The 66,373-nt window shown below is 46.2% G+C and overlaps 2 protein-coding genes and 1 long non-coding RNA gene across 3 annotated transcripts; 2 read left to right on the forward strand and 1 right to left on the reverse strand.

Moving 5' to 3' along the window:
• The first annotated feature begins 534 nt into the window (after positions 1-534).
• Positions 535-10,722, forward strand: LOC135239130 (uncharacterized). The gene is made up of 3 exons (XR_010325290.1): positions 535-768; positions 6,128-9,209; positions 10,594-10,722. It is a non-coding gene; the product is annotated as an uncharacterized LOC135239130 (long non-coding RNA).
• gfi1b (growth factor independent 1B transcription repressor) lies at positions 6,084-18,536 on the reverse strand. Its single transcript, XM_064307563.1, has 7 exons — positions 18,326-18,536; positions 17,064-17,189; positions 15,276-15,458; positions 14,673-14,902; positions 13,459-13,596; positions 10,580-10,745; positions 6,084-6,297 (listed from the first exon to the last, which is right to left on the reverse strand). Exons 2-7 carry the CDS (start codon positions 17,176-17,178, stop codon positions 6,119-6,121), a joined length of 1,011 nt encoding a protein of 336 aa, XP_064163633.1. The 5' UTR covers positions 17,179-17,189; positions 18,326-18,536; the 3' UTR covers positions 6,084-6,118.
• Positions 18,537-23,365: 4,829 nt separating this feature from the next.
• Positions 23,366-57,066, forward strand: LOC135239960 (hamartin-like). Its single transcript, XM_064308982.1, has 22 exons — positions 23,366-23,663; positions 27,746-27,981; positions 28,438-28,541; positions 30,360-30,512; positions 31,699-31,843; positions 32,526-32,680; positions 32,908-32,981; positions 33,113-33,309; positions 34,136-34,248; positions 37,336-37,513; positions 37,941-38,059; positions 38,992-39,088; positions 39,797-39,898; positions 40,699-41,254; positions 42,362-42,405; positions 46,323-46,540; positions 49,217-49,231; positions 49,900-50,010; positions 51,528-51,650; positions 52,237-52,424; positions 53,409-53,567; positions 53,669-57,066. The coding sequence occupies exons 2-22, from the start codon at positions 27,873-27,875 to the stop codon at positions 54,345-54,347; spliced, it is 3,639 nt and encodes a 1,212-aa protein (XP_064165052.1). The 5' UTR covers positions 23,366-23,663; positions 27,746-27,872; the 3' UTR covers positions 54,348-57,066.
• Positions 57,067-66,373: the final 9,307 nt, after the last annotated feature.

A 66,373-nucleotide genomic window follows, 5' to 3' on the forward strand; every position in this document is an offset into this window, starting at 1 on the left:
TGGGTTCACACACAAGGTCAACTGCATAGTTGTCATTTATGAGGGAAACCCTGCAAATGGGTCTCTCTCTCTCTTTCTCTCACACACACACACAGAATTTGCATGTTACCTGCCCTGGGGCAATTTGGTGGAAGTTTGTCTCCTTACTAACAGAAAATATGAGCATCAAGAAAAAATAAATTCCTCAGAAGCATTCCATAACAGTGGGAAAATATAATTTTGTACTTTCTGCAAAATGTTAAATCTCTGCCAGACCCTAATTTCCTTGGGTGAGGAGCAGTCGAATGTCAAGGTTTTCTTGACCTGCGACCTACTCATCAACAGACTGCTTGAAAACAGACCTAACTGAAACCTCTCCCGTTTGTGGTGAGCTTTCAGTTTGGTTTTGATAAAACCAAAACTGTTGAACATCTTTGTCCTTATATGGGAGAACACTGAGCAGGGATCTTTTATGAATGCATGAGTGTAGCTGGTATTCACAGATACTCTTCATTTTGACCAGAGGTTCATCCCTCTGGTCTTAACACTGAAAGTTCTGTCCCTATTGTTGAATATAAACAGGCTCTGATTTCCACCGTTGTTGAATATAAACATGCTTTGATTTCCACCGTTGTTGAATATAAACGTGCTTTGATTTGATGGTTGTTTATGAATATTTAAAATCCTTTGCTAGCTCTTCAGATGGAACCAGAACCTCCTGTTACCAACTGGAAACTTCCAATACAAGAAAGCTTGAAGGACAGGAGGAACGCAGGAGCTAATTATCCGGTGAGCACTTTTTACACGCTCGCACTTTTGATTGAGCTAACCGCATTTCACAGTTTGGGTGAAAGAGCTTCACTGGTTTAACTGCAGAGTAGCTGAAGGCCCTGACACAATGCAGCCCTCCAGCCAATCAGAAGTAAGCAGCCCTGTGCTCATTGGTCAGGAGTGAAAGTACAGAGTGGCAGGGTTTAAGGAGTTCCTGAAATGGAGAGGTCAGAGGTCACTGGGACTGTTAGGCAGTGTGTGACAGAAAACGGTCTGGATCCTCATCTGCAGTCTACAGCCCACAACTCAGGAAGTGTAGGTAATGGGGGATTTACTTGTGCCCTGCAGGAGTAAGGAGAGGCTACACACACACACACACACACACACATATTCACACACACACACACACTCACACACACACACACACACACACACACACACACACACACACATATTCACATACACACACACACACATCTCACACACACACACACACACTCACAAATGCACCACACACACCCACGCACACACACATACACACACACATATACACACACACACGCACACACACACACATTCACACACACATTCAGACCAGCACACACATATTCACATACACACCTGTCTCTGAGCAAGAAAGGAGAAGTAGAATTGTTCCACCCCCATCACCCCCCATTCCCCCAGGCTAATGCTAACCTCGTTCTGTGCCAACACAGGCCCTGTTTGCTGAGCCGTCATGGCTCCTGTTTCACAGCACAGGCCCTGTTTGCTGAGCCGTCATGGCTCCTGTTTCACAGCACAGGCCCTGTTTACTGTGCGATCATGGCTCCTGTTTCACAGCACAGGCCCTGTTTACTGTGCCGTCATGGCTCCTGTTTCACAGCACAGGCCCTGTTTACTGAGCCATCATGGCTCCTGTTTCACAGTGCAGGCTGCGAGGGATTCAGTGGGAAGTCTGTGCACCGTTTTGATTTGTTTTGACTCCCAACACCAGGATGTGAGCCTAACTGTTCCCGGCTTGGCTGTGTTGCTAAGGAAATATAAACAGTAATTTGCATGATGACCACAGATTTGTGTACCAACTGTAACTGACAGAGGTAAGAGTGGCATTTCTTTTCTCTCCCTGCACAAGGACACTGATTTCACCCCCCCCCACCCCATTCCCATCCCCACCCCCACCCCCCAATTCCAGTTAATCTCTAAATCAGTTTTCTAAAAAACACAAATTATTTCATGTTTTCAGCATAAACAGATTTGAAAAACAGCACAACTTTGGCTCACTGGAATTTTTCTTTTTTTTACTTCTAATTTTCATTTTCAGCACTCAGTTTCACTGACCAGGCGTCCTCATGTTCAGCCTTTAGCGCCATGCTAATTTCAGCTGGGGGTCTGTCAGTTAACCAAGTAGAATGGAACATTTTACAAAAGGAATCATTCACCATGATACGTAGCAGAAAACGATTGTGTTCATTGTTAAACTTATTACAATCCCTTTATAAGGAATGTTACATTTTTTGTAAAATTAGTGTTTCTCTCTGACATCATCCATTACATTACATTACATTACATTACATTACAGGCATTTAGCAGACGCTCGATAAGTGATTTACACAACTTTTACATCGCATTTACATTGCATCCATTTATACAGCTGGATATATACTGAAGCAATGCAGGTTAATTACCTTGCTCAAGGGTACGACAGCAGTGTCCTACCTGGGAATTGAACCTTGGACCTTTAGGGTACAAGCAGTGGAGTTTCTTACCCATTATACTACACTGCCACCATCCTTCATTGGACATTAAGAGTATGAAAACTGCGTTCACGGATGGCCCCGGGGCCACGGTTAAGGAACCCTTCGGGAGCCACAGACAGGGTAGAACCCGTGAAGTCGGCACGGTTCCGACGTCTGTGCCCTTCGCTGGAGCCCACGTTGACTCTGCTGGCTGAACGCTGCGCACAAACAGTCTGCCCACTGCCACATGTTCATTACTACTGAACACAGTCCGAAGGTTCCTCATGCATTTTTAAAGTCCACCGAGTGTCATTATGACTAGATTCAGGGCAGCGGATGGACTCTGATCTGATTGGTCAGCTATAGTGGTGAAGCAGTAAGATACCTTTCCTGAATTGTTCTCTGCGAAATTCAGCTACGTCCAAGAAATTATTTCGATAATTTATGAGGGGGGTGCAGTTACGCGACTGTTCGTGCTAAAATGTGTCGTCTTCACACGGTAAATTCCATGGTTACCCGCTTTAGCCATCATCCTTTTTTCCCCGTTCTTCGGCTTTCACGTGTGGGATAATGTTACAGGTATACAGAAGTTTCCTAATGAGGTTATCTGTCTCGTGGTACTTTTCGTGTTAAAAGAAAACTGTTGGTTGGCTAGATCAGAATTAGCCTACGCTTTTTTGATTATAAATGAGTCTTCTGTGCCTTCTTGATAACATTTTTTTTATTTATTCCTGAGATTTATTGTGGACAAATTTACCTTCCATTCAGTTTATGGTGGGCACAGGACGGATGACAGAGCAAGCGACTGACAGATAAAAACAGCAGGCTCCCTTTCTGTGTAGTGGCATTATCCACTTAATGCTAATGGTAAAATGTCCCTTTGCCAAATCCCCAGTACTGTGTGGGAAGGCACCCCCGACTAGGCCAGTATGATTACTAATATGAACCGTTGTATTGACCTGCATTACAGTCGCATTATTGCTGTGAGTAAAAGCGTTGACTTTTTCTTCACAAACTCACTTCGGTGAGTTAGATTCAGTGATTGTTGATCTCAAGAACCTGAGTGTGAGGAAGAAAAGGTGTAGTAATTGAGTTTACCTGTGAGTTAACGTTAAGGACAAAGGTTTGATTGAATCTCAGTCATTGTGACCACTCTCTTCCCCTGCACACAAATAGTAGCTATTTGATCACAAAGCAGCGGTGGTATTTTAGTTTTGAAACATTCAGTGGCGGTTAGGGTTAGGGTTAGACACACAGAATAGAAAACAAATATGTTTTTTTGTTGATGAATGTCCACAAGCATTGCCTTGGGTGTGAACATGGCCACGTTCAGAACAGCAGAAGGGACTTTCCTCAGTGATTCACCTGCCAGAAATATGGGAGGGGCCTGGGAAATAGTGGGAGGGTTTCTGTGGTCTGTTGCTATGGGAGTGATGAAGTAAAGCTCACGGAGTGCAAGGGAGGATATTCCGAAGAAAGACCTTCGGGAACCGCGAAATACAAGTCCGTCATTAAAAAAACAAAAAAACACACGCACAGGCTTTGGGGCGATTTAAATATTGAGAGCGTTCTTGAAGTCGGATAACCGCAGCATATAACACCATTTAACTTGAAGTCTGCGTGCCAAAACATCAAAACTATTTGATCGTTCACCTCATCTGAAAAACAATTTAAAAAGTGTAGATCTTTAATTAATTTTAGCTTTTGAATATGACTTGTACTCTGTTAACGATGATGCCGAACCAGCTTTTTTTTTCTTTAAAAGTGTTTTCTTTTTCTTTTCTTTTTTTTTTTTTTTACTTTAACCTGATTTGCCTTTAAACTGCTTTAGGGCATCCACCCACCCTGTTGTTCCAGGGAGGCGGTGTGCTGAGGGAGGCAAACCGGGATTTGTTTGCCAAAACTGATCTACACTCGGGCAGTGAGATCAAAGATGCTATGGTCATGTGACAGGAAGAGAGACGGAAGAAATCTGGGTTGGGGGAGGTAAAAAAAAAAAATTAAGACACCTTTGGAGGCAAAACTTTTAAGATCTAATCAGTATTCTTAGTCATTATAAAAACTCAAATTGGGAGGACGCTATCTCATCGATCCTCAAGCGTAAAAAAGAGAATCTAATCAAGTAAAGACCGAATCTGCCATGTCATAATCCCTCTTGCTACATAAAACTCTTTTTCTACTTTTGACTCTGTTTGCGAAACTTGCTTCGCAAGGGATTTGCATACAGCTCCAGGTACATATTTGAATGAAGCTTGACTCCCTCTGTATCTCTGCTTATTCCAGAGATTTATGCCTGCCTTTGGCAAAGGACACTGCTATTGTCACACAGCACTGTCCGTGTTAGGATTTCTGTATCCTGCTCTTCAAGGAAATGGACGTTCAGAGAACAAACAAAAAAGACGGGAAAAAAAGTGTTTGCCTGCGCTTGACGCTGTCATTCTTCAAGGCAAAGCAAAGAATTTTCATAAAATGTATTCGCAGTAATCTAATCACCTGTGCGTACGTGCGTATGCGTGTACACGAGTTCTCACCGATTCCTTGACTTATTTTAAAGTTTCAATAAAGAATCACAGTTCCATTCAAAAGGATTTCTCTTTGTTTAATTAAATTCTTTGGCTCTCATTACAAAAAAACACTCATATTTACGTAATATTTCATAAATACTATGACACATATACACATTCATTTCTTTGTTTTGATAAAATGCTATTCTTTAAATAACAATACACAAAAGCATAAAATGCAAACGTAATGCAGTCCTTCACTGTTACCTGTAGTGAAAGGAGCTACAGCAATAACAAGCATCCAAAAAGGATACAGGATGGAGAATATACTATTGACTTTGCTGAAATTTCTATCATTTCAACAGCTTTTTGCCTTTCATCCTTTTATTGGATGGAGAGAGAGGGGATGCAGACACTGGCTTGTTGCCGGGAGAGAAAGTTGCAAAGGTCTTGCGCTACACTGCATAAGTTGCCTATCGGTTTGTCTCTGCGTTCTCATCAAAAATGTCAACACCAGTCATACACACTTAACGCTTAATTGTTTCTCTTCAGCTGTCCGACTGTGCAAGTTACCTGACTTTCAGCATGCGTGCGTATGCCTGCGAGTGTGTGCGTGTGCGTGCGTTCATGTGCGTGTGAGAGAGGGAGGCAGAGAGATGATATTTACAAAAGGTGTTTGCAAAAGCATTTCATTTTGCTTTTGCTTCACAAAGTAGACTAACAAAAAACATGAGTTACAATTGAAGAATGTGTGAGTATATACACGCATACACACCTGCACGTGCACACACACACACACACACCTATTTCTAAGAGATGTGAGGATATTTTTACTGGAATATAATACTTTTGGTGTCTGGCATTTGCCAGAATAAGTACCCTCATCTCTCTCTCTCCCTCTCTCCCTGCCTCCCCCTCCCTCTCTCTCTCTCTCCCTCCCTCTCTCTCTCTCCCTTCCCTCCCTCCCCCTCTCTCTCTCTCCCTCCCTCCCCCCCTCTCTACCTCTCTCTCCCTCCCTCCCTCCCTCTCTCCTCTCTCTCCTCCCTCCTCCCTCCCTCTCTCTCTCTCTCTCTCTCCCTCCCTCTCTCTCCTCTCTCTCCCTCCCTCCCTCCCTGTCTCTCTCCCTCCTCACTTCAGGCCATGTTGACTCTCGTGGTGTCTCCGGAGGTCCACCTTCCGCTGGAAGCCCTTGGCACAGATCTCGCAGCCGAAGGGCTTGAATCCCGTGTGCTTGCGGCTGTGTGTGATCAGGTTTGAGCTCTGGCTGAAGGCCTTGCCACACACCTGGCACTTGTGGGGCTTCTCTCCTACAAAAAAACACACACGTACACACACGCACGCACGTACATGCACACACCATACACACACACGCACACAGATGTACATTCACAGTCAGTCTAGCCATTGTGTAATTGACAGTGCAAATATATTTGTGACTTTCTTGAGAACATGCCTACCTGAAGAAAATTAGCATTCTGATAACTAATACCACTGGTAAAATAACCCACATGAATACAATACAATTATTTACTATTTCTACAACTGATGTTCAGAAAGTGCCTGCCATATCTTTTTTTACTGGACCACAACAGCAGGGCCAGCCCTATAAACGCGAATGTCTGTGACTGACTGAGTGACTGAGTGATGAAGTTACACCATTGGTCGGGCGAGTTATGAACTTACACCATTGGTCGGCCGGTCCAGCCATATGCTAGGTTTTGACCTGGTCTTGTTTCAAAACTGCACACTACCGAAGCACAGACAAAGGTAAAGGCAAGGCAAAGGTAAATATATTTTGGCCCAATGCTATAAAATTTCAGTTGAGCGGATTCATGATTCTAATAAGTAATTATCACCATGAAAAAGCACAGACATAACAATGACTTGGGGGAAAGAATCATACTATTGTTCAGATTTGTAAAACAGTAATAAACATTGGTAAGTTTTACGACGTTTGCTGATAGGATTCTTTCAGAACATTTTCAGCAAAGTGGAAGAACTAGCTATGCAAATACGCAGGCTGATAGTTTAAGGGTTTTTTTTTTTCTTAATTTGCTTTATCAGCCAGAGTCACATTGCAACTAGAATCTACTAACTGTACCTCTTTCATTTGAAAATGCATACTACATTAGAAAGAACAAACCACCAGACAAAGTCAGTCAAAATGGATTGAAAGAAATATTCAGAACAAATTGTATGAGATTGCATGAAGTTGGCACAGAGCATGCTGTTTATATTTATTTGACTGGATAACAGGCACCTTTCCCCTTTTCTGAAAAACAATGTTTCTTTGCCTAAAAGCAGCAACCTTTTTCAGCCAATCAGTAATTTGTCACTAGCTAATTCTGGGCACTTGCTTTGCCTCATGAATATTCATAATATTCAGTACCCTCCCAAATAACTCATTCCCTTGATAAAGATGAGCAAAGAAAGATATATAAAATAAACAATCCACATAATTACTGCAGCAACAGGTAACTGCAAAAGTAAACTGAAGCACTTGCATAAATGGGGGACACAAAGTCTTTTGAAAGCAGGTGCTGCCTTCCACACTGGTATGACTGCATTAAGCAAGCGAGTAACATTCCAGCTTGCTCACGGTTGTGTATAAAAAGGCTGGGCAGGCTCACATGCATAGTATTCTGGCTGGAAGAAAGAATCTCATTGGCTGGGAAAGAGCAGTGGACGTTGGGGGCACGATTGGCTGGAGCTTCAGTGACTAAGATTGCTGAACCTGCTGATCTGTCATGAGGAGCAGTGGCTAAGACTGCTGAACCTGCTGATCTGTCATAAGGAGCAGCGACTAAGACTGCTGAACCTGCTGATCTTTCATGAGGAGCAGTGACTGAGACTGCTGAACCTGCTGATGTTTCGTGAGGAGCAGTAACTGAGACTGCTGAACCTACTGATCTTTCATGAGGAGCAGTGACTAAGACTGCTGAACCTGCTGATCTTTCATGAGGAGCAGCAACTAAGACTGCTGAACCTGCTGATCTTTCATGAGGAGCAGCAACTAAGACTGCTGAACCTGCTGATCTTTCATGAGGAGCAGTGGCTAAGGTGATGTTTCCATGGAAGTCTGATGGAAAAGCATCAATTGGGAGTAGGTCTAAAGTGCATGTTTCTGGACCGTGCTTTGATTCGCTACTCTGAGTCAGCTGACTGCAAATATCCAACATGAGCAGACATTTTCAACAAGATCAGACTGTCGAATGCTTTACAGAGTGGAATACTACGGTTGGTGCTTATTTTGGTAGTTACTTGTACAGTATATGCTAAAATGAATGGGAAAATAATATTCTTCACACTAATATAATTGCACCAAGGTTTTGGATAAGATTTTTAAGATTTTGTTTAGCAAATATTATTTTATTGTCCAAAAAAGATATGTTAAACTCACACCTCCAATAATCTTTAATAATCCAACAAAAAATGGTTATCTCACAATGAAGACAATTTTGTAGCTGTCAATAATAAGAATTAACAATGCACATATTTGCTAAGTGTTGCTAAGGCTGCAATGCTAATAATCAATTTGAAATTTTTAATTTTTGCCATTCAAGTGGCACTTTTATCCAGAGGGACTTACACAGATTATATTTTCATACACAATCCATTTATACAGCTGGATGTTTCAGTGGGAAAATGAATGCCGTCTTATAGTGTTTTATGAGAACGAAGTCCCACTGACTGTTCCCCAACTGGGCACCAAACCCACAACCATAGAGTCACAAGCTCAGTTTCCTCACCATTACCGGTGACCTGAAACGGCACGCAGCGGCTACCCCCAGAAAGGCTACTGCCACAGCCGAGCTGGTGGACTGCTTATGAACTGCAGGGCCTTCTAAAAATTAGCAATTAATTTATTTTAAGTTCTAGTGTTGTATTTGTTCTGTTGGTAAAACCAAGCTGGAAAGCAAAGAAACACAGGCTGGTAAAGCACATGACCAAGATCAGGTGCATTTCTCCCCAAACATTCCACCACAGGTGACTGCTCATGAACAGAATTAGACAAGCTGGTTCCTCCCCCAACCCCCCCCCCCCCCGCTCTGTCCTAACGGCGATGCACCCCACCTGTGTGGGCTGATCACATTTCACGCCGCATAAATCTGATGTGAAGCTGACAGCCAGCTGTAATCTGACAGCCGGGTCACAGACACCGCTGGCCTAAAGTAGGGATTGGAGGATGAGCTTTTTCTGTGTTTACCATCAAGAGCTGGTAAGGTTGCGTCTACACCGGAAATAAGATCCTGTTGACTCCCTGTCTGGGAACTTTACACAACCCTTCCATAATGTACTTGTTCATAAGGCGAGGACCGTGGAGCGGGGCCAGATTAGATTGACTGGCAGCTATATCACGATCTGTTATAACAGCGGCCATCATCTCTTAAATAAACACTGAGTGCCTGAAATGACTGTGCAAACGTTGTTTTGTATATCAGTGTTCTTCTCTTTCTGTCTATCTCTGTCTTTCTCTCTGTGTCGCTCTCTCCTTCTGTCTCTCCCTCTCTCTGTCTCTCTGTATCTCTTTCTCTCTCCTTCTCTCTGTCTCTGTCTTTCTCTCTGTGTTGCTCTCTCCTTCTGTCTCTCCCTCTCTCTGTTTCTCTATATCTTTCGCTCTCCTTCTCTCTGTCTCTGTCTTTCTCTCTGTGTTGCTCTCTCCTTCTGTCTCTCCCTCTCTCTGTTTCTCTATATCTTTCGCTCTCCTTCTCTCTGTCTCTGTCTTTCTCTCTGTGTTGCTCTCTCCTTCTCTCTCTGTCTCGCCCATTCGCTATATCAAATTCAAATTCAAATTCAAAATGCTTTATTGGCATGAAATACACTTGTACTTATTGCCAAAGCGTACACATATCGATATCTCTTTCTCTGTCCTTCTCTCTGTCTCTATCTCCGTATCTTTCTCCCTCTCTCTATCTCTCTGTCTCTCTTTCTCTCCATCGCTTTCTCTCTCTGTTTCTGTTTCTCTCTGTATCCTTCTCCCTTTCTCTATCTCTCTGTCTCTATTTCTCTCTATCAATTCAATTCAAATTAGCTTTTTTGGCATGACCTATATATATACACATATTGCCAAAGCATGAGTAGGACAAAAAAACACAGACGAATATAACATTTAACAATAGTTAAGAAAAGTATACAAACATTTATTTTAAAAAGGAGATTATCTCATTGTTTATGTCTTATTAATACTCAGTTTGTGTCAAGTCTATCTCTTCCTCTCTCCTTCACTGTCTGTCTCTCCCGCTCTGTATCTCTTTTGCTCTCCCTCTCTCTGTCTCTATATCTCTCTGTATCTCTTTTGCTCTCCCTCTCTCTGTCTCTATATCTCTCTGTATCTCTTTTGCTCTCCCTCTCTCTGTCTCTATATCTCTCTGTATCTCTTTTGCTCTCCCTCTCTCTGTCTCTATATCTCTCTGTATCTCTTTCTCCCTTTTTCACTCTCTCTGTCTCTCTGAAATTCAAATTCAAAATGCTTTATTGGCATGAAATACATTAGTAAAAAGACATTAGGGCATGAACATAAATTGAACCGAACAGTAGATATATATCTAACTCTCTCTCTCTTTCTCCCCGCCCTCCGCCCGTCCTCACCTGTGTGTATGTAGGTGTGCTTCTTCATGTCGGACTTCTGGTGGAACCTCTTGCCGCAGTACTGGCAGGGGTAGGGCCGCGTGTCCGAGTGGATCAGCAGGTGGGTGGACAGGGTGGACGAGCGCTTGAAGGTCTTCCCGCACATCTTGCACTCGAAGCTCCTCTCCTGAGGCGCAGAGAAACGCACGTGAGCTCCGCCCTCTTTCCAGCCCCACCTGAGCGAGCTTTCGGAGGTGAGCCCAATGCTCCCTCGAGCTGGAGTCCCGGGCCTCACGCTATCACCCTAAAATCAGCCTCTAATCTTTACCTCACAACGCAGCCCAGTTAACTGTGTGATACAATGCCTCAATTTGCCAAAATGAGTAACATTAAGACGTGCAGCTCTACGGGACCAAGGTCTTCACTCGGCACAAGGGGTACATTCACGTCTTATTGCTTTTTATGATGGAAGAAACGAGGGGTTCTAATTTATTCATAACTGACCAGAGTAAAACACAGGTCACCTGACACATCTGTTTCTACAAGCTGCAAGTGACGTTTTATTTTTATTTTCATTACCTTAAAATCAAGAAGAAGAGTTAAAAGTGTACAGAAATATGCCACAGATTAGAGACTTTCTCTGATTAACGCTACAAATGAAAAGACACGTTTTTCATTTGAACTCGACAAAGAATTTATTCTGCTATAGTTTTGAACCCCCTTGGATCTCTCATTATTACTGCGGCGGTACTTTCACTTTGAACACTTAGGGGTTAGAACATACATCCCAGATATACAACAATAAAAACTTTTCAGATTATGACAAATAAGAGAAATTAGGGAGGAAAAGCTTTTTACAAAGCAGGAAGGAGAGAAAAAGGGAGATAGATGAGCGAGAGAGATGGAGAGAGAGAGTAGGATGAGAGAGAGGGGCGTGTGGGTGTGTGAGAGAGAGAGAGAGAGAGGCGTGTGGTTGTGTGTGTGTGTCTGAGAGAGAGAGAGAGAGGGTGGTGTGTGAGAGAGGGAGAGAGGCGTGTGTGTGTTTGTGTGTCTGAGAGAGAGGCGTGTGTGTGTGTCTGAGAGAGAGGCGTGTGTGTGTGTGTGTGTCTGAGAGAGAGGCGTGTGTGAGTGTGTGTGTCTGAGAGAGAGGCGTGTGTGTGAGTGTGTGAGAGAGGGAGGCGTGTGTGTGTTTGTGTGTCTGAGAGAGAGGCGTGTGTGTGTGTGTCTGAGAGAGAGGCGTGTGTGTGTGTGTGTGTCTGAGAGAGAGGCGTGTGTGTGTGTGTGTGTCTGAGAGAGAGGCGTGTGTGAGTGTGTGTGTCTGAGAGAGAGGCGTGTGTGAGTGTGTGAGAGAGAGGCGTGTGTGAGTGTGTTGAGAGAGAGGCGTGTGTGAGTGTGTGTGTCTGAGAGAGAGGCGTTGTGGGGAGTGTGTTGAGGAGAGGCGGTGTGGTGAGTGGGTGTGTGTCTGAGAGAGAGGCGTGTGTGAGTGTGTGTGTCTGAGAGAGAGGCGTGTGTGAGTGTGTGAGAGAGAGGCGTGTGTGAGTGTGTGTGTCTGAGAGAGAGGCGTGTGTGAGTGTGTGTGTCTGAGAGAGAGGCGTGTGTGAGTGTGTGTGAGAGAGAGGCGTGTGTAGTGTGTGTGTCTGAGAGAGAGGTGTGTGTGAGTGTGTGTGTCTGAGAGAGAGGCGTGTGTGTGTGTGTGTGTCTGAGAGAGAGGCGTGTGTGAGTGTGTGTGTCTGAGAGAGAGGCGTGTGTGAGGTGTGTGACTGAGAGAGGCGTGTGTGAGTGTGTGCTGAGAGAGAGGCGGTGTGGTGTGTGTGTCTGAGAGAGAGGCGTGTGTGAGTGTGTGGAGAGAGGCGTGTGTGAGTGTGTGTGTCTGAGAGAGAGGCGTGTGTGTGTGTGTGTGTCTGAGAGAGAGGCGTGTGTGTGTGTGTGTGTCTGAGAGAGAGGCGTGTGTGAGTGTGTGTGTCTGAGAGAGAGGCGTGTGTGTGTGTGTGTGTCTGAGAGAGAAAGTGCGTGTGTGTGTGTGTGTCTGAGAGAGAGGCGTGTGTGAGTGTGTGGTCTGAGAGAGAGGCGTGTGTGAGTGTGTGAGGAGAGGGCGTGTGTGAGTGTGTGTGTCTGAGAGAGAGGCGGTGTGAGTGTGTGTGTCTGAGAGAGAGGCGTGTGTGGTGTGTGAGAGAGAGGGTGTGTGAGTGTGTGTGTCTGAGAGAGAGGCGTGTGTGAGTGTGTGTGTCTGAGAGAGAGGCGTGTGTGAGTGTGTGTGTCTGAGAGAGAGGCGTGTGTGAGTGTGTGTGTCTGAGAGAGAGGCGTGTGTGAGTGTGTGAGAGAGAGGCGTGTGTGAGTGTGTGTGTCTGAGAGAGAGGCGTGTGTGAGTGTGTGTGTCTGAGAGAGAGGCGTGTGTGAGTGTGTGAGAGAGAGGCGTGTGTGAGTGTGTGTGTCTGAGAGAGAGGTGTGTGTGTGTGTGTGTCTGAGAGAGAGCGCGTGTGTGTGTGTGTGTCTGAGAGAGAGGCGTGTGTGAGTGTGTGTGTCTGAGAGAGAGGCGTGTGTGAGTGTGTGAGAGAGAGGCGTGTGTGAGTGTGTGTGTCTGAGAGAGAGGCGTGTGTGAGTGTGTGTGTCTGAGAGAGAGGCGTGTGTGAGTGTGTGTGAGAGGCGTGTGTGAGTGTGTGTGTCTGAGAGAGAGGCGTGTGTGAGTGTGTGTGTCTGAGAGAGAGGCGTGTGTGAGTGTGTGTGTCTGAGAGAGAGGCGTGTGTGAGTGTGTGTGTCTGAGAGAGAGGCGTGTGTGAGTGTGTGTGTCTGAGAGAGAGGCGTGTGTGAGTGTGTGAGAGAGGGAGAGGGCCGGCTCTCCCCAGGTGTGTACCTGTGAGTGTGTGAGAGAGGGAGAGAGCTGGCTCTCCCCAGGTGCGTACCTGCGAGTGGACGTTCATGTGCTGCTCCAGGCTGACCGCGTGGCCGAAGGTCTTGCGGCACACGCTGCAGCCGAAGGGCCGCGTGCCGCTGTGGGAGCGCCGGACGTGCACCTCCAGCCCGTGGGGGGTGGAGAACACCTGGGGGGGGGAGGGGGGTAAAGGGGAGTTTCCTGGGTCAGTTTGGTGATCATTTGAATTTCTGCGCTAGAGCAGCCTGAGTATCCGCTAATATTTTGGTAGGGATACTGCTTTGGCGGTACCTTACTGTTATCTCTGAGTGAAGAGGTAATGATCCGTGGGGTGGGGTGGGGTTATGGTGTTGCAATATTAAGTTTAGGTTACCAGGATTTCCCCTGGAGCATGCACATCACTGGTTCCAACCACCTAGGTCCTGGGGACCCCCTGTGTACACTGGTTTTCCTTTCAACCACATCTACAACCCCAGTTCATTCTAACTAACAGTGACACTGGAATTCTGTGGCATCAAAGCCTGAAAGTTGTTACTGATATAGTACTCACATTTTGCATTAGATGGTACAGGTGTTGAAGCAGTGATGTCTTCATATTAAATGTTAATTCATTTTGCTTTGTTACCCCCTTCAGGATATTCTGTTAATGGTGCAATGCGAGCGAAATCAAGCAAAGGGCCTGCTTCTGATACTGGGAACAAAACCTCCAAACATTCCCATGGACAGCGCTTTGGGCCCCCTCTCTAACTCGTTATTTGGGGGATCAGACCTGGTTTCCCCATGGTTCCTTTTTTTCTCAGTAAAATGGGCTATACAATCAACTGAATTGAATTGAATTGAATCCTCTTTGAAAATAACAATTTGTATAGTATTTTACTAAATGTTGTTGATATTATTATTGGTATTGCATATTATTAAATAATTATTATATTTTGATATAACAATTATTTAATATTTAATAATTATTTAAGGTGAGCTCACCTTGTCGCATGTGATGCAGTGGTACGTGTCGCAGGTGAGCTCACCTTGTCGTAGGTGATGCAGTGGTACGTATCAAAGGTGAGTTCACCTTATCGCAGGTGATGCAGTGGTACGTGTTGCAGGTGAGCTCACCTTATCGCAGGTGATGCAGTGGTACGTGTCGGAGGTGAGTTCACCTTATCGCAGGTGATGCAGTGGTACGTGTCGCAGGTGAGCTCACCTTGTCGCAGGTGATGCAGTGGTACGTGTCGCAGGTGAGCTCACCTTATCGCAGGTGATGCAGTGGTACGTGTCGGAGGTTGGCGAGTAGTGTGTGCTGCAGTCCAGGGGCTGGGGGGTCTCGGAGCTCTGCTTAATGTGTGCCCCGTACAGGGTGCTGGCGTGCTGGAGCAGGGAGGGGGGGAACCCCATCTGCCGGAAATCGTAGGACGGGTGCACGGACTCCCAGGCAAACGGGGACTTGTAGTAGCGGGGATATTCGGGGAGCTGGGGTTCTGTGGACAGACGGACAGGCAGACAGACAGAAGGGGGTCATGGGAGGGTCGACAGAGTCATAAGAACAGCAGAGTGAGCAAACTGTCAAATCAAAACCCTCTCATTCTAAACAGAAGCGTGCACTGAGCACTAATGCAGCTTCTAGCCAGGAGGTCACAAGCTGGAACTCTGGATTCAGAACTAATGTTTACACCTTCGTGAATTTCCAGTTTACTGAAGATTCATTAAATCTGCATCACTTACGGCTGAAAGTATTGTTAAATGATGGCACAACATGCAACACCGCAAGTACTCAGTATTAAAACTGCCAGTAATGGCCACCATTTTAAGAGCTGCTGCAGTGGGCTACTTTCGTGGACAGGTAATTCTCACCTGGAGTGTAATAGGCTCCACTGGAGACCATGGGGGGCACGGGGGGCTCAGGGTGAGCGGGTGCGGGACAGCTGGCCTCCCGCTCTGGTTTAATCGGGGGAAAGGGGTCGGAATGGCCGGGACGCCCCTCGTCCTGGGTCTGCTCCAGGTCGCCGTGGTCCAGCGAGTGCGGGGGACCCGGTTCTGACACAATTGCAGAGTGAACGCAGAGGCTAAAACGTGGCAGTTTATCTTCTAGATTCTTATTATTCCCTCCATTTGCTTATTCGACAGTGTCATCCAGGGTGACTCAGCATGCTAATATGGTGTGATATGTCACTAGACCAACGAGTTCAAATAATTATGTGTTATGGAACAGCCAAAATTAAATTGTAATCAGTCCAAATAAACAATGTCGTGGCAAACGTATAAAATGAACAAAATGTGCAAGAGGATAAACGTTTTTAGGAGAAACACTCAACACTCACCGAAGTGAACACAGATTGTAACCGTGATATTACCTCCAATATAACACTCAAAAAATGAACGGCTGGATTTACTTAAGAAAGTTATGGACAGAGGCTGCATGCCATGTTATGTATTGTATATGTGACTTTCTGATTGTTTTAGTCCCATATATTTTATATTACAAGATCGCGAATTTCACTGTCCATAATTTTAAGTAAATCCAATTCATTTTTTGAGTGTGGTTTCAAGTGTATCATTATTATTATTATTAGTAGTTGTAGTAGTAGTAGTATCTATTACAGGGAAAAGTTTTTAAATGATAAGTGCAGGGACAATACACAAGATTATATTTAACTACAACATTATTTCCACCTTAAATATGAATTAAATATTTTTTTTTAATTGACACAGCATTCCATTTCATAACTTGGCTTTAAAAAACTTTTGCTTGAATGGGTCTGAAGTCAGCTTTTGCTGCTCGTGTATCTTAAAGTTTTGTTTTATTTTTAAAGTTGTTTTTCCCACTCGTTATTATAACTTAAAAAAACACTCAATCTTTGTTCACAGCCACAAATTCGTTTCTGCCTAGTGCATCTGAATCGGACTGAACAGATGTAATAATCTTGCTTCTAAGAGGCACGACACCTGTTTTATGAACAGGAAAGATTACAGGATTGAACGCACTTTATTTGAATAAAGACTCGTTTGCATATCCGTGACAGCAACTCCTAACTGCTCGCCAGGTTTAGGATTTCCATGAAGCAAAGCTAGCCCGGTGTAATCCGAGCGTTAAGTAACAGTTAGAGTCAAGAAAGTGCTCTCAGGCGCCGCCGCTTCAGACAGGCAAGAAGCGAGGATGCAAACTCGTTGCGAAACACTCGGCAGCTCCCGGGTCCCGTGCTTTACCTAATACTGAGTAGTGCATCTTTATTTTATGTAAGTCTGTTTAAGCAAAAACTTATGCAACACAGATACTTTTTAGCCCAAATGTGTTTTTTTTCCTGATAGCTTCCGGTATCCCCCGTTCACTTAAACATTCGCCACAGTCCTATGAATAACAGTACGACACTTCAACAACGAATAACAGATTGACATGAACACAATCCTATTTTAGTCAATCGCAATCGTTAGTTTATAGCTCCAAAAAAATTAAAGCGTTGCTCTCTATGGCGGATTGTTCATGACTTCTTAAATGGAACCTACGCCCAGGTTCGGATAGGCTATGAATCGAACTGGTACAGTTGGTTGAGATTGACAGTGCTTGGGGAATTTTTATTAGGTAGCATATATCTAAGTGTCGTTCAATCTCATAACGGCCCTCATCCCTGGTGCCGTTCTTACTTGTATTATTTGTTGTCTCTGATGAGTCTCTTAGTTCGAGTTGCTCCTCGTCGACGAACCTGTGAGCGTTGTAGGAGGAGCACCGCTTGCTCTTCACCAAAAAAGAACGAGGCATCGTTGGTAAATCTGTTGAGGAAAAATTAAGAGAATGAATTCGCTGCAGAACTCATAATTTGGGACACTTTGGAAATCTGAAAACTTGGCAAGGAATACTCCTTAAGAAATATAGCCTATATATCAATCATTTGAATGTTTTGCAACATAGGCTATAATCACCGTTATTATTATTATTATTATTATTGTTATTATTATTATTGTTGTTGTTGTTGTTCTAAAAATACTACCATTGTTGTTGTTGTACTTTCGTTATCATTATTAATAATATTGTTATTATTATATCTGCATTTTGGAATTTGGCCATGATGTTCAAAGTGAACATCCTGAGTCTTTTAATAATAAAGAAAATAAACCTCATATCGACCATATTATGAAGCACCGAGTGTCTGCACGTGCGTGTGTGTTATTAGGCGCTGAGCTGTCCACGCTCGCTTATACCTATTGGAACATTCTTGAATTTCACGGGTAACATTTGGCGCAAACCGGAGCGCATTACTCGAGCAAAATAAAGTAGATAAAGCCGCGAACAGTAAGGGCTGCAAAGCCGGACAAACGCAGATACGAAAACAGCAAGAAGTTCGCTGGAAATTCATTTTCGGTGACGTCACAATTTATGCAAAATTAGTTCAGGCATCTGACTTAATTTAGCATGAAGCCCTGAAGCTGAAAATCTCAAAAAATAGCATGGAAGGTAATGACCTAAAAATGATAAATAGCATCCCTTTTATAGAACGGAATCCACTTCTGGTCATCGACAATATTGCCATTTACTCGAAACTGTCATTATCGATCATTTCAATTACGTGAAATAGACTTTGTGTATGTCATATGTTAAATAGTTTTCGTTAAACACAGCTGATTAATTATAAAGTTGTCAAGAGGTGTGAGACGTGCTAGTTTGTATATAGAATTTTTTTACATAAAATATATTTACGAAAAAAGCGCGTGGTGTTTCATTTATGATGAATGATGACATATGGATCCTGTGCGTCGAAATACGCATTCTCACATTCACCCAACTTGGGCGCCTAATAATGCCCTGACTGCATCAGATCGATCTCAGATGTTTCTAAATTTTATAAGTGAGGCAAGGATATAACCTGTATTTTATCACAGGTAACTGAGCTACTGTAGTCGCCACTTACCGACAATTTTAGGCGAGCCAGACGAAGATGTATCAGTACGTTGATGTTCGCGTTACTTGTCAGATTTGACCCCTTTTTCCTGTGAGAAATATAAACAATTCCCCTTTGGTATGCCCTGGTGAAACGGTCTTGTCCTGTTGCTTAAAAATCCCTTCTTAAATTATTCTGAATCCTAACCACTGTCACAGTTCTGACTTTTAGCGCTGCCCGCCTCTCTCCCCTCCCAGATTTTCAATCAGATAATTTTGTGGTGGAATCTGACTGTGGTTTCGACCAATGAGAAGGCTAATACAGAACTAAAAATTTGCTTACCAAAATACGGGCAATTTTTCTTCTTTTTTACTCCCACGAACAGTTACGAAAAGATTGGAGCTCCAAAAAATGAGTCTAAACTATTTTGTTAATTATTTTGTATGATAAAATACTTCTACAGATATTAGTTCTACATATGTTACGTACATGTTTATTACCTATAACAATCGTGCAATATTTTCTCAAGCTTAAATAACTCATTTTGGCCATGGATTTGGCACTATGATTCCACACGAAATTTCATGTTGAAACGACCCAATAGCTCCTATCATTGCGTAGCCTATTTTCTCAGTTATATCGGTCTATAGATTAATAAATTCCAAATACACCCAGAATTTAATTTCGGCTGCTTAAAATTTCATAACTTAGTTGAAAAAGAAAACAAAAAACAAAACGAATTTTATACTTTGTCATTGTTATACTTATTTTATTTTGTTAAACGTATTAACAGGAAAGGTCTAAACAATTGTCGTAAATTTTACTATTTGTAACATTTCTCAAAGTCTGTCGTAAAAGGTGAACGATTCATAAAATAAACCAGAATCCATTTTAAAATTCCATTTTTGTTCGGTTGAAATGACGGGGTCTCCTCTGAAAACGATTCACTCGGTGGGGATGTCACAGACAATGTAGCTACTTCTACAACGCAAAATAATGTTTTAATAGGCTATGTTTGATATTTAAGTGTAAGTGTAGCTTACTAGCTTTTATCGAAGAAAGGTTATTAAGAAAAACAAAAGTTGCCACACTGAACAGACTGACAACAGGCCAATAGCTAATACATATTCAGCAGCATCAAATGTATACTAACAAGCAGTCTGCAAATAAAATATCAGTCTTCAAATAAAATATCAAAAGGATTTTCAGAAGTAACAATAAGTCTAGTGCTAACGGACAGACAAGCAGACAAACCGAAAACAGGCTATATGTAATGTATATATAGATGCTTAAAAGCTATATGCAGATATGCATGTTTAACTTTTAATAACATTTTAATTAGTTTCACTTTTCTTATATATTTTAAATTTTTCATATGATTTATATATAGGCCTAGTATGTGCCGACAAAACCTCAAGTGTGATTGCATGTGATTTTATGTCCAAGGTCTCAGAGTAAATCAAACTATAAGATTTGCTCTGTACACATTTCGTTGCCTACTTTACCAGTAGTCCAACATCAATCAGATAGACTCTGTCTGCTTTCTCTGCTGAATAAACTTTCAGATTTGATTAAAAACTACATGCTGTGCTGTATGGTCTCGGATTAATATAATTGCGCCATAGCCGCGTCTCTGTTTTCTTTGTAAAGTTTCCAGCTATTTCTTTCCCTACAGGGAAATGTGAATTATGTAAATAAAGGCCATCGACTGGTTTGTCTTTTGTGACAGTTGACCCCTGATGAAACCTGTCCCCAGCCACACTTTAAAATAATTTCACTGTCTACAGCATATCTGCACATCAACTTCCATTTTTAAAACTAGAGTTAATGAACACCTCAATTAAACAAACAAAAAAGGATGTGTATATATTCTGTGTATATATTCAGATAGGCTATATATATGTAATAAGAAACTTAATTTTTAATCTCTCTTTCTTTCTCTCTCTCTTTCGATACACAGATACTCTCCGATTATTTGGCAGATTCTTTTATCCAGAGAAACTTACAAAAGTCGTTTGAATTAGGCTACAGTACAAGCATCCATTTACAAAGCAAGAAATATAGAGAGAGCGATTTGACATTTTCACAATTAATTACTTTTTTCAGTGAATGTTTGTTGCCACTTTAGACCAACATTGCAATGATCAACCACAAGGAAGATAAAACATTTATTCGTACATCCGATGATAGCGCTCTCTAGACTTACAGTTAAGAGCACCGTTAATTACCGACCTTCCTGCGTGACAACCAGCTTCAGTCCCACCAACACACCAAACCAGTATTGTCAGTAATGGAGACTATGTATACATTCATATTTGCTCTGTCTAATGTTTTATTTACATTTCTGCAGGTAGTGTTGAATCATTTTTCGTAGTCTGAGTTCATGACCAATGTAAAGCACGGAAGTGCATTTGCCTAATGCCCCAAAAACATATTTTAATGTGTTTAGTGACATAAATATAACAAAACGACAGAAAGCAACAAAGTAATCTACCTTTCTTACAAGTTTTTATTTATTTATTTTTTACAGTGTGAAACTGGGCACAGTGTGATCACTGCAGCGGATGTTTCCTAAATAATTGAATCTATGCGCCACCTTGTGGTCGTGTTTATTTTTTCAGCCAACCCCGCAGTTGGAGGTGGGAGGATCTCTGGACGCGCCGCAGTTCGGCATGCATCAGAACAGACCTCGTGCTTTTTTAATACGAACACTGGGCAGTGCAGCCCCGCCAGTAGCGCATAAAGGAACCAGGGAACTTAAATAAAGGCTAGTTTGTGCAGCAGACCAATGGATCCATCATCCTAGAGATTCCGTGTAATGATTTTTTGTCCTAGAAGAGCCAATGACAAGCACGTTCAATATATAATAGAGATAAGGGGTGTTATGTGATAATGTGATATGCTGTGATAGTGTGTGACAAATTGAACTGGTCACAGGAGGGACAGAGATCACAGAATGAATGGGCATGGAAGGCCAACATCAAGCACAATGCTGGTCTTTCTGAGCCACAAGGTCTGCTTGTTTTTTCCAATCAAAAATCAGAATTGAGCTCAGAACATCATCATCCTCATGATAATAATAATAATATCCATCCATCTATTCATTATCTATACCCGCTTATCCTGAGCAGGGTCACAGGGGATGCTGGAGCCTATCCCAGCATACATCTGGCAAAAGGCAGGAATACACGCTGGACAGGCTGCCAGTCTATCGCAGGGCACACACACCATTCACTCATACCTATGGGCAATATAGGGTCTCCAATTAGCCTAACCTGCATGTCTTTGGACTGAGTGAAGAAGGAACCATGAGGAAACGCAGGCTGACATGGGAATAACATTCAAACTCAATAATAATAATAATAATAATAATAATAATAATAATGATAATAATGTAATTTATGGAGAGTTAACGTTGTGTTGAACAGCTACCTGAGGCACCAAAAACTTTCTATAAAGAAGATTAAATCATGCGTACCTGTTGAACAGTTCAGTTCCCGGATGATTGCATCCATGCTGGCTCTTGCTCTAACCTCTGCTTTTAATGTATTTTTAAAAGCCTAATAGTGACTCAGTAATATTTTGACATTTGTATTAAATAATCTGTCAATAATCTATGTAAGGTAAGAATTAAAAAGTAGCAATAGGCTTTGACCAGTAGATGGCACTATATGCTTTCAAAATGCTTTGTAATGTAACACCACACCGAGGAGAAAGTTTGTGTGGTTTTCATCACGTACAGATGAAACATGCTTGATGAGCAGTAGTTCGGGAATTTAAGTTGTGCTTAGGGGAAGGCACATATACAATGCAACACATACCATGAAATAACCACAGTGTCAAAATATTTGCGTAAATAAATGCAAGCATTTAGGTATGAACTCTGCACCTTGAACTAATGCACTTGTTGTACGTCGCTCTGGATAAGAGCGTCTGCTAAATGCCCGTAATGTAATGTAATGTAATGTAATGAAGAAAAAAAAAGATTTATTTAGGATCTCTGCGATTTGTCTTCTTCTTTTACTGCTTCATTGGCAGTATTTCAGTATGTTTTGTTATTGTTCACAAGTGTCCAAATTTCAGTGACATTACAGTTTTCACCAGGGCAAAATGTCATGCACCAGACACTCAAGCAATTTTAGCTTCAAACCACCATACCCCAGCATGACTGGACCAGCTGACGCAGTGAAATGGCAGACTTGCAGTGTTCAGGTGAAGATCCATAAGAGACCACTGAGACAGTCCTGTAGACCCTCCTCAGCCCCTTACCAAGATACCACGGAGGAGCCCTGTTTTTTTTAATTGTCTTTTTTTTTAGTTATGTCAGAAAACACAATTCCGAGATCAGTGTTGAGCGCTCTCCTGTGGTTGCAAGAATGTGTGAATGGCCATCTCATCAAGTCCAAATGTAAGAGATGAGTTTACAAAAAACCCAAGAGTAAAGTTTCAGATAAAATAATGCAATGGAACAACGGGTTGAAACAGGGAATTTTAAATGAGGTGTGGATGGGTACATTGCACATTTGTGTTGCAGCCTCTTCCGTATTTGTTTTGCAATTGAGCAACGGGAGTTTTCTGGTCCTGTCGCGGCTGTTGCAGTTCTCAAGGGACCTATATCTGACCACCCCAGGTCTCCATTTATACCTATAGCCAGTCTGAATACACTGGCCTACCCGTGAAATGCTAACCACTGCCCGATGAAGCTTATTAAAGGCTACATTTTTTGGAAGCTTGGTAGCTTTCCAAGGTTTTCTTTGGAAGGTGTTGTGCTCAAATGAACATAGGCGGTCTTAATTCATATTCATTATTTAATCCTCTCGTTTTATTAGTGTCAGTTGGTGATAAGAGTTGTGAAAAAAGTTATGAGTGACAGCGGCTTCTCTGGATATATTCAGATTAACTACTAACAAATGAAAAATGAAACGTAGTTGGTTCATCGACCTCCAAATGTCGCTCATTTTCACTTTTCAGTAAACACACTTATCTATCGGTCCCCAACACGTTCCCCAAGTCTTCGCCTCTATTTATTTTCGGTCCAGCGCCTGCGCGAGGAGCCTGAGTCACGCGAAAGCCGCCTCACTCCAACACATCCCTCCACCCGGAGAAAACAATACGTAGAGTTTCCAGTGGTATTTCAACATTTATACCTGTATACCGGTGCCATTTTCAAACAACAAACGAGTGTCATGAATGGAAAACAACTCGAAAGTATCACAATTGCATTTCACAGGTTTCCCAGTTAGCAAGAAGTTAGTCTGGAGAGGTTGAGGATTATTTTGTCTGTGCGGCAGCGGAAGAGGACTGCAGAGGGTGTGGGCGTGCGGTGTTCAAGATGGCGGCGCCCTATGGAGTGGATCTGCTCTGATAGGTAAACAGGTCCATTTAATTAATGCATTGCAAAATGTTATTAACCCTTTTCGTGTTCAGTGACACTGTCGATACAACGTATTTCTTGTAGCCATCTTAAATTTTCCGTGTTCTCTCATTGTTGGCGAAATAATACTTTTTAGATTTTATCCTTATTTCCATTACTATATCTGATAACAGACTGGACGATAGCTTGCGTTAGAACTGCCTTTCTAAAAATCTTAAATAAAAATGTCACACTCTAATGTGTGTATAAAAAGGCGTCTCTGTTTGTAAAGATTAAGGGCTTCCTAGCTAATCGGATGTAAGCGAAGTCTGTCTATTGTTCTGTGAGTTGTTTACGCCAATGCCGTGGTCTATTCAGTGTGAGCGCTTAGCGCAGTGACAGCAGTTAAACTGGTTTTTTACATCTAGTAGCTTGCAGGTATCAGCGTAAACAACAATGTATCTGTCATTATGCATGCTTCCTACCTACCGTTAGCCAACGGTAGCTAATTGGTGACTGTCTTTCCGTTTGCTTGTTAGCGTAAGTTGTTTGTTACAACCTCCTAACGTAGCTATTTATCTATTCACTTCATTGCTTCGCTGATTGGTGCAGAATATTTATTAACTCTGCTGTCTTGACATGATTTTTTGGAATTCACATTTCCCAGCTTTACACAAGAGGCAGTATCCGTAGCTATCTGAGAACACATTTAATACATATTTCATAGATGTAAAATCTCATATTTGGGCGTTTATATAGTCTAGTTAGCTGAAATTAACTTATCTCGCAGTGTTTTATTTCAGAGGCTCGAATGATATGAATGTAACGTATCAGTAAAAATGTCAACGACGTTAGGCAATAAGCGGATGTTTGTCCTGTTCTATAAAATGACTAATGTTAAATCAAAGGCAAAAACAGATCGGAAACAGTTTTGAGTTGGCAGCTAATCCTGGGACTGTGGATATTTTCTGACGTAGGTGGCTAATTGTAACGTGCGAAAGTTAGCTAAACTCAACTGGTGCAAGAAATTACATCAGTTATCGCAACTATCTGTCTGGTTTGCAAAAACTGCTAATTTTGTTGACACTCGAGCTTGCCAATCGTGGCGAAAAACTTAAGTGTCATTTACGAAAACCCAGCTCGACTGTCTAGCGTGTTGACTGATAGACCAAAAAAATTTCTAACACGCACCTACTGAGTTGATAGCGCCAGTTATATAAATGGCAAAGATGCACTGATCGTATGGTATTGCATCATTCGTAGCTGTAGATATCTACACTTCGACCATGTTGACCACACGCTTTCTTGTTGTAGCCTACATTAAACTACCTCTTATTGTACATTCTCTGGACACTACTTAGGTACTGACGTTACATATAAGCGCTTGGGCAGAAGTTAAAGTGTAGGCTACTGTTGTTTTTGAAATGCTGAAAATTGAACTTGGCCTTATCTCAGGGGCGCAAGGGGCTTGCGCGCGGCGAGTTCTCGTGGAGGTCTCTAGTAAAGCCGGGGCTGAAGACAGGAGAACGCCGGCGTTTTCGCCTTGTTTTTCTTCCACCGGGTAGACTGAGCCTGTATGCCAAATCCTCTCTGCAAATCGGCCAGACTTTGAGTTCAGTGAGCTCTGTGACGTTGTGGGCCGCGCAGGGTCGTTTGCATTGAGAGAGGCGGCGCAGGAGGCTAGGAAAGATGTTGCTCTAAGCTTGGCTAGGTACATGACCCAAATTGCTTCAGTGAACATTCTGCTATGTAATTGGAAGTCAGTACAATGTAAAATGTAAACTGTGGTGCGTAAACCATCCTGTGACTTGTGCCATAGTGCTGTGCCCAAGGCAGTTTAATGAGGAATGAAGAGGCTTCAGCGTTTTAGGCTAAATGGACATCTAGTAGTCATCTAGAAGCTCGTGCGTTTGCCGTTTGATTTTCTTTCCGGCGTGCAGTCCTATTGCATGGCCAACACACCCTCTTAACTGCTGACAACTTTTCTCCCCCTCTATATTTTGGACACTCGGTCTCCTAGAGTACAGTCAACAGGACCTTGGTGCTTGGCACAAATAGCCCATTCATAGCGCTAAACTCATCTCCGAAGGATTCGTTTCCATGACACTACATACAGTACGTTGGCAACCGCCCGTTGCCATTAGAATCTGGCGTACATTTTGGACACTGCGCAAATTTGTGAGCCGAGCCTCCCCTCAGCCAAAATGTATGTGCTGCAGATAATGGTGTAACCAGTTTGCAAAGGGATTATGTCTGCATTGCATCGTTCGATGACCACTCCATCTACTGTACAGTGATTATGTATAGAACAGGAATAATAATTATATGACAATATTGAATAAAAAACTCAATGATAATAATAATTGTTATTGCTGTTATTAGTTTCTTTTCCTCTTAATTGTTCGTTATATTAATAATAATAATAATAATAATAATAGTAATCATCATCGTCATCATCATTATTATTATTATTATTATTATTATTATTGCAGTCTTTTTCTCAAAATGTAATCATGAATCCTCATAGATGCCTGGTTTTTGACATGTAGGTGGACTGAATCACTGCCTTTTATGCTGTGACTTCAAATTTGATGGGTTCACGTAGTATTACGGCCATATTGTGAATATACTTTTGTGCTATTGTTAGTTATCTTGGTCTGTCACACCCATAACCTCCAGGTCTTGCAGAAAGGTTCGTGAGGTTAAATCACTTCAGTTACTACCACAGTTGGCAGCAGACGGGATCACATGACGCAGCGGCCATACTGGATGTACCAGATGCTCATTTAATATGCGTAGGAAAATTCCCCCGCGTTTCCTCCGTGTGTGGTTTGGTGGCCTTGTTGCATATGGCCGTTGTATGCCCGTGTCCATGAAATTCATTCTGCGATGCCCGGGACTTACGGCATTCTCAAACGCTGCGGCTATGCCAGTAACACGCTCACGCAGTTAAAAATGAACGATGTGGTTTTACCTTAGCAATGGCATTAGATTGTTTAGCATGCCTTCAGAACTGCTTGCAAACCACTTCCTAAACTTGTTTCTTACTTGGGGGAAAAATGGAATGTCAAAGTAGTGGTAACTTTGCCTATAGCTGGTGGGGGAAAGGCCTTTTTTTTGTTATTGTCTGGATTTGTTGTTAAAGTAAGTTGATGAGGTGAGTCATCAGGATTTTAATTTATAGCCATGTTTATTTGCTGTTGCCATTCATAATATGAAATCCATTATAAATATGTATAGCCTATGTTTTAAACGATCAAAAAGATTTATTTCAGGCAGGGCAATGTTAATTAACATGAAAATTCCAAAACGTGAATCACTAATTTTGGTTTGTGTTCCAAACGACAACGTTCTACAGGTCAAAACAACAGCAAGACAAATCAAGCTATTTGTTGCAAACGAATAATACAATTACTATCTGCATTTGATTAATTCTTCCAAAGTAGTTCTCAATATGCATGCAGCTAATGAGTAGATCAGTTAGACGTTGTTTAGAAGCTAAAATTGAGCTATTTTAGCACTGCTAACTGCTACCGACTTCCTAAGGCCCCTTACAGAGGGAGGGAAGGGGAGTTGGGTAGGTGTAGCTCTCGTCTTTATTTTAAATGGGCAGGTGGGATGTCGCAGTCAATCACATATGTGTATTGTGCATTCATTAGTTAGCTATCCAACCACGGCAGGAGGCTAACACCAGGCAAGATCAGCAGAGCACAGAAAAGTATTTGAATCCAAAGCAAATACATATTTGACCCAGGTCTGAACAGGACCTACAAGTAATGGGTGGTTTCCTGCCAAAGTGGCTGGTGGAGTGGACAAACTTACCAAATTCAAGTTCAAATTCAGAGTGCTTTATTGGCGTGACAAAATTTGCATTTGTATTGCCAAAGCATGGCGAGGAACATGTGAAACATCAAATGACAAACATTAATAACAGAATACCAACCAGAGGTCATATTTCCCAGCACCTGGCTGGTGTTGATTCCCTGGTGTTGATTGGGTAACATCAGCTGGTTGCTCAATGGGAGGAGCCTGAGGGGATGAACCGTTCTCATGCACCGATTATTTCAGATTTAGGAAAAGTTCCTTCTTCCTTGCAGTGGTGCCTGAGGACGGGATTGGCGGCGGTCGCGGGACCCCGCCCCGTTAGGGCAGGAAACTGAGAGTGACGACGGTGACCCCTCCCCCCGTCCCCCCCGTCCCCATCCCCCCCGCCACCGGGACGCCATGGCCCGGGACCAGCCGAACGTGGGCGACCTCCTTCCGCTGCTGGAATCCTCGGACCTGCGCCAGCTGGACCAGGTCAAGGCCCTCATCACCGAGCAGCTGAGTGCAGGTCAGGCTCCTGCTCCCAGGCCCCGCCCGCACGGTGGGGGGTAATCAGGCAGGCCTGTTGGGTAGTCTGCCAGTCTGGGTCAGTGGGTTTACAGGGAAAGTGGAGCGCCGGGGTTTGTGTTTGCACACCTGTGCTGCTGCAGTCTGAAAACTCTGCTTTATTCTCTGTCTGTTTTTCTACACTTAGCCGGGTGCTGCAGTAAGAGAATCTATTGTGAATTTGAATTCTTTCCTCTATTCTGTGTGTCTGTGTGCATGCACATGTATGTGTGTGTGTGTGTGTGTGTGTGAATGTTTGTGCGTGTGTGTGTGTTTGTGTGTGCGCGTGTGTGTGTGTGTGTGCGTGCGTGTGTGTGTGGTGTGTGTGCGCGTGTGTGTGTGTGCACGTGTGTGTGTGTGCGCGTGTGTGTGTGTGTGCGTGTGTGTGTGTGTGCGCGTGTGTGCATGTGTGCTGCAGACCGAGGCTCTGTGCTGCTAAATGGGCTGGTGGATTATTACCTGGAGACCAGCTCCTCCCAGGCCCTGCAGATCCTGACCTCTGTGAGGGAGCCACACGACAAGGTGAGACATTACAGTCCTGTTACAGTACCATTACAGTACCATTACAGTCCTGTTACTGTATCATTACAGTTTCATATCAGTACCATTACAGTACCATTACATTACCATTACAGCCTCATTGTAATCCTGTTACAGTACCATTACAACCTCATTACATTCCTGTTACAGTACCATTATAATCCTGTTGCAGTCTCCTTACAGTACATTACAGTCTCATTACAGTCCTGTTACATTACCATTACAGTACCATTGCAGTGTCACTGCAGTCTCATTGCAGTCCAGTTACAGTACCATTACAGACTCATTACAGTCCAGTTACAGTACCATTGCAGTATCATTACAGTCCTGTTACTGTACCATTACAGTGCCATTGCAGTGTCACTGCAGTCTCATTGCAGTCTTGTTCCAGTACCATTACAGACTCATTACAGTCCAGTTAGAGTACCATTACAGTCCTGTTACATTACCGTTACAGACTCATTACAGTCCTGTTAAGGTACCACAACAATCTCATTACAGTCATGTTACCATACCATTACATTCTCATTACAGTACCTTACTGCACAGCTGTCTAAGCCATTGGTAACCAAATCTGTTCCAGGAGATCTGCTATCCTGTAGGGTTTCATTCCAATCCTAATAAAGCCACATCTAGCTCAACAGCTAGATATCTTGTTGAGTTGCTAATCATTAAAGTCAGGAGTGCCAAATTAGGGTTGAAATGAATACCTGCAGGATTGTGGATCTCCAGGCACAGGGTTGGTTACCACAGGTCTGAGGCATACTCTTATCCAGGGGTACATAAGTGCATTCAAATAGGTCTCCTAAGATCAGCTATACTAAATAAAATGTGCACATCAGTAGATCCAATAGAAGCTCTATAATCACATTTGTTGCTTCTATACTCAACTGCGCGAATGTGTTCAGCAGTCGTGTCAAGTGTTAAGTGAAGTGCGAAAGAGGTTCAGGGGTTAAGGGACAGATTTGTCCGTGTCTCCACATGGGAATGCAGAATGGTGAAAAAAAAAACACTCCTCACGTTCGATGTGTGGAGAACGGGCGATCGTGAATGTGCTGAACGTTTTTCTCAGAGTCCGTAGCAGCTGTGTTATGTGACGATTTTCCCAGCTGGATATTTCCTGTGTTTAGTAACTGGGGGGGGGGTGGAAAGGCGGTTATGAGCTCTGTGTAATGATCACCTCCCACCTGGCAGAGGACGGAGCCCCCATTTAACAGTGAGAGCTGACAGACTACTGATGCCCCCCCCCCCAACCCCCCTCCCCTCACCCTCCCCTCCACAACCATTTCTCAAACAAAATAATATTTTTTGGAAAACATTATAATTGATATATTTCACAGCAGTATAACATGTTGTGACATCTTGAAGTAGTAAACTGTAAATCTGCTAATATATTGCAACATATATCTAATATGTTTATTTGAATGTATTTTAACATATATTCCATTTAGGAAGAGGTTCCGCTCTGATGCCCTGGGTGGCGGGTGGGTCAGGTGGATGGATTGCCGGGTGGATGTGGAAGATCTTTAAAGCACGGCGAACACGGTCCGCACTCAGAGAGAAGTGCCGTTTCTGTATTAAAGCGCATCTGCAGCCTTGCACAGACGTAGAAGTGAAGCTGTAACACGTGGTCACTGTATTTCAGCAGTGCTGGAGCGGTGTGTTACGGTGTGCGGTGTAATGATGCGGGGCCAGCGGCTGTGGGGTCTGTCTGTCGGGTAACGGCACACCTGTTTGACTGGCATTTCTGTACGGTACTGGGCGTATCCTAATCCCCCCCCCCCCCCCACCCCCCCACAGCACCTCCTGGACAAGCTGAACGAGTGTCTGTCCAAGCCAGCCAGCCGTCTGCCCACCCTCACCCTCCTGGGCCACGTGGTTCGCAAGCAGCCCTCCTGGATCCACAAGATCACCCGCTTCCCCCTGCTCGCCTCGCTGCTCAAATGCCTCAAGGTATGCTGGGTAATCCCGCCCCCCATGTATTATACTATACTATACACACACACATACAAGCACATGCATACACGTACACAAACACATACCACACATGCATGCACACACACACACACACCAATACAAACTACACACACACACACACACCAATACACAATCCACACCCCACACACCACACACATGCACACAACACACACCGACACACACACAGCGCACACACACATGCACACACACATACACACACACAGACACACACACACACACACAAACGCAAGACTAAATAGAGTGGGGGTGGGGTGGGACCTCTACATCAGTGAAGCACTACCTTTTCTGTCTTCTGTGTCTTTAGATTTAAAGATATATTATGCAGAATTTTTACCTTGAAAATATTATAGAATTACCATGTTATCTATGATGCACCTACAATCTCTGTGTTTACATACTTTAGCCGAATTCATGCACGTTTACCTGTTAGTTATTCTAAAATATATTTTGGACTTTCCTGGGCGCGGTACTCTTTTCTATGTGGGGAGGTGTGGGTGTGTCTACAGAGCTTGTGGTTTGGGATCAGATTTCAATGTTTGCTGGTAGCTTGCTTGCCGTTGTAATGGCCCAGATTGAGCACAGCAAAGAGACAAGCCGACTGGGCTCGTTCATGAACTACACTTAACCTTGGAGTTGCTTTTTTTCGGTGGTATCAGCTGAAGTTTGCCAAGGGGATGAAAACTGACGTGGAGTTGTCTGTTGGACCTGTTAGTAACGTTATTTCTAGCCGTCCAGGTTGGGTTGCCAGACGTCCGGTTTTCAAATTATTTGCACGTGTCCGTTTCGTGGCCCTGACTCTCGACCGGACGACGTAATTGATGGGAGAAATTTGCCAGTAGTTTCTAATGAGTTTGTGCGTCTGTGACTCAGTCGGGTACTCGGGGCTGAGTGGGCGGGGTTGAAGACAGAGGTGGAGACTTCTTTGATTATAAACACAGGACCACAGCAAGGCTAGAAAATCCAGCGTAGTATGCCTGTAACTAGGCAGCGTGTTAATTTGGGCCTGCTTATAAATGTGAATGTTTAGGCTTGTATAAACATGGCAGACAGACTCAGAGGTGGTGGTTCTCATAACTGGGGTTCTGGCTGATAAACGTTAATATTTAAGCTTGTTTAATGTGTTAAAATGTGTCTCTGGCAGACGGACTCGGACGTGGTGGTCCTTATAACTGGGGTTCTGGTGCTGATCACGCTGCTGCCCATGATCCCGCAGGCGGGCAGGCATTACCTGTACGAGTTCTTCGACGTCTTCGGCCGCCTGGCCGCCTGGAACCTGCGGAACCAAGGTGAGCCCCTCCTACACCCAGGTTAGCCCCTCCCACATGCAGGTGAGCCCCTCCCACACCCAGGTTAGCCCCTCCCCCAACCCAGGCAAGCCCCTCCCACATGCAAGTGAGCCCCTCCTACACCCAGGTTAGCCCCTCCCACATGCAGGTGAGCCCCTCCCACACCCAGGTTAGCCCCTCCCACATGTAGGTGAGCCCCTCCGACATCCAGGTTATCCCCTCCCACACCCAAATGAGCCCCTCCCACATTCAGGTTAGCCCCTCCTCAATTTAGGCAAGCCCCTCCCCCTCCCAGGCAAGCCGCTCCCACATATAGGTGAGCCCCTCCCCCATCTAAGTTGTCCCCTCCCACACCCAAATAAGCCCTTCCAACAGTTAGGTTAGCCCCTCCCCCATCCAAGCAAGCTCCCCCCACACCCAGGTGAGCCCCTCCCCCACCACAGAAAGCATCCCAGAAGAGGAAGAAGCTGGGATGCTGTGGGTAGAGGAGAGCTCACTCTCATTGGCTTGTTGGCCACAGTAAGACCCTGAGTGGAAACAAGGGAGATACAGGAAACAGGAACTATTGATCGATTGGAGCAGGAATTAAAAGTTTCAGCACAGAGCAGAAAACATTTACATCATCAGGTACTTGACATCACTTCTCTGTTTGTGTGTATGCATGTGTGTGTTTGTGACCCAGGTCATGTGACGGAGGTGTTCCTGATCCACCTGCACGCCAGCGTGTACTCTCTCTTCCACCGGCTGTATGGCATGTACCCCTGCAACTTCATCTCCTACCTGCGCTCCCACTACAACATGAAGGAGAACATGGACGCTTTTCAGGAGGTGGTGAAGGTCAGCTCCTCAGCTCCTGCAGCTCCTCTGCAGTTCCTGCAGCTCTTTCATTATGAGAGAAAGCTTTGCAGCTGGAGACAATGTGAATAATCAGATTACTGTTATTGGAGGAAAATGATTGACTATGTCAATTCTTATCTGCATGGCTGTGTGTGTGTGTTTGTGTCTGTGTGCACCATACGTGTGTGTGTGTGTATATCTGTTTGATTTCTGTTCAATTCTCACAGCCAATGCTGGAACATGTACGGATTCACCCAGAATTAGTGACTGGAAACAAGGACCATGAGCTGGACCCCACCAGGCAAGTGTCACACCCTTACACCCCCACCCTGCTCCCCAAAAATCCTCTGGCTGAGGAGAGTCCAAGAATCCAGGATTCTGGCTTTTACACTCAAACGTGTCCCGCACCCACTCCCCCTCCCCGTCCTGCAGGTGGAAGAAGTTTGAGATCCACGACATCGTCATCGAATGTGCCAAAGTGTCCCTGGACCCCAAAGAGGCTTCATGTGAGGAGGGCTACTCCGCCCTGCCCGACCACGGCCCCACCCCTCTGCAGCCCCGCCCCCCGGACACCGCCCCCAACCGGGACACCGCCCCCAGCCCCTACGCGGACCTGCAGAGCAGTTATGGTCAGTCCAGCGCTCTGGCCCCCTCCTCCTCCGGCTCGCTCTGCCCTCATCTGATTGGCTGGCTGTCCTGAGCCTACCCTGCCTGAAGCCTGACTGGCCTATTTGCATGTTTATGGGCTGAATGAATGTTAAGATTCATATAGTGTCATATAGTCTTTTTGTGGGCCAACTCGGAAGTTTCTTTCGCCATGGGTTTCCTCAGTAGATTTGCAGTGCTTTTTTCCCATAGGGATTTTGTTTTCTGCAGAAATAAGGTCTGGTTAATGTAAGATAACGTAAGTTAACGTAAGCCTAAGACAGTTTCACATTTTGTTCTACAAGATAAATTACACCCGTTGATATCTCAACTCGTTGATATCTCAGCCATGAATTCGTTATGTGCTTTAAAAAAGTAAGTTGCTAACAACTGGAAATCTGCCGAGGGAACCCACGGATCAAAAATGCGATACTCACTTTCGAGTTTTAGGACTACAAACTGTAACACCCTGTTGGTCTGTGATGCGAAATGGGCTGGCTTATCAAGACTGCCATTTTAATCATTTGCTGATGATCTGTCTGTACACACCCTGTGCAACAAGTGATGTAATGGGGCTTGAAAAAAAAACATTTGCGGCCATCTTGTAGTTTTTCCAGTGTGGTGAATGTGAGAGTTCTCTGTTGCTAAGCGTTGCTGGAATTGTAACTGTTTCTGTTCACCTTGGAAAAACATGGGGGTCACTTGCCTATGTGATGTCACAAAGAGAGGTTGCCATGGCGACGGTGTACAGGACTGGGGATGAGGTGTTGGTGATGCCCTAATTTGGAGTGCTGCTGTTTTTTTCTGCAGGAAGCTCCTCCTCCACCTCCTACTGCGACCCCCGCCAGACCCTACCCCCACTTATGCCCCCGCTCTCAGGGACACACCCCCCCCACGACAGCCCCCACATCCCCCAACGGCAGGTGAGTTCCCTAATTGGCCTTTCACATTTGTATTGTCATTATTGTAAACTTTCTAAGCTGAAGCCTGTTGTTCCCCATACTCGCTGTAGTCCACGAGCCAGTGCATGTAGGAAATCTGCTTAGGCTGAGCATTCACAGCCCTAATGCCTCCGCTTGCCTTCCAGCAAACACCCACATCAAAACAAAGCAGAGCCTTAACACAGAGGCTCGTATAAAACACAGCAGAGCCTTAACATGAAGGCTCATATAGAACACAACAGAGCCTTAACACTCAGGCTCATATAAAGCACAGCAGAGCCTTAACACTCAGGCTCATATAGAACACAGCAGAGCCTTAACATGAAGGCTCATATAGAACACAACAGAGCCTTAACACTCAGGCTCATATAAAACACAGCAGAGCCTTAACACTCAGGCTCATATAAAACACAGCAGAGCCTTAACACTCAGGCTCATATAGAACACAACAGAGCCTTAACACTCAGGCTCATATAAAACACAGCAGAGCCTTAACACTCAGGCTCATATAGAACACAGCAAAAACCTTAACACTCAGGCTCATATAAAACACAGTAGAGCCTTAACACTCAGGCCCATATAAAACACAGCAGAGCCTAAACACTCAGACTCATATAGAACACAGCAGAGCCTTAACACTCAGGCTCATATAGAACACAACAGAGCCTTAACACTCAGGCTCATATAGAACACAGCAGAACCTTAACACTCAGGCTCATATAAAACACAGTAGAGCCTTAACACTCACGCCCATATAAAACACAGTAGAGCCTTAACACTCAGGCTCATATAGAACACAGCAGAACCTTAACACTCAGGCTCATATAAAACACAGCAGAGCCTTAACACTCAGGCTCATATAGAACACAACAGAGCCTTAACACTCAGGCTCATATAGAACACAGCAGAACCTTAACACTCAGGCTCATATAAAACACAGTAGAGCCTTAACACTCAGGCCCATATAAAACACAGCAGAGCCTTAACACTCAGGCTCATATAGAACACGGCAGAGCCTTAACACTCAGGCTCATATAGAACACAGCAGAACCTTAACACTCAGGCTCATATAAAGCACAGAAGAGCCTTAACACTCAGGCTCGTAAAACATAGCAGAACCTTAACACTCAGGCTCATATAGAACACAGCAGAACCTTAACATTCAGGCTCATATAGAACACGGCGGAGCCTTAACACTCAGGCTCATATAAAGCACAGCAGAACCTTAACACTCAGGCTCATATAGAACACAGCAGAACCTTAACACTCAGGCTCATATAGAACACAGCAGAACCTTAACACTCAGGCTCATATAAGGTCCGCACCACCGTGATGTTCCTGTGATCTTGGACACCAGCGCATTATTGTAAACTTTCTAAGCTGAAGCCTGTTGTTCCCCATACTCGCTGTAGTCCACGAGCCAGTGCATGTAGGAAATCTGCTTAGGCTGAGCATTCAGCCCTAATGCCTCCGCTTGCCTTCCAGCAAACACCCACATCAAAACAAAGCAGAGCCTTAACACAGAGGCTCGTATAAAACACAGCAGAGCCTTAACATGAAGGCTCATATAGAACACAACAGAGCCTTAACACTCAGGCTCATATAAAGCACAGCAGAGCCTTAACACTCAGGCTCATATAGAACACAGCAGAGCCTTAACATGAAGGCTCATATAGAACACAACAGAGCCTTAACACTCAGGCTCATATAAAACACAGCAGAGCCTTAACACTCAGGCTCATATAAAACACAGCAGAGCCTTAACACTCAGGCTCATATAGAACACAACAGAGCCTTAACACTCAGGCTCATATAAAACACAGCAGAGCCTTAACACTCAGGCTCATATAAGGTCCGCACCACCGTGATGTTCCTGTGATCTTGGACACCAGCGCCACAGCCGTAAAAACAGGAATTGCTTTGCTGTTGTTTTTCTGCCGATTTTGGCTGGTGCATTTCCACACGGGCTGTTTGCACTTGGTAAACCTTAAGGGGGAAGGGGGGGCCCTTCACTGTGAGTAAATCAGCCCCCCCTCATGCTCCCCCAGCCTGAATCGCCCCCTTGTTTCCAGCAGTGTGCAGAAAGCAGGCTGCTGCAGAGGCAATGACTCATCCTGGGTGGGCGTGCTGCAGCTGCTCCCCAAAAAAGAAACGCGGCACTCAGACGCATGTTGCCCTGGCGATCGCGGCACTCAGACGCATGTTGCCCTGGCGATTGCGGTGTTCAGACGCATGTTGCCCTGGCGATTGCGGTGTTCAGACGCATGTTGCCCTGGTGATTGCGGTGTTCAGACGCATGTTGCCCTGGCGATTGCGGTGTTCAGACGCATGTTGCCCTGGCGATTGCGGTGTTCAGACGCATGTTGCCCTGGCGATTGCGGTGTTCAGACGCATGTTGCCCTGGCGATTGCGGTGTTCAGACGCATGTTGCCCTGGCGATCGCCGCACTCAGACGCATGTTGCCCTGGCGATCGCGGCATTCAGACACGTTACCCTGGCGATTGCGGTGTTCAGACGCATGTTACCCTGGCGATTGCGGTGTTCAGACGCATGTTGCCCTGGTGATTGCAGCGTTCAGACGCATGTTGCCCTGGTGATTGCAGCGTTCGGACGCATGTTGCCCTGGTGATTGCAGCGTTCAGACGCATGTTGCCCTGGCGATTGCGGTGTTCAGACGCATGTTGCCCTGGCGATTGCGGTGTTCAGACGCATGCTGCCCTGGCGATTGCGGTGTTCAGACGCATGTTACCCTGGCGATTGCGGCGTTCAGACGCATGTTACCCTGGCGATTGCGGCGTTTAGACGCATGTTGCCCTGGTGATTGCAGCGTTCAGACGCATGTTGCCCTGGCGATCATGGCTGATGCATGTACTCTTGTTCTGGTCTGTGTGAGTTTAACAGAGCTCAGTCTAAGAACATGAGCTGTGTGAGTTTAACAGAGCTCAGTCTAGGAACATGAGAGAAGAAATATTAGAGGTGTATTCCTGCAGCTTTTCAGAGGTGACATAAATGCACTATTTATATGGTTCCTCTTATTTCCACCGCCCCCCCCCCCACACACACACACAGACACAGATCCTGAGCTGTGATGTCACTTCCTCCGGTGTGACGAATGACCCCATCTGGAGCCCCTCCTCAATCTGCGGCATGGCCACACCCCCCTCCTCTCGGGGCATCTCCCCCACCAACGCCTCGGAGCTTTCCCAGAGTGCCTCTCACTTCCCCAGCCATGCCCACGCCATGCCAGGTCAGCTCCCCTTTCCCCCTCCTCTCTCTCTTCTCTCCTATCCTTCCCTCTCCTCTCTCCGCTGTTTCTGCTATCCTCTCCCTCTCCGCTCCTAGCCTCCCCTGTAAAGTCTCACTTCCTCTCCCTGCTCTCCTCTCCTCTTCTCTCTCCCTCACTGTCTCTCTCTCTCTCTTCTCTGCTATCCTTCCATCTCCTCTCCTCCTCTCTCCGCTCTTTCTCTCTGCTTGTCCTTTTCCGGTGTTTTCCGCAGGTTGATAAACTGTAGAGGGGTGCTGTGCAGCGTTCTGCCTCCTATTAGCAGTAGCCTTCAAAGTTTCCCACGGGGGATATTGGGCCCTGTTAAATCAGCCTGTTCAAGCAGCCCTCCCAGCAGAGTGTATGAGAGGCCTCAGTGGGCGTGTTCTGTGTTTCTGTGTTTCCATGGCAGCAGCTGGGAAAGGACCGCCCTCCTCCTGCACCCCTGCCGCCTCTTCACCACACCCCTCCCTCACAGAGGAGCGTCTGCACGCCCTGCTCCCCAACACGGCCAGCCCGCCAAGACGCAAGGTACCCTGCGCTGTGTGTGTGTGTGTGTGTGTGTTTTTGAGAGTGTGTGTGTATGTGTGTGAGTGCGTGTGTGTGTGAGTGAGTGTGAGTGTGGTGTGAGAGTAGGCAGTGTGTGTGATGTGTATGTGTGTGAGTGCGTGTGGTGTGTGAGGTGTGTGTGTGTGTGTGTGTGTTGTGTGTGAGTGTGTGTGTGTGTGTGTATGAGTGTGTGAGTGTGTGTGTGTGTATGTGTATGAGTGTGTGAGTGTGTACGTGTGTGTGTTTGTGAGAGTGTGTGTGTGTGTGTGTGTTTGTGTGAGTGTGTGTGTGTGGATGTGTGTGGTGTTGTGTGGTGTGTGTGTGTGTGTGTGAGAGTGTGTGTGTGTGTGTGTAGTGTGTGTGTGGTGTGTGTGTGTGTGAGTGTGTGTGTTGTGTGGTGTGTGTGTGTGTGTAGAGTGTTGGAGTGTGTGTGGTGTGTGTGTGTGAGTGTGTGTGTGTGAGAGTGTGTGTGGTGTGTGTGTGTGAGAGGTGTGTGATGTGTGTGTGTGGAGTGTGTGCATGTGTGAGTGTGTGTGTGTGTGAGTGTGTGTGTGTGAATGTGGGGCATGTGTGAGTGTGTGTGTGTGTGTGTGTGTGGAGTGTGTGTGAGTGTGGGTGTGATGTGCGGAGTGTGTGTGTGTGTGTGAGAGTGTGTGTGTGTGTGTGGTGAGAGTGTGTGAGTGTGAGTGTGTGTGTATGTGTGTGAGGTGTGAGATGTGTGTGAGTGATGTGTGGTGTGTGTGTGTGTGTGTGTGAGGTGTGAGTGTGAGTGTGTGAGTGTGTGAGTGTGTGGGTGTGAGTGTGTGAGTGTGAGTGTGTGTGAGTGAGAGTGTGTGCGTGTATCAGTATACAGTGCATCAGTATTAGCTGTGTGCTTGTTCTGTGGAAACGGCTCTGACAGCATGTGTCTGCAGGGCCGTAGAGCCAGGGAATCCTGCAAGCCCTGCCTGAAGAGGCAGGAGCCAATCAGAGAGCTGGAGAGAGGCAGCAGCGCGGACGCAGACAGCCGAGGTCAGCACCAGCCAGAGAAATGCCGCTCTGTACTAACCCGATGGTCTGTTCCTGTGTTGGAGGTTAGGTTTGGGACACGACTTACCAACGCTGTAGTTCATTAATATTCATGGGGAGGCGTGTCATTACCGTCACCTTTGATCACTCCCCTTTGTTAATATTTGGACCATGAAATGACCACAAAATGCACTTTTTGGACGTCGCTTTGGATAAAATGTAATTTTTCAAGATGTGTCAAGCTGGAATGTTGCTGCCTCAACGAAAAAAGAGAACTGAGTTGTAAAGACGGAGAATCTAGGGAGAATCTAGAGAATCTGTGGAAATACCCATTCAGAGCTTTCCACCATTTTACTGGGTTAGATTGCATCCTGCGGTCAGGATGTTTAGGTGTTTTTAAAGGGGATCCAGCATTCTTCAGTGACAGAATAAACCCAGAGGAAGTGTTTGTTTGGCCATCCCAGTATTTGGCGTATTAGGGGAGCGTTGCGGTGGGCTTGGTACGTCTCAACGGGCATTCCCAGAATTGAGTTACACGATTACATTTTTCAAGGGACCTTTAGGAATATAATTATTAAGTGATATTCTTCCAGGAAAATTATGCTTTTAATACTTATTAAAGGGACTTTTGCATGGGGTCCTACGGTGACATGTGGTCTGACCAATGGGGTTCTTTCCCCGCCCTCTCTGTCCCCCATGTCCTCCAATCAGGTGGTGTCTGTGAGGGTGCACGCATGAACCTGACGGAGGTGTCGGCCTTCGTGAAGAAGCAGGAGCAGGAGCAGCAGCAGCGTGCGGAGACGGAGCGGGAGGGTGAGTGGGCGGAGCCTGGCCTGGTGGGGCGAGGCCGGGAGGGGCATGGAAGGGTGGGGCCGGGCGTGGTGGGGCTGGGCGGGGCGTGGAAGGGCGGGGTGGGATGTGGTGGGGCTGGTCAGGAGAAATACTCATTCAGACTTTTCCACCATTATACCGGGTTAGCCTGGAGGCTCAGATCAGCCTGTGTAGATGCTTTTAAAAGGGAGCAGCTAGGCAGGGTAGGGCGGGGCAGCGTCCTCTGCAGGGGACATCAATGTCCCACTTTGGGCCAGGACACAGTGATGATTGACAAGGCTCTGTGTGTAGCCACTGAAAATGTTCCTGTTTGAGAGAGAACTGCAGGTTTTGGGTAACAGTAGAATATTGGGGTGTAGGTTTTGGGTAACAGTAGAATATTGGGGTGCAGGTTTTGGGTAACAGTAGAATATTGGGGTGCAGGTTTTGGGTAACAGTAGAATATTGGGGTGTAGGTTTTGGGTAACAGTAGAATATTGGGGTGTAGGTTTTGGGTAACAGTAGAATATTGGGGTGTAGGTTTTGGGTAACAGTAGAATATTGGGGTGCAGGTTTTGGGTAACAGTAGAATATTGGGGTGCAGGTTTTGGGTAACAGTAGAATATTGGGGTGCAGGTTTTGGGTAACAGTAGAATATTGGGGTGCAGGTTTTGGGTAACAGTAGAATATTGGGGTACAGGTTTTGGGTAACAGTAGAATATGTGCAGTGGTACACCCCGCTCTGCTGAACAGCAGTCTCCCATACCCCGTCCCGTCTCGTTCTCCCGCCCCTGTCCCGACAGAGGCCATCACCGAGGAGCTGCTGAAGATCACCCAGGACCAACGGGACGTCCCGGCCCCGCCGGGGCCCTTCTACCGCACCACCGAGACTCTGACGGGTGCCCAGGAGAAGCCCTCGCCCGCCCCCCCGGGCCCTCGCCCCCCCTGCCCGGGACAGGCGCCGTCCGCGCCCGACAGGACGGAGGAGGCGCCCGCGGCCCTCTTCGCCCCCATCGACCGCCCCGCCCCCGCGGGCCGACCCCCCCGCAGCCCGCCGGCCCCCGAGGAGGAGGGGGGCGCGGCCGCCCCACCCAAATACGGCCCCTTCTCCCCCCCCAGCCCCTGCAAGACTCCGCCCCCTGCCTACAGGGACCTGTTCGACCTGGCGCTGCCCAAAGCCGCCTCCCTGTTCGTGGGGCGGCGGACCGCGGAGGCGGCGCGGCGGGCTGGGGAGGGGCGGAGACCGGAGGAGGGGCAGGGGGAGGGGCTTTGGGAGGGGGAGGGGTTTACCACCACCGAGTCCCCCTTGGAGGTGCTGGACCGCCTCATTCAGCAAGGCAGCGACGTCCACGGCAAGAGGTGAGCTGGCTCTCGAGCCGCTGGGGGTGGGGAGGGGGAGTGGGGGCAGGGGGGGCCCATACCCTCTACCCACTTCCTCATTTTTTGTGCCACCCACCCCTTATTAAAATATACCCTAGCATATGTCCGCGCATATTTCTACGTTTAGGATTATGCCTTTGTTACAATGACTGCACGTGCAATACTCTGTGTAAATTGGTTGTTTGGATTAGTTTGAGCAAGCAGAATTTGATTGGTCCTTGGAGTGAAAGTTCACCTGCTCTTTGTCATGTGGCCTGTATCACGAAGCAGAGTTATCTGGATAATTGCGCTGAGTAAAGACCTGGAACAGCTCTTTTTACTTCAGTCCACGTACCGGATTTGGGAGTTACAGGTTTTACTCGGCGCAGTTAGCGTGAATCCGCCCCAGTTCCCCCCCCGAAGACCCACGACCAGAGCCCAGGCCTGAGTACCCACTGTGCTGCTGACTGCAGTCTCATGTTTTTAAACGCATCAGCAGGGCTGATGCTCGAACCTGGCCAGACTGCCCTCTGGGCGTCTGAAAGGTCCCCATGGGGAGTTTAGGGTTCTTGCTCTGTGGTGTTTGGGACGCGAGAGCAGCTGCTGGCGGTGTGTGGGGGGGGGGGGGGTAGGATGGCCCCGCCTGGGGATCGGATCGCACATCGTGTGGGAAACAGGCAGCCATTGTCCCGTGCCGTAAAAACACAACAACGGCAGCACAGTCAGGGGCAGCAGTGTGCTCGCTGATTCCAGAATCTCCCCCGAACCCCCCCCCCCCCCCGAGCCCCCGAGCCAGCCCCCACCCTAATGCTGGCCTCAAAGCTTGGCTGTGATGTGTGGTTCACTTTAGGAATGTAACTGAATTAAGTGGGTGGGGGAGGGGCACAGATTTAGAGCTGGTGGGTGCCACTCTGTAAGACTCTGCTGTGTTCTACTGTAATACATGACCTTTGGACCTTAACTTAATTCCCCATCTCTCTCTCTCTCTCTTACTCTCTCTCTGTCTCTCCTTCCCCATCTCTTGCTCTCCCTCCCTCCCCATCGCTCTCTCCCTCCCCCTCCCTCTCTCTCGCTCTCTCTCTCTCTCTCTCTCCCTCTTTCGCACAGATCACCTTTGCCGAGCAGGTCAGCTGATTGGAACCATTTTGGAGGTAAGCAGGAGTATTAGAGCTGCCTGAGGAGCCCCAGTGCTTTATCCCCAGCCTCTTAATCTGTGAGAATCCCCTCAGATATACCAAACAGCAGATCTACTGAGAATCCCCTCAGATATACCAAACAGCAGATCTACTAAGAATCCCCTCAGATATACCAAACAGCAGATCTAGTAAGAATCCCCTCAGATATACCAAACAGCAGATCTAGTGAGAATCCCCTCAGATATACACAACAGCAGATCTAGTAAGAATCCCTCAGATATACCAAACAGCAGATCTAGTAAGAATCCCCTCAGATATACCAAACAGCAGATCTACTAAGAATCCCCTCAGATATACCAAACAGCAGATCTAGTAAGAATCCCCTCAGATATACCAAACAGCAGATCTAGTAAGAATCCCCTCAGATATACCAAACAGCAGATCTAGTAAGAATCCCCTCAGATATACCAAACAGCAGATCTAGTAAGAATCCCCTCAGATATACCAAACAGCAGATCTAGTAAGAATCCCCTCAGATATACCAAACAGCAGATCTACTAAGAATCGCCTCAGATATACCAAACAGCAGATCTACTAAGAATCCCCTCAGATATACCAAACAGCAGATCTAGTAAGAATCCCCTCAGATATACCAAACAGCAGATCTAGTGAGAATCCCCTCAGATATACCAAACAGCAGATCTAGTAAGAATCCCCTCAGATATACCAAACAGCAGATCTAGTAAGAATCCCCTCAGATATACCAAACAGCAGATCTACTAAGAATCCCCTCAGATATACCAAACAGCAGATCTACTAAGAATTCCCTCAGATATACCAAACAGCAGATCTAGTAAGAATCCCCTCAGATATACCAAACCGCAGATCTAGTGAGAATCCCCTCAGATATACCAAACAGCAGATCTAGTAAGAATCTGCTCAGGTATACCAAACAGCAGATCTAGTAAGAATCCCCTCAGATATACCAAACAGCAGATCTACTAAGAATCCCCTCAGATATACCAAACAGCAGATCTACTAAGAATCCCCTCAGATATACCAAACCGCAGATCTAGTGAGAATCCCCTCACATATACCAAACAGCAGATCTAGTAAGAATCTGCTCAGATATACCAAACAGCAGATCTAGTAAGAATCCCCTCAGATATACCAAACAGCAGATCTAGTAAGAATCCCCTCAGATGTACCAAACAGCAGATCTAGTGAGAATCCGCTCAGATATACCAAACAGCAGATCTAGTGAGAATCCGCTCAGATATACCAAACAGCAGATATAGTGAGAATCCCCTCAGATATACCAAACAGCAGATCTAGTAAGAATCCCCTCAGATATACCAAACAGCAGATCTAGTAAGAATCCCCTCAGATATACCAAACAGCAGATCTAGTAAGAATCCCCTCAGATATACCAAACAGCAGATCTACTAAGAATCCCCTCAGATATACCAAACAGCAGATCTACTAAGAATCCCCTCAGATATACCAAACAGCAGATCTAGTAAGAATCCCCTCAGATATACCAAACAGCAGATCTAGTGAGAATCCCCTCAGATATACCCAACAGCAGATCTAGTAAGAATCCCCTCAGATATACCAAACAGCAGATCTAGTAAGAATCCCCTCAGATATACCAAACAGCAGATCTAGTAAGAATCCCCTCAGATATACCAAACAGCAGATCTAGTGAGAATCCGCTCAGATATACCAAACAGCAGATCTAGTGAGAATCCCCTCAGATATACCAAACAGCAGATCTAGTAAGAATCCCCTCAGATATACCAAACAGCAGATCTAGTAAGAATCCCCTCAGATATACCAAACAGCAGATCTACTAAGAATCCCCTCAGATATACCAAACAGCAGATCTACTAAGAATCCCCTCAGATATACCAAACAGCAGATCTACTAAGAATCCCCTCAGATATACCAAACAGCAGATCTAGTAAGAATCCCCTCAGATATACCAAACAGCAGATCTACTAAGAATCCCCTCAGATATACCAAACAGCAGATCTAGTAAGAATCCCCTCAGATATACCAAACAGAAGATCTAGTAAGAGTCCCCTCAGATATACCAAACCGCAGATCTAGTGAGAATCCCCTCAGATGTACCAAACAGCAGATCTAGTAAGAATCTGCTCAGGTATACCAAAGAGCAGGACTAGTAAGAATCCCCTCAGATATACCAAACAGCAGATCTAGTAAGAATCCGCTCAGGTATACTAAAGAGCAGTACTAGTAAGCTACTGGAATGTGATTAATTCAATATCTGTTATCTAACTTCAAAATAGAGGTTGAACCTCCTCTGCGCGAACAGTTATACATAGAAGGAGGAGACTAAAAGTGATCTCCAGTAGTGTGGCTCTATACGGATCGCTATCTATCTTGGTAGACGCGGACGTGCCTCTGACTTGTGTAGCCTTTATGAATACAAGTGTGTATCCTGCTGTGACACTAGTGTACAGGTGAGTAAGTACGGGGTGCAGATATCCTGAGTACTGTTCGTATGCTAAGACCTGAAAACTGCTAGGTGTGCAGCTGTAAGGGTCAAAGAGGAACGGCAGGTTCAAGTGAATGCAATTTATTGTACAGTATGTTAATAATGGCAATATACTATGGTTTGTGTGCAGAAAGCAGAGGTGGACAATCCAGGTTCAGAAAGTAAAAATTCATCCCTGGATTTTGTTCCAGTCACCTGGATTTGCTAATGAGCACCATTCTTCAGCCAGGAGGTAGAGCTAAATCAGCTGGCTGAGTTCAGGGGTGGATGAAATACATGGCAGGACTTTTACTTTCTGACCCCTGGAATGTCCACCTATGGCAAAAAGTGTGTGTAGTTGAATGCTATACACGTATGATACATAGGATTCACCTCAAACTATTCTACTTTTCCCAATATATACCTAAGGAAAAAGACAAAAAATAAAGACGTCATAACAAAACAGTAACATTGTTGATCCTGCTTGTCCGGGCTCTATAAGCCGGTTTTAAACTTTGTAGCTGACCTCACCATCAAAGACACCAACTTAAGGTTTACATAATGCTGATCCAGTGGTCTCTTTATCGAACCCGGCTGACTCTCTGTCAGCACAGTAAACACAGTCTGTTTTTTTTTGGGGGGGGGGGTCAGATAAGGGGCGTGCTTCTGTAAACCGCTCTACGGTGTGTTTCATAAGGGCTTTATTCACCCTGCTGCTGCAGGGACTCTCAGTCCTCCTCCTCCTCCTCTTCCTCCTCCTCCTCCCGGAGAGCCTCGGGGTTCACTTGGCGCTTCACTCGGGCAGGAAATCCATTCCCGGAGGGTCCGGGTCTGGATTTCACTCCAGCTCCCGCTCCTCAGCGCTTAACTAGGCCGGTCACGAGCCAGCATTTCAGCCACATTCATTTATAAGCTGTGGTACTTTGGTCTAAATCTGCACGCAAACCCATGCTGATGCAAACCGCTAATTGGTGGATTTATCCAGGGTAGTTGGCAGAAACTAAGACGTGCATGTATCCCAGACCACCAGTGATATCCCATCCCTTACTTAGCTGATCAGTTTTCCCAGACCACCAACAGTATACCATCCATGACTTAACTGATCAGTTATCCCAGACCACCAGCGATATCCCATCCCTGACTTAACAGATCTGTTGAAGGCGTTGATTACACAGCTGCTTTCTTGGGTCTGACCGTTCTGCTGGTTTTAGAGTGAACACAGCAAGTGGACCCTGTGGCTCTTCTGAACCACCACGTGCCATTGCACCATTGCTGGATTTGAGCCTGCAACCTCCAGGTTATCGGGCTCTGTGAACTGCTCCTGTACAGCACCGCAGTACTGGATCACGCTCGCGGCTATGCCAGCGCGCGGGGGGGGGGGGGGACTGTGTAGATCAGGCTGAATGACGCAGTCTGTCCTTCTTCCCAGCAGGCTCCGCCCCCTGGGACGAGCTGCAGACGCTGCGCAGCCAGCTGCTCCTGCTGCACAGCCAGCTGCTGTACGAGCGCTACAAGAGGGAGCAGCACGCCGTGCGCAACCGCCGCCTGCTGCGCCGCATCATCAACGCCACCGCGCTGCAGGAGCACAACAACGCCATGGTAACACCTCCGCGCCAAAACCAGCGTCAGCTGATACTGTACACACACAGAGCAGGCTGGGCTTAGGCTGTAATGTACACACACAGAGCAGGCTGGGCTTAGGCTGTAATGTACACACACAGAGCAGGTGGGGGTTAGACTGTAATGTACACACACAGAGCAGGTCGGGGTTAGACTGTAATATACACACACAGAGCAGGCTGGGCTTAGGCTGTAATGTACACACACAGAGCAGGCTGGGCTTAGGCTATAATGTACACACAGAGAGCAGGCTGGGCTTAGGCTATAATGTACACACACAGAGCAGGCTGGGCTTAGGCTGTAATGTACACACACAGAGCAGGCTGGGCTTAGGCTGTAATGTACACACACAGAGAGCAGGTCGGGGTTAGACTGTAATGTACACACACACAGCAGGTGGGGGTTAGACTGTAATGTACACACACAGAGCAGGCGGGGGTTAGACTGTAATGTACACACACAGAGCAGGTGGGGCTTAGACTGTAATGTACACACACAGAGCAGGTGGGGGTTAGACTGTAATGTACACACACACAGAGCAGGTCGGGGTTAGACTGTAATGTACACACAGAGCAGGTCGGGGTTAGACTGTAATGTACACACACAGAGAGCAGGTGGGGGTTAGACTGTAATGTACACACAGAGCAGGTGGGGGTTAGACTGTAATGTACACACACAGAGAGCAGGCCGGGGTTAGACTGTAATGTAAACACACACAGAGCAGGTTGGGGTTAGACTGTAATGTACACACAGAGCAGGTGGGGGTTAGACTGTAATGTACACACACAGAGCAGGTGGGGGTTAGACTGTAATGTCACACAGAGAGCAGGTTGGGGTTATTAGACTGTAATCTACACACAGAGCGCAGGTGGGGGTTAGACTGTAATGTACACACACACAGAGCAGGTCGGGGTTAGACTGTAATGTACACACAGAGAGCAGGTGGGGCTTAGACTGTAATGTACACACACAGAGCAGGTGGGGGTTAGACTGTAATGTACACACAGAGCAGGTCGGGGTTAGACTGTAATGTACACACACACACAGCAGGTCGGGGTTAGACTGTAATGTACACACACACAGCAGGTCGGGGTTAGACTGTAATGTACACAGACAGCAGGTGGGGGTTAGATTGTAATGTACAAACACAGAGAGCAGGCTGGGGTTAGACTGTAATGTACACACACAGAGCAGGATGGGGTTAGGCTGTAATGTACACACACAGAGCAGGTCGGGGTTAGACTGTAATGTACACACACAGAGCAGGTCGGGGTTAGACTGTAATGTACACACACAGAGCAGGTCGGGGTTAGACTGTAATGTACACACACACAGAGCAGGTCGGGGTTAGACTGTAATGTACACACACAGAGAGCAGGCTGGGGTTAGACTGTAATGTACACACACAGAGCAGGTGGGGGTTAGACTGTAATGTACACACAGAGAGCAGGCTGGGGTTAGACTGTAAGGTACACACAGAGCAGGCTGGGGTTAGACTGTAATGTACACACAGAGAGCAGGCTGGGCTTAGACTGTAATGTACAAACACAGAGCAGGTGGGGGTTAGACTGTAATGTACACACACAGAGCAGGGCGGGGTTAGACTGTAATGTACACACAGAGAGCAGGCTGGGGTTAGACTGTAATGTACACACACACAGAGCAGGCTGGGGTTAGGCTGTAATGTACACACACATAGCAGGCTGGGGTTAGACTGTAATGTACACACAGAGAGCAGGCTGGGGTTAGACTGTAAGGTACACACAGAGCAGGCTGGGGTTAGACTGTAAGGTACACACAGAGCAGGCCAGGGTGGAGCAGACTGTAATGTACACACTGTGGAGCAGCCGGTGAGCTCAGACTGAATCTACACACTGAGACAGCCGGGGAGAGTACACGAACTTGGTGACCCCCCAGAGACGTTGAGCCTGCACAACGATACATCTCAATCCCTGAGGACACAGCCGACAGTGAGCAGCAGGTACCCACATATGATGACAGCGAGACGGATGGTACCTGCACTCACAACCACGATACCGCATAGCTATCACACCCCATATACTACACAGACCCAAGCGCATTACACCTCACATATATACACCCACATATATACACACTCACATATATACACACACATATATACACACTCACACTCATATATACACACTCACATATATACACTCACATATATACACACTCACATAGATACACCCACATATATACACACTCACATATATACACTCACATATAATAACCCACATATATACACACTCACACTCACATATATACACTCACATATATACACACTCACACTCACATATATACACACACATTTATACACCCACATATATACGCACTCACACTCACATATATACACCCACACATATATACACACACACACTCACACACCTAAACACACACACACACACACACACACACACACACACACATATATATGTACACACACGCAGCAAGAACCAGGAGCTGCAGGTACACACACACACACATATACGCACACACACACACACACGCACACACCTACATACGCACATACCCACACACGCACACACACACACACACATACACTCACACACACTTACACACACACAACCACAACACACACTCACACACACCACACACACACCACATACACTCACCACCTATACACACACACACATACACTCACACACACACACACACAGCAGGACCCAGGAGCTGCAGGTACACTCTCTCACACACCTATACACACACACGCACACACACACACACATACACTCACATACACGTATACACACACGCGCACACACAGCAGGAACCAGGAGCTGCAGGTACACTCTCTCACACACACACACACCTGCACACACACACACACGTATACACACACGCACACACACAGCAGGAACCAGGAGCTACAGGTACACTCTCTCACACACACACACACACACACATACACACGCACACACGTATACACACACACATACATTCACACACACACACACATACACACACGTACACGCACACACGTATACACACTCATTCACACACACACACACACGCGCACACGCGCACACACACACACACACTCATACACAGTAGCATACATTTGAAAGCATTGGTTACTAGCCTGTAAGGCACTGAATGGCAAGGCTGCACATGTATTTACCTCAGTGCCTTGTCAGTGGAGCAGATACACTGTCTCTGGGGTAAGAGTGATATTAGCCCAGGCCAAGTCATTATTTTTCCATATAAATCACAAATGTGTATTTCTCTTGCATTTTAAGTCTCTCTGGATAAGAACATCCACTAAATGAAAGTAATGTAATGCAGTAACATCATGCTAATTGAGTTTGGACAAAAGAAAGTACATGGAATACTGCCTTCTTGCTCAGAGCAAGCTTCAGGAATACCAGAAGAGGATCGGAGAGTTGGAGGCGGAGCTACAGAGGGCCAATTACAAGGTGTGCCACACGGCACACCAGCTCGACCAGCTGTCCGTCAAGGTGAGCTCCACCCCCGCGTACACAGACCCAGCGGCTCGGCAGCCATCCGTGGGGTAGAGTTACCTGCCACACCTGCAGACGATCCACAGATTCCGTTTACTGCGCCGGTACTTGGGTCCTGTTGGCTCTGTCTGTGTTTCCATGGTGCCAGCCACTGATGGGATGCTGCAGGGCTACTTTGATTGCTCTGGGCGTTCCATCTTAAACCCCGCCCCCTTATGAATATTCATTAAAAATCACAGCAAATCTTTCAGGTTCAGCAGTGAGGAAGGTGGAGCCGCTGACGTGTTGGCTGTGTTTCTGCTGGTCTGATTGGGCTGAGTGTTCTGGAGGTGGGGTGGAAGATGGTTCTGATGGTCTGATTTGGCTGGCGGTTCTGGAGGTGATGTGGAAGATGGTTCTGCTGGTCTGATTGGGCTGGGGGTACTGGAGGTGGGGTGGAAGATGGTTCTGCTGGTCTGATTGGGCTGAGGGTACTGGAGGTGGGGTGGAAGATGGTTCTGATGGTCTGATTGGGCTGAGGGTTATGGAGGTGGTGTGGAAGATGGTTCTGCTGGTCTGATTGGGCTGAGGGTTCTGGAGGTGGTGTGGAAGATGGTTCTGATGGTCTGATTGGGCTGAGGGTTATGGAGGTGGTGTGGAAGATGGTTATGCTGGTCTGATTGGGCTGAGGGTTCTGGAGGTGGTGTGGAAGATGGTTCTGCTGGTTTGATTGGGCTGAGGGTTCTGGAGGTGGTGTGGAAGATGGTTTTGCTGGTCTGATCGGGCTGGGGGTTCTGGAGGTTGTGTGGAAACTGCATGTTCAGAGAGATGAAATGCAGCAGGTTCAGGGCCAAAGTGTCTACTCTCCTCGATTAATGTCATATGTCCAGCTGGTTTTCTACTTCCTTTGGAAACAGGAAGAAGCAGTTAAACTGGTTTAGAACAGGATGCTGAAAAGGAAGTGGTTTATAAAAGTATACAGCCCCTGTAAACACATTTTTAAACACACATATCTCCCTCTCTCTCTCGCCCTCCCCCTCTCTCCCTCCCGCTCTCTTTCGCTCTTTCTCTCTCTCCCTCCCTCACCCTCCCTCTCTCTTTCTCTCTCTCTCTCCCTCCCTCCCTCTCTCTCCCTGCCTCTCTCTCTCCTCCTCTCCTTCCCTCTCTCTCTTGCTCTCCCTCCCTGCTTCTCTCTCTCCCTCCCTCCCTCCTTCTCACTCCCTCCCTCTCCTTCTCTCCTCTCTCTCCCTCCCTCACCCTCCCTCTCTCTTTCTCTATCTCCCTCCCTCCCTCCTTTCTCTCTCCCTGCCTCTCTCTCTCTCCCTCTCCTTCCCTCTCTCTCACCCTCCCTCTGTCTCTCTCTCCCTCCCTCCCTCCCTCTCTTGCTCTCCCTCCCTCCCTTTCTCTCTCCCTGCCTCTCTCTTTCCCTCCCTCCCTCCCTCCCTCCCTCCCTCTTCTCCTCTCCTCCTCCCTCCCCTCCCTCCCTCTCTCTCTCTCCCTCTCCCTCCCCCTCCCTCCCTCTCTCCCTCCCCCAGCTGAGCAGCGGTGAGAATGCACAGCAGCAGATGGCTTTCCTGAACAAGCAGCTGCTGCTCCTGGGGGAGCTCAACAGGCTGTGTGTGGAGGAGATGCAGCACTCCGGTCAGGACAGCAAGAAGGTGGGGCGGAGCTCGGGAGGGCAGAGGGGCGGAGCCGGGGAGGGCAGAGGGGCGGGGCCTGGGATTGCAGGGGGTGGGGCCTGGGAGGACATGGGGTGGGGTCTGGGTGGACAGAGGAGGATCCTGGGACGACAGGGGATGGAGCCTGGGAAGGCAGTGGGGCGGAGCCTGGGAGGACAGGGGGTGGAGCCTCAGAGGAGGGTTTTTTGCATGTGGTTGTCTGAATGTCTGTGTTGTTTGGTTGGCTGAATGGGTAGGTATGTGTGTGTCTATGTGGGTGTGTGTGTGTGTGTATGTGTGAATGTCAGTTGAGCACAATGTGTCAGTGTTTGGTCTGTGGTCTCTTGTCCTGTACCCTGGAATTGTTTGCTGTTCAACCCCAGTGCTCTGAAAAGCCGGTCGTGCTTAATGAAGTCAGTAGCTTTGTGTTATGTCAATGGAGCATTATACAAATATATGCTGCATTATCAACATAACTTTTCTCTCTCTCTGTCTTCTCTGCATCTCTCTCATTCTCTACCTATCTTTCTCTTCTTCCTCCCTTCCCTGTAACCCCCCCCCCCCCACCCCCCTGGGGCGTGCGTAGGAGGCGCAGATGCTGCAGGCCTCCTCGCTGTCAGACCTGGAGAAGCTGCGGCAGGGCCTGGTGCATTGTGGGCAGGGCCTGGAGGCTGCCCAGCAGCGTGTGGGGGAGCTGGAGTCCCAGCTGGCTAAGAAGGAGCACCTGATCGCCGAGCAGAAGAAGTTTCTGGAGGACGTGAAGGGTCAGGCCAGGTACGCCCCCGGCACCGCCACCCGGCTCTGCCTGTGAATGCAGAGCAGCTGCACACCAGCTAATGCTAATGTGGCGCGCCATGATGTGTGATGCACTTATGTGACTCTCACGGTTTACTGTATGTGTGTGTGTGTGTGTGTGTGTGCGTGTGTGGCATGGTGCGTGTGTGTGTGTGTGTGTGTGTGTATGGTGTGCGTGTGTGTATGTGGCATGGTGCGTGTGTGTATGGTGTGTGTATGCTGTGTATGGTGCGTGTGTGTGTGTGTATGGTGTGTGTGTGCGTGTGTGGCATGGTGCGTGTGTGTGTGTGTGTGTGTATGGTGTACGTGTGTGTATGTGGCATGGTGCGTGTGTGTGTGTGTGTATGGTGCGTGTGTGTATGGTGCATGTGTGTGTGTGTATGGTGTGTGTGTGTGTGTGTGTGTGTATGCTGTGTATGGTGTGTGTGTGTGTGTGTGTGTGTGTGTGTGTATGGTGCGTGTGTGTGTTTGTGTGTGTATGCTGTGTATGGTGCGTGTGTGTGTGTGTGTGTGTGTATGGTGTGTGTGTGTGTGTATGATGTGTGTGTGTATGTGTCTGTATGATGTGTGTGTATGATGTGTGTATGATGTGTGTGTGTGTGTATGGTGTGTGTATGATGTGTGTGTATGTATGTGTGTGCGTGTGTATGGTGTGTGTATGATGTGTGTGTGTGTGTGTTGATGTGTGTGTTGTGTGTGTGTGATGTGTGTGTGTGTGTGTGTATGGTGTGTGTATGAGTGTGTGTGTGTGTGTGTGTGTGTGTGTATGTGTGTGTGTATGGTGTTGTATGATGTTGTGTGTGTATGTGGTGTATGATGTGTGTGTGTGTTGTGTGTGTATGATGTTGTGTGGTGTGTGTGTGTGATGGTGTGTGTATGTGTGTGTGTGTATGATTTTTGTTGTGTGTGTGTGTTGTGTAGTGTGTTGTTGTGGTGTGTTGATGTGTGTGTGTGTATGTGCAGGGCGGAGCTCCAGGCCTCAGAGAGCAGGTTTCAGACTCAGAGGAAGCTCACGCAGACCCTGCAGTCTGAGCTGCTCCAGCTGTACAGCCGCCTGGAGACTGAGAGCCCGGACACTGCACCAGGGGGCGCCACCGAGTCCTGCGGTCCCCACAATGCCAGGTAAAACAGACACATCAGACCACTTTTCCCTTGTGCTAAGACTCTAAAAAGTTATATTTAAAATGTAAAAAATGTGGCATCGGGCAGCTTAAATACAGTAGATGTGTGTCCTCCAGGCCAGAAGAGGGCAGTAGCTCAGTGTTGGATGGGCAAGTAAAAGCAGATGTCCAAGACAACGTGGATGGGGGTCTGTCCGACTCTCAAAGGAGCAACAGTAGCACTTTATCACCCGGGAAACCGCAGGCGCCCCCAACGCCAAACTCTGTCAACGGTCGACGGGAGCACCCCAAACCCCTGCCGGCGTCCCCTCCGTCTCACCTCCCCTCCACGCCCCCCTCCAGGCTGGCCGACGCCCCGCTCGCCGTGGGCTCGTGCCCCAGCGAAAAGAGCTTCCTGGGCATTCAGGCCCGCGAACTGTTCCGCAACAAGAGCGAGAGCCGGGGCGAGGAGGGGGCGGAGCCTGTGGCCACGCCCCGCCTGTCCGGCCTCTCCCAGGGCCTGAAGACTGAGCTCTGTGTGGAGCCCGCAGGGAGCACCAGCCCTGCCCCCCCCTCCAAGGGCCCCGCTCCCCCCTCAAAGGGCCCTGCCCCCCCCTCCAAGAGCCCCGCCAAGGAGCCACAGGTGGCTGCACAGCAGAGGACCAAGGACAGGCCAGGGGGCGGGGCCAGAGGCAGGGGAGGGACTGTGGGCGGGGCCGGCCAGGCCCAGCAAAGGCAGCCACAGCAGCAGCGAAGGCTGCGAATCATGGACTACAACGAAACGCATCATGAGCACAGTTAAGGTTGGAGGGCGGGGGGGAGGGGAAGAGAGAGAGAGAGACAGAGAGAGTGAGAGAGAAAGAGACACACCGCAGGACTGGACATTTTGAATTCAGTGTTACTGCTACCATTCCTGGATTGGAGAACAGAATTTTAGCATCAGTTCATTCACCCATACAGACAGAGGAAAGCACCACAACCACCACAACTACCCCCCACTGACACACACACATGCAGACACACGCATACAAAATCACACACACCACACACACACACACACACGCACACTCACACACATGCACACACTCTCTCACACACACAACATGCACACACACACACAAACCACTTTGTTCCGGTGAGTCTGGTTCTTTAGACTTCACCCAGTATGGGTGTGGCATAACAGGGCCGCAATAGCACACTGTCACCAGCAGGGGGAGTAAAGGCTCACACTCAACAGCACCAATAGCGCTGCTGTCCATTCAGTGAGATCTCTTTTCACACAGATTAATGCTATGGTTTTATTTATTTGCTTCTTCAAATTCTGACTACTCCAAAAGAAAGAAGCGCCTGCAGTTATGGAACACTAAGCATGTTTAGGACCCTGGTGCAAATACGTTTTACTGAATTTGGCAGGGTGTGTTGGGATGCTCGCAGGGGGTGTACTTTCGCCAGTCAGGACTGGTCAGGAACAGCTGTGGTGTGGAGTGTGATGTAACAGGAAGTGAGGTATGGAAGCAGGGGCGGTTTTTTAATACGCCCGGAAGTAAAGGCAGGAATTTGGGCAGCGTGCGACAAAGCCTGGGAGAATGAAACGGGGTTGAGACGGACTGCGGAGTGTCTGCGCGTTAGCCTTAGCGCGTTAGCGCTGAACCAAAATTAAGCAGCTGTGCTTATTTACAGGCCTGGCTGGCTTCCAGTTTGGTACCACTTAGTCGATCTGTCCCAGTCTGTCTACCCTGTTTTATTAATGAGGAAACGCACAGTATTACAGACAGGAAGTAGAAGCCTGTGATAAACAAGAAAGCAGGAAGTGAGACTGTGTCCTGGTGTCAAGGTCTGGGGCAGCCGGACCATTTTAATTTGAGGTTGCATTTTTAAGGTATTTATTATTTTTGCACTACCCCCACCCCCTCACCACCAAGAGCTTTTTTTTACTGCAGGGAAAAGCTGTACAGGTCCTCATCAGTGTGAAATTCTCAAAGGATTGACTGTTTTTGACCGAAAATAGTTTTTATGTTTTTTTCTTTACCACTAACCCCGCTAAAAATTAGAGGGGCTTGGGATTAAACGGATTGGACGTGGAAATGTCACATGACCGGGAAGTGGCCCTTTCCATCGTCATGCACACCATGTTCTAGAAAACACAAACCCGTTCATATCCATCTGAAGGTTGACGTTACGCAATAATCGGTCGTGATGCCCTCAAGTCATCCCTGCCAGACGAGGGCGCTGTAGGAAGCTTGTGTGATTTCTACTGCAGGATGGCAGTACCTATAAAACATAGAAGCAGCAATAATGAGCATAGCCGTTTGCTTGTTTAACATCATGCTTCGGGGCCAAAGTTTCCCCCTTTACCTTTACAAAGTCATTATGTGTGGGCTTGATGCTTTTCTTCCAGCAAACAATGAGTACTCATCTGTGATTGGTCCAAATGTTTTCACATTGGGAGATTGGCCAATCAGAGGAGAAAGAGTATTGCACATGTGAGAAAGTGACCCACTGCTCACCCCAGGGTCATGCAACGTTGGTCATGTTTCCCTGCAGTATTGAACTACATTACCCAGAGAGCCTGTGTTTCGTCTCTGTGGCTCCAGCGCACTGCCTCTAAACATGGCTGTGTGTTTTGTAGGCTTTGCATTTTGCCAAAATGACCCCACCCTGAGGAAAGATGGTTTGCTGGTTTATGTGCTGAAAATTGTCTCTCTTTGCCATCGTGAGACGATCAGTTTATCAAGGAAAGTGCTTTTAATTCCTTACCTTTTCAGAAAGAATGTCTGTTTCATTTCTGTACTCTGGACATTGTGCTTGCCAAGGTTTGAGGGAAACAAGCGTACATCTGTTTGCAATGTATTCAGATGCGTTCTTATACACAGCACCTTTACCTCTGCCTATTGACCTTTGCCCTTAGCTGATTCATTGAATGCCCATAGAATCCACTTGTGGTCTGAACTGATTGAGCTGATTAAGTTGATTTGTTAACAGAAAAAAAAGGTTTGCCCTTAAGTGTTTACAGTCACCTTCTGTCAATCAAATTTTGCCCCACCCCTACGTGATGACTTGTTCAGCCAGAATGTAGTATGGTTTATGTTGTTCTCTAATTGCTCTTCTGTTTCAGCAATACATTTTATTAGTTTCAGGTATTCACATTGATATGTATGGTTAAGGAGTATGCATTTTTGGACTGAAAGCTGAGTTGTTGTTTTTTCCATTTAACTTTCCAAATGATACAAATCCTGTTGATCGCTGAAAGTCTGCCGTTTTTCTGTTCGCCTTGCTGTCATAAGCATGTACAACAATCCCATGTTTAAATGCCAATAATAGGATTTACGAAGAACTGAGGTAACTACTGTACGGTACAATCAGTGCAAGCTGAAATCGGAGGAATTGGAGGGGTGGACTCTTGGAGGGGTTTGGAGCAGGAGGTTCTGAAAACCGATGAAAAAGGAAGTTCTTTAAAGCAGCTGCTTGTGTTTAACTGTGAACAATAAAAATAAAAATGGTCTTCAATGTTTTGCACTACACCTCTAGAGTTCCTGCTGTCTTCTCTCTCCTTACGCATCCGTGCACGTGAATAACGGTCGTGTGACTCGTGTCTAGCTCATTGTAGCCGTTATTGCTAGATCCTGGTTCGGTATGTGCTTTTTATACCGCTTTTTTCCCTAACATGAGCCTCTAATAATTTAAATAAATAAACAGCGTCGTCTTTGTTTTCTCAGGAGACTCGAGAAATTGACTAAGCCCAAATACCTCTTGCTAATTTGTATCGCTGTGTTACGGAGAACATTTTAACAGGTTGCATCACAGTCTGGTATAGGCACTCTACCGTTCAGGAGCCATGGTAAAACCATACAAAAGATCGTAAGGACTGCTCAAGCACCCGCAGGCTTTCACTGCCCATTCATTGACGGCCTTTACACACCAGTCGTTGTCTTAACAATGCACAACACGTTATCCGCGATTCCTCCCACCCAGACAGGCACACAGGCTTTTCCGGCTCATGCCGTCCGGTAGAAGGTACCGCAGCATCCGGTCCAGAACAGTTTCTTGCCGCAGGTCTTCCCGATGCTATTTGCGAAATAGACTCGTCCCAGTCCCAGACGGTTTGCTCTATGATTTTTTACTTTAATTATGTTTTATTAGCTTTGACTCTTACACACATTATTTATTTTTCTGCATTACTGTTTGTCTTTTTTATATTACTGTACTGTGTCTGTTTGTTGCTGTTTTTTTTTGTTGTCGCAGAGAAGGATGCTTGTGAGGACCCTAAGCGTTTCATTGTTTTACGCACTTGCATTTTTAACATATAACAATAAGCATGGAGCTTGACCTTGAAATCGGATTAAAGGAAACCTCCACTGGAAAAAAATAAAATGTAAAACGAATGCAAATCAGCAAACATGAAAGCGGCACTAGGCCTACTGGATTTCGATAGCAGTCAATACTCTTTGAAAAGAAAGACTTAGGAATCAGAGAAACCATAGTGAAATTCAACATTGTGTTCATTACACATTATCAATTTTCAAATGGGAACCAAATAAGAGAGTCTAAATCCCCCATTTTCTGGATGTTGAATTTATATATCTTTCTTTTTCCAAAGTAGAGTTGCATTTCATGTCAATATTTAGGAGGGTCTTAAAATGGTGTTAATATAGGCTGCTTACGGGTGGCGGTTGTGCCCAAGTGTCCCGAACACCATAACGCTTCCCAGCCGAAACACGTTAAAGGGCGTGACCTCCCGCCAAGGGCGGTGGAAGAAATTGGATAATGGTGGTTGCACCTGTTTGGACGTTTTGTTTGATTTATTGCAGTTTACACGCGGGATTTATTTTTTGGTGTTGTAGCCCAGTTTATAACGGCCTTATTTCACGACAAAGCGAGAATGTGTCGTTCTAAATCAGTGGTGTCAAACTCGTTGCCATGGAGGGCCGTGTGTATGCAGGTTTTCATTCCAACCAATTAATGCTGCCTTAATTGAGTCCAATTACTCATTCAGCCATATGCGTTTAACTGCATTGAAGCACAGAATATAAGAAAATTTTTATTTAGACAATGCGGGTCACCATAGACGTCGGGTCACCATTGTGCACAAACCTGCATCCCTAATTCAGCAAATAATTTAACTAATTATATAATCAAGATCTGAGGCTGGAATGAAAACCTGCATACACACGGCCCTCCATGGCAACGAGTTTGACACCACTGTTCTAAATGATCATTTTCTCGGTGCAAAAGCTTCTGATTTAAATTTGTTAACCGTTGCTTTGCCGTTAATCTGTTTCCCTTGTGTTACAACGCTACTTTCGAAGTGGCTGTTAATTTACCTTGTGTGTTTGGATTATTCGCTTTAACAAAATTAGACGAGCTGCTCCAAACGAATAAGGAGGAAGCAAGGAGAACGCCAGGCTTGGGGGACAGGCCGACGGCTGGGCTGACGTTTCTCGCAACTGGGTGAGTCTCCCCTGTTCATTGATGGGTTTCTGAAACTTTTCCCTGCCCCTGTTTTGTTTTTGTTTTTGTCATATTGTCTTTACAATGAACACGTAGAGAACGTGGTTCTCTTATGATAGCCAGACCCTAACAGTCTTTGGTGCGTTTCAGCACGTAAGTGATTGAGTAATTGATTTCCTAAAGAGCAGACGCACAAAACTTGTTTTCAAGTCATGAACTAGCCGCTGAGTGAAAGGAAACCACAAAAACACAGCTTCCCCCGGGGACTTGTTTGATACCCCTGGGAGCTAGTTATGCTCCCGAATACCCGCTGAGTTGACAACTCTACAGACTCGAGAGCAGAGCAACTGCCTCAAAAGGGGAGATAGCGCCGCCATCAGGACACAGCAGCTCGTGTGTAGGCTAGGTGTTGCAAAAAAGCAAAGAACTGAACTGAATTGAAACTCGGCAGAGTATTTCGGGGATAGCTTAGCGCAGAGGCCACTGCTCATTCTTCTCTGTAGAGAAAGGAGGGGCCCGCGGGCGAGGAGAGAAAAAGGGGGCGCCGCCGCGGCAGGGTGGATCGCGAGCAGGACTTGGGAACGCAAGGTCGCAGGTTCAAGCCTGGTCGTGACTCCCGGAAGGAAAGGGCCCAATTTGCTTCTCTGGCTGTTCAAATGAAAGGAAAAGGAGAAAAAAGAAAGGACATGTTCAATAAATGAAGGAAATGCCAACCAGTGTAAACGATGCTTGAATGGAAGTCACTTTAAATAAGTAATGTCAGGAGTTGTGAAGTTGAATGCACAAAGGTGAACATGACCCCTGGAAGGACATCTCACTTACACCACTACCATTAAACCTTACCCTGTGTGCACGACATTTGGTTTCCATACTTCATTTGGCTATCAAAGTGTTGATGACAATGAAATAGTCAAGAACAAATTTATGAAAAATGTCATTGTACATACTTTATTGTTCATGCAAGACTGGTTCGAATGAAGTATGAAAAGTATGGAAGCATGTTTTCTTACCTACATGGTTGTTGAAAAGCTTAGTTCAGGTTTGTATCTGTATTTAGTTAAAAACATTTCAATGCATTCTCCCAGTGGTAAATCTGAATGGATGTTTAACATATGACCCTGCTTCACAGGGCGTTAACATACTTTTACCCTCAGCACCCCCATCACCACCATGTGTTAAAAGCACAAGCTTTTAAATACATCATTTTACTAAGATCTGTTTGATTGTTCGATACAGTTTTAAAACCATTCAAACATTTTGCTGTCTAGATCAAACGTCTATATGATGCCTAACTTGTACAATTTTCACTTAAAGACCTTTTAAAGGATTAAAAATGTCAGTAATATTATAAAAACCTTCTTTTCTTAATCTAATGAATGTGCTTAGAAGCAGTGTTTTCTTTCGTACATATGTTGTTGAAAAAACATTCAAACTTAGTTTAGGATTGTGTCTGTATTCTGAAAAAAAAAAACCAATCCCAATGCATTCTCCTCACGGGAAATTTGAAATGGTGTTTACCATATGGCACCGCTTCACAGGGTGCTAACTACCTTTAACCTCAGCACCCCCATAACCACTATGTGTCAACAGCACAAGCTTTGCTGGCCTAAACTATTGCTTTTAAATACATCATTTTACTAAGATCGGTGTAACTGTTCAATTCAATTTTAAAACCATTCAAAAAATTTGCTGTCTATAGATATCAAACATGCCTATATCAGGCCCCTGACATGTGCAATTTTCACTTAAATCCCCTCAGGATCCCCGTCACCACCATGTGTGAAAACCACAAGTTTTTGCTGGGTCTAAAACTATTGCTTTTAAATACACCATTTTACTAAAACCAGTGTAATTATTCAAAAACCATTCGAAAATGTTACGGGTTATAGATACCAAACATTCCTATGTGGTGTCAAACGTGTTCAATTTTCACTTAAAACCTTATTATTTAGTTTTATTTATTTATTTTTTTAAAAGGCTTGTAAGGCTTTATACGTAATATTCTAAAAAAAACTTTTTTACATTATGAATTTGTGAAATTACGTTTCACAGAAGAAAAGGGAGGAAACCTGAAAACATCAAGGCAAGAGCTGGACAAGCATCTGGAAAGAATGTATGTGGATGACAAGAGGAACATGCAGACAGCTATTCCATCAGACATCCCACCAATCGAACAACCAGAGCACCAGATGGACATTAATCCTCCAAAGTGGAGCGAGGTTGAGCAGGCAGTAAAGCGGACAAGAGCATCTTCAGCCCCAGGGCCAAATGGGGTTCCGTATCGACTCTACAAGAGTGCTCCTGATGTTCTTCACTTCCTGTGGAGGCTAATGAGAGTGGCTTGGGAGAAGGGAATCATACCCAAAGCATGGCGCAGTTTCCTCAATGTAGAGGGTAAGATTTTCTTCAGTGTTATAGCTCAGAGGATGACCAGCTATCTGGAGAGAAACAATTGTGGATACAACAGTCCAAAGGGCGGGCATCCCAGGGTTCTCTGGATGCCTTGAACACACCAGCATGATTTGGCACCAAATCCAGACTGCTAAGAAAGAGAAGAGTGATCTCCGTGTCATTTTCCTTGACCTTGCCAACGCGTTCGGATCTGTCCCTCACAGTTTCCTCTGGGCATCCTTTGACTTCTTAAGGATACCAGAGACCATCACAAACCTTGTCAAGACCTATTTCCAAGATCTGCAGCTCTGTTTCACTATGTCAGACTTTACCACCACATGGCACCGCATGGAGATTGGCCTAATGGCAGGGTGTACCATCTCCCCATTGGCTTTCACCATGGCCATGGAAGTCATCATAAGGGCCTCCAAGTGGGTGGTGGGTGGCAAGCGGCTGAAATCTGGAGTCCGTCTGCCACCCATCAGAGCCTACATGGATGACATGACAACCATGACAACAACAGCACCTTGTACCAGGCGCCTTCTAGGGAAGCTTCAAGAGAACATCACTGGGGCTAGAATGAAATTCAAACCATCCAAATCAAGAATCATCTCTATAATCATAGGCAAGCTGACAGAACAAAGGTTCTTCATTGATCAAGAACCTATTCCAACTGTGTCAGAGAAGCCAATCAAAAGCCTGGGAAGATGGTACGACTCAAAACTGAAGGACACTGATCAGGCACACGAGCTTAGGCAAGAAATCATTAAAGGTCTGGAGAACATTGATTGATCTATGCTGCCTGGCAAGCTGAAAATCTGGTGCCTGCAGTTTGGGTTACTACCTCGCCTTATGTGGCCACTAACTATGTATGACATCACCCTCACAAGAGTCGAGAAGATGCAAAGGACGATCAGCTCTTATGTGAGAAAATGGTTAGGTGTTCCTCGATTCCTAAGCAGCATAGGCCTGTATGGTCAGGGGCTACTCCAGCTGCCTCTCTCTAGTTTCACAGAGGAGTTCAAATGCACTAAAGTTAGACTAGAGATGACCCTGGCAGAATCAAGGGACACTGTGATCCGAGCTGCTGCCCCAACCTTGGCAACAGGAAAGAAGTGGACAGTTAAGAATGTGGCACAGCAGGCAAAATCTGCTCTCCACCATAGCGACATCGTGGGCTAAGTCCAACATGGAAGAGGTGGCTTGGGGCTTGGCAGAAAACGACCTTACTGGAAAAAGGCATCCTCACTGGAGCGGCGGAAGTTGGTTGTGGCCGAAGTCCGCCGACAGGAGGAGTCGAGTAGGCGTGCAAAGGCTGTGTCACAAGCTAAACAGGGCCAGTGGATGAGATGGGAGAGTGTGGAAAAACGTAAGATCAGCTGGAAGGACATGTGGGAGATGGAGTCGAGTAGGATAAGTTTCCTCATTCGAGCAACCTACGATGTCCTTCCTACCCCTAAAAATCTCAACCAATGGCTGGGCGAAGATCCATCATGCCCCCTGTGTGCAGCACCAGCTACACTTAGACACATCTTCACTGGGTGTAAAGTGAGCCTCTCACAAGGACGGTACACCTGGAGACACAATCAAGTGCTCAAGTGCCTGGCAGCGGGAAAGCAGGAGAACAACCAACAATGCCTTGCCGCCCAGAACAACTAACCCAGTTATGCCATTTGCCTTTGTTCGGGAAGGGGAACAAAGACAACGGAAGATTCCACCAAGAGCCAGGTTTGAACGGCTGGAGGTAGCCCGGGACTGGCAGATGCTGGTGGACGTGGGCCAACGGCTTATGGTTCCATCAGAGATAGCCATCACCAACTTGAGGCCTGATCTGGTCCTGTGGTCCAACTCTCAGTCCCTTGGGAGGATGCTGTGCAGGAAGCCTTCGAAAGAAAGAACCTGCAATATACAGAGCTTGCAGCGGAGGCAGAACAGTTGGATGTCCTCCAGGCTATCAAGGAAACATCAGGGGTGGCAAGGCGGAGTAGCCAGTGGCTCTGGCTGAAGAGGAAAGACCCCAGCTGGTCTCCCAAATAAGCCGGCTAGGCAGATGCAGAGGGGGGTGGTTCTGGGATGCCAGAACGCACTGCTGAGCCTCCTGTAGACGTCGTGGGCCCAGTCAGCGAAACGGTGATGAAAGTAGGAGCCCACTTGACAACTCCAATGACATGACTGCCCAGCCTCTCCCAACATCGGAGTAGCGTAGGTCAGTGCTTAAGTCTTCCATCACCACGGGGAGCACGGGGGTTTAAGAGGTGGCACTTTGGATTTTAACATCACGTCCTGTGTATTTGAAAACATTTGCTCACAAACAAATGTTTTCTGTCCAACATGGGTGTATTGTGTTTGTATTTACTTAAAAAAACATTTCATTCCATTCTCCGGGGACCTCAGCTGTTCCAATAGCCTACATCTCTCGAAATGTCACAGGCGTGCCTGTGTCCTCCCCTGACCCCTACTTCTGCACGCATCTCCCGGCGTAAATGCGATTAGCAGCTGTACTCTACCCTACCCAGCTACCAACAGACGCACCACTTCTGTTTGTCACAGGAAATCGGCTAAGTGACTAACGCGTGTACTTATTCTACTTTAGCTTTCTTAAAACCTCTCTTATACCACTTTAACACTCCCAATTCATTTCACAATAACGCCGCTTTCTGCATGCTTGTCTACTTTTTCACAAAATTTTGTATAACTTTTCCTTGTTTTCAACTGTTTTACAAATCCTTGCATTTAATACTTATGTGGTGGAAAATAATTCATTGTCATAAGGAATTGCCACAGTTAATTTTAACCTGGCAATGCCCACCCCAGCCCATCCGTAGACACGCCCCTGATAGAAAGGGAGGCCTACATAATAGGTTACTGGGGTGATTGGAAAGAAATGGAAACCCCGCCATTGGTATTACCCATTTATATATAACGTTTCGTTAGGTGCACCGTCTTTTACTGCTACCACAGAGTGAATGCGTTGATAAGATAATTTCCGGTTATACTTACCCATTATCACTTGCGGCCCCTACTGGCCGGTTAGGAGGAGTGAGGAGTTAGCAATCAATGTATTTCAATGGGCAATGATGGAAATTATTTCAAATAAAATACTTGTCGTCGACTGATTTGCAAAATATTCGAGAATTCAGGTCCTTTACCTGCTGTCAGCATGCACAACAGTATTAGGCTGATCGGCCCCGTAATATGCGAGATTAGCTGTGGACAGATACACACACACACACACGTGACCAAACACATAATCCCCTCCAGGCTCTCGCCTGGCGGAGATCATTACAGGGTAACTGCTTTCACGCCAAGTGGTTGGGTAGAGGTTACGCTAGGAATTCAAAAGACGCCTTGAAACAAGATGAGACATCCTACCAAAATCTGAACTCGAATCACTGGATTCAGAGGGCTGGCCGATTCACCGTTGCCCCAGTCCGTTTTTGGAGTTAGGTGGAACCTGTTGAAGACAGACAACACCGCAGATTCTGGATACGGCTTCTAGCCCACTTGTTGTGGTCAAAGGGGAATGAGTGCTAGCGAGAGCAGGACAGTCTAGCAGCCGAAAACCAATGGCGGGGTTTCCATTTCCTTCCAATCACCCCAGTAGCCTATTATGTAGGCCTCCCTTTCTATCAGGGGCGTGTCTACGGATGGGCTGGGGTGGGCATTGCCAGGTTAAAATTAACTGTGGCAGTTCCTTATGACAATGAATTATTTTCCACCACATAAGTAATTCAGTTCATGTAAACGTTGATTCACACTCCTCTCTTGAGCGTCTAGCAGCGATTGTAGCCTAACCATCGAGATTCTAAGTAACTGGAGATAAAACCTTTTTTGTACTCCACATAGATCATAAACCCTTGAATATAAAAACGACTCATTGAAATCGGTTGAGAAATGTAAATGTTATAGTGCTTTTTATCCAGAAAAACCGTAGCTCCCCCATTTACTTCTATTTGTTTTCAGGCCATTCTTGCCTAGTCCAATATGACGGCGATGTTGACGTATCACAGCAACGGGCCGAAGCAGTCAATGTGGCTTCTATGTATATATGTCTATGGTTTTTGCAGCCTGGATAAAATCGGCGTGACGGTACCAAATGAGACATTTGTTTAGTGTTAGAGTTTAATTATTTTTTTCTTTTTCACTGGGTAATGGCCCTGGACCCCTGGACCCCCCTACAAAAAGTGGATGCTGTAATTGTAATCCTTTTGTCCCCCCCCCCTTCTCAAAATTAAACTACGGCCTTATTTACATACCCTATAGGAAAAGCAACATTTTTGTTGTTGCCCACCCAAATAATCCAAATGCCCACCCAAAGATGACATCCTAGTATCACCTCTGCTTTCTATGACTAAATTATTAAATTATTAAAAGTAATACTCATACTAATGCATTAGAGTTAAAACAAAGCCACAAAATCATGCAATATTGATGAAAGAAATTTCTATTTTCCGAGCAATAACCCCCTTCTTTAAAAAAATGGTTCGGTCCACTGTTCGCTCCTCTTTTGAAAATTTGCGCGTAACGTTACTCAGTGCGTTTACATGCACAGTTGAAATCGATCTATATTAATAGCTGGATTTGGCCAAAGATGAGATTTAATTGGATTATTGTCGTTGTCCCAATATAGGCAACACAACTCGGAAAGACTCGAATTATTGACCGAGGTGTGTCTGACGAAGGCTTCTTATAAATCCGGCTTCCTCCAATTTTATCGCAAGTTTTTGGAATAGTTTGCCATTCCGGTTTTTCTTCCATCCATGTATTTTAGGATATTTAACTCCTTTAGTTGCGATAGTGTCAGGAGTCGCTTGCACCCCCCCTGCTACCTCTACCCACCACAGGTGCAAGGATCCACCCACCACGAACAACCAGACACAGGGATAAGGTAAGCAGAGTCTTTATTGAATTTATACTAAAACAGTTCATGGACAGGCAGCTGCCCCGCTCTGACCCCCCCTCCCTTCTCTAACACCCCCCTGCTTGTAC

The sequence above is a fragment of the Anguilla rostrata genome, chromosome 14 (assembly GCF_018555375.3).
Source record: "Anguilla rostrata isolate EN2019 chromosome 14, ASM1855537v3, whole genome shotgun sequence".
Classification (NCBI taxonomy): domain Eukaryota; kingdom Metazoa; phylum Chordata; class Actinopteri; order Anguilliformes; family Anguillidae; genus Anguilla; species Anguilla rostrata.

Excerpts from the sequence above, each read along its gene's own strand:
- gfi1b (XM_064307563.1), bottom strand. The coding sequence starts at position 17,178 with ATGCCTCGTTCTTTTTTGGTGAAGAGCAAGCGGTGCTCCTCCTACAAC. Across the intron at positions 15,459-17,063 it reads AGAGACAACAAATAATACAA|AACCGGGTCCCCCGCACTCG; the intron begins GTAAGAACGGCA and ends CAATTGTGTCAG. Across the intron at positions 10,746-13,458 it reads ACATGAACGTCCACTCGCAG|GAGAGGAGCTTCGAGTGCAA; the intron begins GTACGCACCTGG and ends TCTGCGCCTCAG.
- LOC135239960 (XM_064308982.1), top strand. The coding sequence starts at position 27,873 with ATGGCCCGGGACCAGCCGAACGTGGGCGACCTCCTTCCGCTGCTGGAA. Across the intron at positions 30,513-31,698 it reads CGCTGCTCAAATGCCTCAAG|ACGGACTCGGACGTGGTGGT; the intron begins GTATGCTGGGTA and ends TGTCTCTGGCAG. Across the intron at positions 41,255-42,361 it reads AGCGACGTCCACGGCAAGAG|ATCACCTTTGCCGAGCAGGT; the intron begins GTGAGCTGGCTC and ends TCTTTCGCACAG.